The following is a 72,089-nucleotide window of genomic DNA, read 5'->3' as shown; positions in this document are numbered from 1 at the left end:
ACTGGCAAATGTAAACATTATACTAGTAAACAACTTAATTATCTTTCTTTTGATCTTCAGTCTTTTTTGGGAGGTCACCTGATTCGCACTAGCAGGGGAAAAATGTGATTTCATCCATTCCAGATACTTCAAGGGAACTCACTAGTCAAAACATTTTCTTTTAAAAAAACATTTGTATGTTATATTGTAGTACATTTTAAAATATATGCCATCCTTTGCATAATTAAGTCTCTGTTTTCTCATCAAATTTTCTATTGATAGCAAGATCTTATTCCCCAAAGAGAGAAGAAAAGAATATCAGGGGAGCTAGAGGGAGAAGACCATGAAGGAGGCTTCGTTGCTGTTTTCTTCCTAGTAAACTGCATCCTCATTGACTTCTACACTGGAAAAAGAGAGAGCGAGAAAAGTATTTGCCTTCTGCTGCCACCTTCCAGTCTGGGAAAAGGAAGGTACTTCAAAGCTGGAAGGGGATATGTGTTAGTGGGGCAAACAAGGACCCAGATAGAAGAGAATGGGACATACTGGGAACATCTCTGCACATGCTTGAATGCACCTTGGCTTATTTTAAAGCACATTAAAGCATCACAAAAAACCTGTGGAGCACTTTTACACCTGCTCCAGCGGGGTGCTTTAATTAGGGTGACTCTGGGTGTGGGGTGCTTTAATTAGAGTGACTCTGAGAAGGGACGCTGATACATGAGACACAGGTGGTTGCTGGAGCATGGTAATTGCCATGCTCCAGCAGACTTGATTAATCAAGTCTGTTCAGGATAATTAATCCAATCTGCTCTGACATGAGGGAATTCCAGTACGTTGAAACAGCCCCCACGCTCGTATATAAGCACTCATGCTCTTTAGCTAATGCGCATTAAAATAGGCTAATGTGCATTTTTCTAATACCTCACAATGGAGGTACTAGATTTAATATGCATTACCTAAAGCATATTGATGAACATGTAGACACTCCTACTCTCAGCCACACTGCAGACAGGCATTTCCCTCCTTCTTGCAGAGGAGCTTCTGCAGAGCCAATGATGTGGTCTTTCTGGGCTTGGAGCCCTTTCAAAATAGGAAAGTTTTCTGGTTATGTTCTAATTTTTACATGTCAACAAACTGAGAACAATTCAAATGCAGCAAAGCCACTCCAATTTTAACACTTTTTCATCCAGAGTTAAAGTTGGAGTAGGCTTGCTGCATTTACCTTATTCTCCATTCATTCACATGTAAAAATTAACACACATGAGTACTGACAGCTGCCCTTTTGAAACATTCCCATTTTGAAAGCTTTTGTGTCCATGCTCAAGTCTGAGGCACATTGCTCTGATGTGTCTCTCCAGTTCCAATAAGTGAAGAGGTACATTCATATCTCCATGTTTATCCTATAAAACCTTTCAGACACCTTGATCCAAACTGCTTCTATGAGTCACATGCATACAGCTCTCATAAGCTTCCACATAAGTGCAAGTGTGCAGAATTAGGTCAAGCACATTCTCTCAATAGTAATATAAAGTGCAAATAGCACACTGGAGTGAAATCCCAAACCTTCTTGAACTCAAATAGGAGGTTCACCATTGATTTCCATAGAACAAGGATTTTACCTCCAGTTTCTGCACAAAGTCCATTTCTTGGTATGTTATAATCCCCAGACCCGACATATAGGTGAATTTAGAGATTTTTTAAGTCGCATTATTATTATTATTATTAAAGTTATGATAATTTCTCAGTGTTCTACTTCTACTAAATTTGTTCTTTTAGACAAATTTAGTAGAAGTTTCTTGGGATGGAAGATAAAGCTCACCAGAGGAATGAAGTGCTGCTCATTGAAATTAATTTAGTATATTAACTCTTAAAATCTTCACTGTAGTATATTAAAACTAAACCCTCTACTTCCACTGAGCTGAACATGTTGTCTGCTAACAAAATTCATGCGGGGGTGGGTTGCTACTGGCTTTGACCTAATAAAAAGGAATAATAAGATAAGAAGTCTGCTGGGATTTTGAAATGTTTTGCATTTGCCCCATTTACAGCTGTCAGAACTGTAGCTAGCCTAGTCAATCAATAACAGTGCATACTAAATGAAAAATTTCCAAATAATAAAGATGTGTCACGGTAGCAATAAACCCTCATACATTGGCATTTGAGAAATTTGTCCTACAGAAGACCTACTACTTCAAAATTCCTGTGTTCATTTGCTATACCTGCCTATGGAAAAAATGTCCAAGAAAAGGGTCAAGATAATTTCCAAAAAGATGACTAAAGTTTTTATGATCACCACATCACATTAGTTCTGTTTCAAACATGGGAAATCAAAATGATTATAACATTTATTGCTGGGCCAAGATGGCAACTCTTATTTCTCCTTTTAAAACATGGCTTTTTCTATATTGCCAAAAGAGTCTCCAATTACCGAGATGTAGCACAGTATAATTAATACCCATACTAACCCATAGATGGAATTGCTATCTCTTCCTTTGTATATATTTCCATATCAGCTTTCAGTATCACCACATTACCATTAGTAATTTGTACAGGGAATATACCTTCCTTCCAGAACTCAGGGTAAAGAATTATTGCTGTGGTATAAAGTACAAATGCCAAATTACCAATTTTGATGATAAGTGAGGTAGCTAATAGTACAAGTGTATTAGCATCACCGAATTTGGATGTCAAAATCTACATGATTCATTTGGATACTCTTGGCTTTTATCCTGGTGGATTTGCTGGAACTCCAGGATGACATTTTAGCACACAGATATGTATTTAGGCTAAGTACAGGCAGTCAGAGAGACTGAGGCTGAATCAATTCAGTTTTTGCTGGTTAGTCTATGCTGCACAGACTGAACCAGCAAGCAAGTGAACAGACATTCACTTTTGATTCCAGAAATGCAGGCACATGCCTTCAGTGGCTCAAGCCAGAAGCCATGGGCACTAAAGCACACTTTCCAGCCTTCCAGCTCCAAGCTTGAGTGGAGAGGGTGTGGCGAAGCCTCAGCCCAGAGATAGCTGGGCTGCCTAGGGACAGAGGAAGTGTGGTGGGGGCAATGCCTGCCAGGCTGAGGAAGGAGTGGGTGGGGAAAAGGTAGTGGCATTGAATTCATAAAAGCTTGAACAAAAATAGTCCTTTCACTGAAGTGAGCATGCATAGAACAGAAGGGAACAACCCTGTGGAGTCCTGCTGGCTGTGATCATGGACTACAAATCCTAGAGGCATCTGGAAGCAGGAAGAGGAAATGACAAGTAACCCTGCAGAGTCCTGCTGCTGTGAGTCTGGATTACAAATCCCAGAGACCTCAAGGGCAGCAGGAAGAGGACGTAAATATACACCCCATGCTGGCTGTGTGCCAGAGAGCCGAGTTGAATGAGAGGAAAGCCTCTGTACAGCAGATGACTTCCAGGAGCAGAAATTGTCCCTCTAAGGCTGTTTTCTCCCCCCATCCAAGCCCCCCCATAAGCCCTACCCCATGCCCCCTGCCCTCTCTGTTCCAGCTTTGAGTGGGGAATACCCTGACAGAGGTTGCCCCATCCCTTTGTCAGCCAGCCCTCACTGCTCCAGCTAAGGAGCAGAGGGGCAGGGCCAGCTCTGCTCTCTAGAGCAGACAGCACAGCCCCACCCAGGGCTGCAAAGCATGCTAGGATGCTGGGGGACTCTGATTTAACTTGAACCAGGAAGGCGTCTGGGCAGAAGTTGCATAAACTGATTTGACCTAAATTAGCTAAGTCTGATACTACATTATCTTAAATCAGTTTCCGCTATTTTGAAACTGGCTTATGTGCACCAAGCTTCTGTTCTGCTACAGGTTTAAACCACTCTATGTGTAATTTCTGTTCCTAGCCTTAATGATTCTAGCTCTGTTGTAGTCTGATCTAAAGAGAGTTCCAGGAAAGTGGGTTTTGTCGTGGAGCAGCTCTTCAACACAGAATACAAAAATAATGTCTCCTTGCCAGGGAGGAGCTCTAAATCTGTATTATTCATAAAAGGGGGAAAATGTGTCAACTTGTTTTTGCATCTAAGTGAAATAATGCATTTGTGGAGGTAACATCCAGCAAAACATGGATTAAAAAAGTTCTGCCACAACAGTATTTTTGATACCCACCCAATCCACCAACCTAAATAATATTCCTCCTGTAATACAGTAACTGTGAACAGGAAACACTTCAACACAGGTTAGATATTCTCACTATTCCATACTTGGTTTCAGTACCATATCCTGTAGCTTTCTATATGGTGTAACATTACATTTTCACCCCTGGCACCGCTCTCCTGACCCAACCTCTGTGGCATAATAATTGAGATAGATGGTGAACGGCCCGTTTTTTGGCCCAATAAGGTATAAATTTCTTGTATAAAAATTAAAAAATGGACCCTCACACATCCTTTTCATCTAACAAATCTGTATCCTGCTATTGATTTTATGCAAAATTCCCTTTGATTTCATGGACACACTGAAATAGCAAACTATGACACTAAGACAAGTCTTCAGAGAATGTTATGATTATAAGTAAAGTTCATTTTCAGATAAACAAATCTTGCCTTGCTTAGTATAGACAAATGGGCCAAAAACATTCTAGAATGCCTTTCTCCTAAAGCTGTCAGAGAAGCACAGGCTCCTAAAAAAAGAAACGAACACAAAAATCCTTTTCTTTGCTGCAGCTTAGCCTCCCTCCCCCGTGCCCAGTATCTATGGGGTTTAGTGTCATTTGTATGAAAATCTGATGCTTTGTAGCTCTTTCATTTATGTTATGCAAAGTCAGTATTCTCCCATCTGGAATTTAGAGCATATCCTGGGAAACTTGACAGTTACAGAGAGGTAGGTGGAGAAAGGTCTAAGAGGTCCAAGAAAGCAAATATAATTTACAGTGCCTAAAACCATAAAATCTCATTAAATATGTAAAGCCAGCAGAACTACTAGAAGAGGGAATCAGGCAAGGCTGGCCCTGAGCACTTGCGACTCACTTCTCAGAGGCTCCCAGGTGACCTTCAATAGAAATATGACTAAGAATAAGTCAACTTTTACCCTCCTGTAATAGGAAGGCCTCTTTTTTCCCCCCAGAGTTCTGGCACTAAGACAGTGTTTGGGACACCATTCCATTTTCCCTTCCCCTCCTAAGCCATTAACCACAGTGCACCAACACACATTTGAACAAAACATTTCAATGCACAGTCTGTATTGGAGGTAGAGCCAGATGCGAAGCAGTTTTCCCTTCTCATGAACATTTAAAAAAATGTCCTGTTCTGCATGAAGGTGCATCCCATGCACCTGCCCCTGCTGAGAAAGGTACTTGGGCCTGTGACCTCAGTGGGTGTTGAACTTCCCAGCATTTCATTGGATGTGCACCAAACCTTGCAGAACCAGATCTGAGATTTCAAGGACGGAAAAATGTGTGCGCAGCTCAAAGAACCTAGACCAGAGTCCTTCTGTTCTAGCACCAATATGCTTAATGTCCTTTGACAGGAACAGGACAAGACACTAAAACATGATTTAATAGTACATGCATAGCATTCCATTCCTATGATTTACATTCCTTTTTATTTTCCCATCTTTTGATTATCCCTTAAATTTTTAAAATTTTATTTTTAATGTGTTCTATATGTTTTAATTGTGGTAACCAGGTTCCCACCTCTGTTGTGGATATGAAAAGCAGTTGTTCAATAGAAAAGGACTTGAGGCAGAATTTCATTTAACCTAGGGCCCCTCTACATATGCAGGTAAAGGTGTGATGAGATCTAATGCATGATCCATGCAATCATGCCTCCTGCCATGTCACATGTGCATGGCAAGAGGTGTGCCCGTGGGATTGTGCACTAGATCCCATCATGCCTTATTGCCTATGCAGGGGGAGCCTGAATTGGGCTCCCTCTGCACCGACAAGAAGCAAGCTCCCACAGACAGGAGGCCCTGCAGCTGAGGCTCTCCCAGCCATGCAATACCCCTGTATTTTGGAGATCAGAGCAGCTGTGATCCCCTACCCTGAAGTTTCATGATGTGCCCCCCTGGCTGGGAGATCACAGCAGCTCCAGTCTCCCAGTCCTGGGGGTGAGTGGTGCTCAATACCTGTAATGTGTACAGGGGGCCCTAGTGGACAATCAAAGTGCAGTTTATGACCAAGTGTGAGTTGCCCAACTAAAGCATAGGAGAGATTCAATTACCCCCTCTGGACTCATAAGTGTCCCCATTATAGGAATAGTCTTTCCCTCAAGACATCCAACCAATGTCTCTCTAGTTTGATAATAAGAGCACTTACATGCCCAGGGGGGATAATAAAACTGCTCCTACACTTAAGTTGGGTAAGTCAGAATTGGTCTCAAGGCACATTTTGGTCATCTGTTAGGTATAAAAGAACTCAGCTTTTGGTGTTTTTAATATCTTGAAATATAAGACACAGCCCAAGAGTTGTCACAAGTCTGAGTGTCAGTATACAAAAAATCATTTTTAACATGTTTCAATTCTAGTAGACTGAAAATGTGACAGCATTAATAGAAAACCTTCTTTCCCAGCATGTAAAGGGCCAGTATTCATGCATTTTTGAGTGATAATTCAATAGGATTAAATTACACTCATGTGACAGCTAAACCTCACTAATGAGGTACATTTCTGTAAACTGTTGACAGAACTGTCTGGAAGGCTTCTTTAATTTACCAACATGCAACAACATGGGAAAAGCATTAGTCAACTAGATGAAGATGAATAAGCAGTGGGGTCTGGGGGCATTTTACATTAACACATGACAACCTGAAAGTGTTTTTGTCACTTGCTCTACTTAGCCCAAGGCAGTTGCTGAATAACTGGTACCTGTTAGCATGATTGACTTACCAAAGCAACAGAAGGTATTATATTTAAAGGTGCCTGTATAGGAAACACATCAGAGGATTTTCTCTCTTTTTTTTTTTCTGATTTGATAAAGCTTGTACTGTGGTAAGTTTTCTTTGAGCTACAATAAGCTGACAAAATTCTTAAATAACTTAAAACAGCCTGCTCTTCCATTTTAAAGATTTTTAAAAATTAAATAAAACAGGTAACATGCTTGTGTATACTTTTGTATAGATTCTGACTAACAATAATTTAACTTTTGCTATACTGAATATATCCATCTTAATGAAGGAGACAGAGAGAGACAGATGGAGTACTCTACTAATAAGGCTTCTGAACAATATACTGCTTCCCTTTATGTTTTTTCTGTACTATATACATATCATATTTAGCATAGTTCAATGGAAGTTGATAGATATTTTGGGCACTTAACAATGATAAATAACAATGATACCCAAAAAGTCTAAAATGAACTTAGGCAACAAAGCTGTAATGATAGCTTTGAACTTACAAATTCATGCAGGAACAACTTAACTTCCTAAGTAATGCAGATGATTCCAAGTGTGTCATGATGCAGTCTATTAAATAAATTATCTGGTGGAACTTCTAGAATATTTTAACTAGAAACTTTAAAATATTTTTGGGTAGCATAAGTTAAAGGCTGAAGAGGCACATACCTATGGCACAACACTTCACATAGCTCTATTACTACTGGGAAAATAGTCAACTGGAGAGAAAATTTGTCTGTCCATAATATTGTTCCAGAAGCCCATCCTTAAGAATATAAAATATGCATTGGAGGAGGAGGAGAAGACTATCTAGCCAAAAGACAGGTTTTCCAGCATAATTAAAATGAGTGTGGAGGGAGAGATGTTTGTGAGGTAACCTAGGGAAATGAAGAGAGATAGTGTGGATTCACTTTGCTAGACTAATTAGTATCAGCCCTAAAAGTAGTGGGCTGAACACATTTACCTTTTCTGTGCATGCTGTACTTAATTGTTTGAGCACACAGTCAGGAAAGGAGAATCCTGAATCCTGGTTCCCTCCTAAAGGTTGATTTCTCTTCTTTTGGCCTTATTCTCTCCTTTCAGAGAATACCTGCACCATCAGGTGAGGAGTTCAGACTCTGGATCTCAACGGAATGGAAGATTTCCTTGCCACACAGAGTCAGGTGGCTCTGAAAAGGGTGGGATTTCAAACATACCTTATTTTCTTCTTTTTAGCTAATTCAAGGCTAATCCCAGACATTACAGCAATTAAGTCCTTTATTAGAATCCCAGTGAAGACCATAAAGAAAGTTTGTAGCATGGTAGAGACTTGAACCCATACTCCAAATCCTGAATTAATGTCCAAATCCTTCATTCTTTTTGTACTCTGTGAGGCAATTAGTAACACGCACTGTTTTGAAAATGCATACCCTAATGTTTTACTCAGCTCTAATTTCTATCAGTATCTACAGTTGCCAGATGACACCTTCATTGGCCTTCAAAATGACAAGACTGACCATAATAATAAGCTTATTGATCAGTTTAACTGCTGTTTTTTCCTTTTCAACTATTTTCATATTAGTAGTTTCCAAATGTAGCATTATCAATTCAGATAGATTGAAAATGTTCACAAGGCCAAGGAAGGGCTGAAATAAGACTGTTAAAAAATGCCCACTGGAGTAATTTGTATAGTGCACTGAAAAAACAATAAACTCCAGTGCAGTTTACATCAGAGTCAACTGCTTCCAGGCGCTGTGTCTATACATGCGCCCAGGATCACAGTGCTTTGAGCCAGGGTGGAGCAGCCCCAGACTGGCAGAGTGTCTGTGGGGCATCAGCCCTGGGTTCTAGGTGGTGGCATCAGGGGCTGGCTAGGGCACAAGGGTGCTAAAGTGTGGGGTTAGGTAGCAGGCAGTCCATGCACTTTATCACCCTCATGCCCCAGCCAGCCCCTTTCACCATCTGTGTTTCAGCACATGTAAGTACCTGACTGTAAGATAATACTTTCAGGGAGTTACAGCAGAGTTACTTAATTTACTGCACCCTAATACTGGTGCACATGGAGATGGTGACGCTTTACTCCTGAGCTAATTAGTCTGTTCCACAGTAAAGCACACATGTAGGTGCACTCTATATGTACAACGCAGGCATGGAACATGACAGTCAATCCTTGAGGGTTATGCAATGTAATATTGCATGGTTGTTTGCTGTACTGTATTCTGTACTGTTTTGATGCTTGGTATAACTTTTTGTGTGCTGCAGGGACTTCAAATGGGTGAACTCTTACAGATTTTGATCTATTACAAAAATACAGTTATTTCTAAGGCTTGGATCATACTCAGATCTAGCTTGAAGATAAAACTGGGTTTAGGTTTCCAGCATCTGACACCAAAACTTGAGAATTGTTCTTGCCAGAATCCATCCCCAAATGGCAAGAAACTTGTAGGAATATTTGTTCATACAATATTCTGCCCGCCCATGAACAGATGAAATGTGATTTTGAACCAAATCTAGAAGGCAGTTTGAGCCTGAAAGTGGACTCCTCCTCAAGATCCAAATTATTTTGGAACTAGTCTGAGATTATGACTCATGGATTTCTATGATAATTTGCAGCAGGATCAAAGTAACAACTAATCAGCAGGAGTTTTTAAGTGCACACACGCACAAACTCAGCACAAGTAAATATTTTATTCTTTAATTGAATACATATCATGTTGTAATCTGATTATTTAAGTAGTGAGGCTTTCACATAATCATTTAACATATTGCCAGAAAGACATAAAAATGAGGAAAGTTTCTACTTAAAAGTCGATTGCTTATTTATTTACCAGTGAAAAATACGGAGCCTTCACATCTTACACACGGTTGGCCACTTCAGTTCCCTAAAAAAATGCACAGACTCAGAGCCATAGACTAGGCCATAAATTGCTTTCTTACCCCAATTAAGGAGCATTTAAGGATACTGTTGGGGGAGTGGCATTGATGACACTTAGCATGCTGTGGCTGCACTAACTAATCTTGCTATTGCAGCAAGATTCTGTAACTACATCACATCCAACTTTGCAGCACATTAACACCAGGACAGTGTTTCTGCTTTTGAACTAGGATTACTGATGTGCATGATTCGGGCCCGGCATTGTCTTCTCTTCCATATAACCAGCAGCAGCCTTCAGGATGAACTTGCAGAGGGGGGAACAAAGGAACTCCCAAATGATGAAGACTCCTTCCCTAACACTGCCAATTGCAGCCCAGTTTGAAGGGGTAAAGTAGGGCCTCCCAACCTCCCTCAGCACCCTCGTGGGAACTGGAGGAGTCCATGTCGGGCAATGGAACCCATTCTTTCCTTTGTCCCCTCTACAGATGGATGCAGGAAGGCTTCACAATCTCCAGACAGTGTCATCACTCTATTTTGGAGTTTAGAGTTTGGATTTTTTTTTCCTGTCTGTTTTGCACTTTATCAATGGTCTCTCTTCATGCCACCTTTCTTCTACCACAGCACATCAACTTCCAGTGCCACTCTCCTTTTGAACTACTATCTCTCCATCAACTCGATCCAAAACGCCCCATGAAAGGAAGCCTAAAATTGTGTTTGCAATTATAGTTATAAATTATCGTTATAAATGTATGATATGATATATCATTATAAATATTTATACATATATTGATGTAGATATACAGCCCAAAACACCTACATGGCACCAACTGATATTGGCCTTCTTTTTCTAAGTGTGCTGTACATCCATTTACATCTCACTGTCTTCTTCCTTTCTTAAAACATTTGTAGCTGAAGAACAGGGAGGGACATTGTCTCTAAAAGAGTTTATGCAGCACAATTTTGTTCTACTCTTCATTTCATTGTTTAGGGATTACCTAAGAATAAATAATTATTTTAAGAAAAAAACAGAACAAAACACTGGTTTCTCATATCTAGATCACTTGCTTTTCCTTAACCTGAGAGAATGTTCAAGTTGGTACAGTAAGATACCAAGTCCATACTATGTCTGCTTTAAGACAAAAGACAAATTCCCTAGGCCATTATTGCCCCATTGTTTCAGCTAACAATTCCAAGAATGCTACCCCTACCTTCCACAAAATTGGCTAGGCAAAAGATGAAACACATGCCTTGTAGTGACAAATTGCTTAATTACAAGTTTGGCAATGCATAATACTTTGTATGTGCTATTATCATCAAAGCAGAAGAAAACGAAAAATACATCCATTACTGCAAGAAAAAAAATCTACTCTTACCATAAATTTCTGATAAAGAAATGAAGTAGGTTCAAGTTTAATCATACCAGCAGTAAATCAAATATCAAATTTAAAACAACGAATTACAAAGAGCCTCCTCACAGTCACTTAGCATTGATAAATTAGTAATGTAATATTAAATTATTCATCTCTTTTTTTTTCCTTAGGATTATAATGATATACTGTACACAGCACTGATAATTTACTTAGGCTGAGTCCATTCATTTAATTATGCTGCTAAACTTGGTAGGCCAATTGGTCATCATGAGAGTTTCCAGGCAAGCTAATCACAAATATATAGAACGTGTCCCTTATTGTCCCCAGCGGCTAAGTGCTAAAATGCTATTTAGTGCTCAGAAGGTTAATGTCCTGCTTATGTAAATTGTCCAATTTAACATTCAGCAGCAGTATCATAAATTCTGGCTCCAGGATTTCATTAAACGTATGTTCAAACTAGTTGACCTCAAAGGTTAACAAGCACAAGTTAAACAGGACAATTATTTAACTCGCTTCTTATCAAGAGACTGAAGTGTTCTAGCTATTTAATAGTTATGCATACTTCACAATTAGAATTCTTAAAAGGTCCCTGACAAAGCTGCAGGTCATGAATTTTCATAAGGATGTCAGATAATAAGTATTTATCTGCACTTGTTTTTCTTTCTTATAAACTTAAACTTTGATCTTAACATTCAATTAGAAATGATTCCACCGAGAAAGACTAGGTGACTCAAGGAGCTTGCTTTCACATTCATTTTAATCTAAATTAAGCTTTAAAAACATTGCAACTGTGTTGTCTTTCACAAAAATTAATTCAGAAGTTACAGGCCTATTTTTCACGCATGAAGACCCCTTTCCCCTCCCCCCCCAAAAACCAAACAAACAAGCAAACAAACAAGAAGAGCCCTGAGTCTTTACTCAAACAAAATACATGGGCTGCTAAATTATTGTTTAGATTAACATTGTATTTTTTCATAAATTGCAGGAAAAATGCCCATCTCCCCTATTTCTAAACAATAACTTATATTGTATCCAAGTACATCTTAACCTATTTACCAAAAAGACAGATTTGCTGTGACTTTTTTTCTTCTCGTGCTGCCGCATTTCCCTGGGAGTGGCTACTGGCCATTATTATCTATTTGCTACTTATGCTAGCATTTGATACATCGATAGCAGCCCCTGTGATGACATTTCAAATTGCAACCTCACAAGTTCTAAATGCAACAGAATCCAGTCCTGGCTTCAGGGGCGCACTAAACCACTAAACATACGCCAGAAATCTCAGGACTAGGCAGTAACTAAACTTCAGGAAGTCATATAAAATATTTTGCCCTTTCAAGTTCAACCACATCAGGTATATTCTCATTTATCAGAGAAAATAGCAACAACAAGCATTTTTATTTTCATAAATCATGACTTGCATTCCTGTTGCATTTTAGAGATGAAATTAAAAAAGGGGTGGAGGAGAATGGTTATTATAAAGCACCATCTTCAGTTTATTTTTACTTATGTAGAGCTAGATTTGGACTCATTAGAATTAGATTCTACTTTCTCCAAACATACAAGACTGTTTTATTTTTTGAAAAAACTTTGCTGGTTAGAGTGTTACTTTTTAAAACAATAAATGGGCTTTGGATCTAGATCCTATTTTATTCAAACACACAGGGCACATCTACACAAGTTGCTAACTTTGCAGTAGCTGAAAAATACTGCGCAGTAGCGCGTCACAGCACAAACAGTGCTAATATGCTACTGCGCAGTATTATTAGGCTACTGCACAGTAGCATCGCCTAAAAGATGTTCACAGGCACTACTGTGTTGTAATTCCAGTTACTGCACATTTATTTAGTACATGCTAATAGAAGTTCTAAATAAATGCACAGTAATGACTGGCCAGTAGCATCTTGTGTAGATGCACCCACAAAGTTAGAATAGAAAGAACATTTGATTAACTGCAAGTAGATAGGAGCTTTTGATGCATCTCAGAATATGTAACTGTTTTATTACAGAAAAGGAAGGACTGTATCCCTCAAGTGCTTGCGCACAGAACTGCACGCTATTTGTCCCCTTGCAGCTCAAGGAAATACACCAAAGTAAAGCTGCATTACCTCTGTACTTGCCTGTCTGGGGATTGACATTGCATTTTTTTTTCATAGCAAATGGAAGCATAATGTAGTACGTGCATTCACGGCATGTGTAATTAGCAGGTTAATTTGGTTTGGTTTGTCCAAGTAGTGTTTCTTAAAAGCATTTTAATTTAATGATGGCAAAACAATGGATGATGGGTACTCACTTTTCCTCATAAAGGTTTGTGTAAGATGAAGAAAAGAGAAAGAGGGGAATGAGAAAAGATTTCCTTTACATTGCATACTGTGATGTTTTATAACCTTGTGTGTTGCTGTTTTCCAAACTTCTTCTTTTGAATTCTGGCTTCAAATCCTTCCTGAAAGAGGACATAAATAAAGCTGAATGGCTAATGGACTAAAAACACTTATGATCAGGTTTTCATAACTAACATTATTGATAGCTTCCTTTCCACATGCACTCACATATAGTGCAAATTCATTTCTAAAATAAGATTTAGAGCCCTATTTGCAATAAAAAGGCTAACACATGCAAATAAAAAATGAGAGATTCCATTGCATAGCTGCATGCAATGTATTTCTAGTAAGCATATACAGAAACACTCTTCCGAAGGCAAAAGGACCCTCTAGAGATTCCCGTGGGGTTACATCTAAGTAACTGCCTTCACAGGCAGGTGTGGATATGTTCCCCCCCAGCATAGAGTTTATAGAAAGAAGTTAGAAAAATGCATGGATGAGATGGTTTAGACAGGGATGGTCCTGCCTTGTGTGGCAGGTTAAACTACTTGACTTTCTGAAGTACCTTCCAGCCATGTTTTAGTAGTATCTGACCAATATGTCCAATGTACATATTTCTGAGATATAATCTGAAAGCTCTGTTTAGCCAAATTTATTGGAGCCATTTGAAAATTTTCCAAAGACACTGTTTTTAATGGGGAAAAAAAAATGGGGTTACAATTAACTGCATTTATTACTTGAAAATATATAATTCTTTCCCTGTGAAAAACAGACATTTCCTTGCAAATCTACACCATAAAAACTAATCAAGTTTTAGGAAAAAAGTGAAAGTGAAATATGAAAATTCTGCCACGGTGATTTATGTGAGCTGCCTCATGAATCATTTTCCTCAGACTTGTATCCCAGTTGAACTACATCTCCCATGATGCTAATGCATGATAGAGCTGTGTAACAGCACGATGGGAGACTCTAGTGAATCTTTTTTTTTTTTCTGAAACAAAAGTTTTTAGTTTTCTTTTTTGTTAAAAGACAACATTTTTCTGTGGAAAATGTCAGTAAGGGTTTTTGGGGGGGTGGGGGAAGGTGTTGCAGTATTCTATGGGGAGGAAAACATTTTCCAGCCAACTCTGGAAATTATCCATACTTTTCTGCCTTATGAAAGCCCACAGGAAGTTCCCTACAAAAAAGCTATATATTAATTATAAATTTTATACACTCATTTTTCAGATAGTCACCAATCTACAGTGAGCTGAAGGAAATTAAAATGATCAATCTGAAATTACATAGTTGCACAGTTGACCTTATGGTACAACTCTTGATGAAATGGCCAGTGAAATAAAAAACAGTTTTCAAGAAAATAATTGTTGCAGTATGACAAACTGGGAAATCTCTGTATTGTTTGGATCATTTTAGGATATGACTCTGTATGGTTGTGATGGATTATTTACTATGACTTCAACCAAGCAAAGCTACTTCAAACACTTAAAAAGTCATCTTAAAACATAGACAATGGGAGACTGATGATAAGATAACAAAAGGCCAGTTACAAATGAGTTTCATGTATTCTTTGCCATAGAAAGAAAAACATTTATCTATATTTAATATAAAACAGCTTCTGATATGTGAAGTGTGCTTTTGAATTAGTAATTAGATGCAGGTGCAACATTTAAGGCATAACTAATTATGTACACAACTTCATTTATTTTATCTCAATCAGCAAGTTACTTAAGTGTATGCTTAATTTAAACACTTGTATAGTCCCAAATATTTCAGTGGAACTTCTTACATGCTTAAAGTTAATAAGCACTTAAATAATTTTCAGATGGAGTTTCAGAAACCTGACCAGTGGTGCCCAACTTTTTCAGCCTGCAGGCCAGGAGATACTAGGTTTGTCCACAGGCCAGATCCAGATGATGGACCTGATCTGGTGCCTGGGGTATGGACAGGGCATGGCTTGGACCTGATCCGACTATGTGGCCATGGCCTGGGTTGGGCCCAATCTGGCTGTACACCAGTAGCCCAGGCCAGCCCAGGCCAGTCCAGCTGTGCAGGGCTTAGAAATTTGGCAGTGGGGAAGGGGTGGCAATTAACCTATGGGGAGCTCCACAGGCCAGATACCATGGCTCCACAGGCCGGATTGGACTTGCAGCTTCGGGTTGAGCACCCCTACTCAAGTCCAATAGGACCATTCTTCAGACAGGTATTACCTATGGTGGATAAGGATGCCAGAATCTGATCCCAAATGCGGCACAAAATAGGAGCAAATAATTTTATTTTCAATTGTACTATTGCAGAACAATTTTGGAAGCAAAGTTTGGACCAGCTAAAAATCTGGGCTTTCAGATTTTCATTAACTGTGTAATTTTTTTTAGCAAAGGTAAAGGTATTTTACTGGTTATTGTTACAGAAAGCCTTTTACCTTTGCATATTATGCTATCATAAAAGGATATTACCTCGAATGTCAGTTCTTCCTGTGTACCTATGATAGCTTCTTGGCTGAACCTTCTGCATCTGTATTTAATAATGTTTTTAATGGTCTGTGTGGACTGACTGCAGTGAGGCTTTAACCAGATTTTATGAGGATGGTAATAATTGCTAACAATGTTGATTCAGGAAGACTTTATAAATTAAGATAACAATTAGGCATATCTAGTAAGGATTCCAATATCAAATAAACAAACCTTTTAATGAAAGTTTATATGAATCCTGTTAGACCTAGGATTTTAACTCTCTTGTAGCTATTCTATAAGACGAAATAGCTCATCCTTTTCACAGGTGCCTTCTGGCAGTGATCTTTATTTCCAGTTTGTTAATGTTGCTGTCATATCATAAAGATGCGCACCTTGTCTGAATAGTGCACATTTTGTAGAATTTACAGAAATTGTTCTTGCAGCATTTTCCTTGCATACAAACCAAATCATCAACCTGTGACTTATTTCCTTGGCTGTACACTTCCATCCTAATTGGGCCATTAAATATTCGGCTTGCCTAGTGGTTCAGAAGGCATTCAAGCTGCATTTGCTCTAGCCTTTTTGCTATTTCTAAAGAACAAGACAGGTCTAGACTTTCTCCAAGTCTTGCTGTCTGTCTCATTTGAAACCAAAAGCATATCAAGTTGACTTTTCTCCTTCCATTAGTTTAAATTATTGTAAATGTTTACAGATGACATGTGCAGATGACAGACATTTGACCAACCAAAGACTGCAAGTATTCAGATAATAATAATTAAATGAGTTAATCCAAACTGCAATTAGGAAATTGTTCTGCTTGACAGACTTAAGTGCTTCAGGCTATGCAAACCACAAATAGCACATACCTGTGGCCAAATTCTTCTAATTTTTCCCAGTGTGACTCTTGAGTAGCACAAGGCAGATTCTTCTCTTGGCAACACCAAGGAAATCTGCCCCAGTGCCATAAGTAGAGTGTCAGAACTCATATTTTGTCCCTGTTCTGCCCCTGGCTTCCTATGTTAACATGAAGCTGTCACTTAAGAGATCATCTCCTTAGTTCTTCTTAAGAATGTTTTTTTTAACTTACGGGCTTTATTAGTTGATGTCTGGAAAGACTCTGAAGATGCTTGGATGGTCAAGTCATTCCTGAGGGATGCAGGTGATTTAGGTTCAGTTCTATCACTTCTGCCAGATGCCCTGTTTGACCTTGGAAGAGTCCTTTCATATCTCCCTGCCTTAGTTTCTCCTATGTAACAGGGAAGGAAAATATTTATTTTTTTGGCTGATTGATCTATTTCAGTTCTCTGAAGTAAGCTCTCTGAAGTACTGACTGATAGCACCTAGTGCAATGGGACCGTGCTCTCATCCCTGTATCACTGTAATATAAATAACCATTATATTACATGTATACCTTTTTCTAATGTAATTAAAGAATGCTGAGATTACAAAGTCAAGAACTTAAAAGTTAGAACATTCCAGATTTAGGGCTATTTCCATAACCTTGATTTGTCCTCTTGAATATATTCATTATGATATTGTTGAAATACATAATTGCATATTTTTTCTACCACAGGACCTCTGCCTCTTTCAGTGAATGGCTAGTTATTCAAAGGGCCTTGTTATACATTAATTTTAGGCAACTCCTGGAGCTCTTAACCCCTGGATTGTCCACACATTAACACCTGAAACTTGTTTTAAGCAAATGTTAGGCATCTTAGAAGTATGCCACTCCAGTGCAGGTTTATCTTTGATACAGGCTGCCCAGCTTGTGTTTCAGTAATGTGTGGCCACTCCCCATAGATAAGCTGCCCAATTTGCAGTCCTCCAGCATCCCTGGATGCAATGTCTCCTCTCCCACCCTCCTGCTCTGTGTGGGCAAACTTTTCACTTCCTGAACTCTACTGCCCAAGGGGTGGTTCTGGCACCAAGTCAACTCCCCCTCCCACCTCTGCATGTGTGACCTTCCAACCTCTAGGGTGTAACCCCATGCAAACAGCCTGCGGAGCACATGCCAACTAGCTAGGCTGCAGGGCACAGATGGATCCAGGATGGGGTCTAGGGAGGGTGGGGAAGGAAACAAGGTTACAGGCTGGATTGAGTCCCCATGAGCTGGTGCTTCCTTCCTGGGGCAGGGGCAGTAGCTCCTCCAAAAGCACCTCTGTTCACTCCTCCTAGCTCCCAGCTACCCCAGGAAGCACAACTAGCATCTCCCACCCCCCAACCCCAAATCCCAATTTATTAAAACAAGAGACCTTCATTAATTTACTTTCTTTCTTTTTTATTTATTTATTTATTTACTTCTTTTTATTTTATCCTTCAGTGGCTGACTTCTTCCATTTCACCACCCTTCCCCCAACCCCACTTCCTTTCCACCTCCCATTTCATTATCCATCCTCATCCCATTAACTCTCCACCTCCCAGCTTCATGTTCCTAATGCCCCAACCCATCTCTCTCACACTCCAACCTAGAGCAGGGATAGAAGCCTGCCCTGGTTCCCCAGCCCTGTACTGGCAACTCACAGCTGTAGCTCCTAGTCAGGCCCCTGCTTTCCAGGCCTCTGGTGGCAAGTCATAGCTGTGCAAGTGGGAGACAGTCAGAGCAGGTTTTTAGCCTTAAGGTGTGACTCCTCCAAATTCAAGCTAGCACTAACACTGATCAATATATCGGCAGCTCAAAGTGCAATGTATAACAAAGCCTAAAATTTCAGTTTTTATTCTCCTTTAATGTATGGTTCCAAGCCTAATATAAACACATGCTATTGATACCTGCTCTGGAGACAGCAATTATTAATTTCCTTCACAGATTTTAGTGGTGTTTATCACTAATATATATGTGCTTCACAACTATTAACTAACCTAATACCTTCAGAACACTGACATAAGGTAAGGCAATGTTATTATTCCCATTTTACAGAGGAGGACTGCAGGCACACAGAGATTAAGTCCAACATTTTCCAAGAGTTCCACACATTGACACCTGATTCTTCAGGCTACCTAGCATTTTTATAATCAAAACTATCAAACACAATTCCCATTGACTTCAGTTCCAGTTGTGGCCCTAAATAATTCTGCATATCTGACCTAATTTATTTCATATTGGGCATTTAACAAAACTTTGGTTAAAATGACTAATCCAGTATCATACAGGAACTGTGACATAGGTAGGAATATCATTTCTCTTTCCAAGATAGCATACAACTTCCATGACACCATTTTGAAACTCTGCTTCATTCATTGATTGCGCACCTTCTAACCTCTGCAACAAATGAGGCAAAGGTCCTTCCACAAAACACTGCTACTTCACTTCCCAGACAAGTTCATCTTGTGCATGGAAAAAAGGCAGGGATCCTGTGACCACATAATTAAAATCTGCATCATGATGCCTACAGAGAACTGAGTTAAATAATATTGGTATAGGCAACCTTCATTCTGGTATTTTTAGCTTTTTAGTGATTGACTTTGCAACCTTAATGCTTTTAGTATCAAAGAACTAGAGAGGGGTAAGGGGGTAGATATAATTACCCTTTATTGCTCTAATTAAGAAGCAAAAAACCCCAGGAATTGTATTATGGCACAGTATATTATCCCCAAATTTGGGTCATTGAGCAAGTGGGCACATTTAGATCCACACCATTGACCCATACCATGTGAGATAACAACTTTGTTATTACACACAATTGGGTATCTAAATAAATAGGCTGATTTTCAGAAGTACTGGGCAGATATAAGTCCCATGAAGTCAATGGGAACTGCCTATGCACTCAGATACTGATTCATATGAGTCCAGGAAACCATGTAAGTATATGCCTTGCTTTAAGTATGTTCTTAACCATGCACTGGAAACTAAACAGGCATATAAGCTGTCCTGAACAGGGGCCTTACCTACCATCATGCTGGGAGGGGTATAAAAGAACTTTAGATCAGTGGATATATAAAATGGTGGATATATAGCATTCAGTTCCTAACTGTAGGCAGAAGCACTTTTTAAATACTGACCTTATGAGGTTCATTTTCTTCATTTTAAAACACAGACAACATTTTTTTCACAGCAGTTATGTGGGGTTGAAGGTCTAAACCTGTTCCCATTAAAGTCAATAGAAAGACTCTAGTCAACTTCAATGACAGCAAACCTTTTAACAGTTAAAACATTTGTAAAGGAACATGCAGGTTTGTACTTTTATTTATTAAATAACAGTTTGGGAAAGCAATGCCAGATTATAGGTTGATGTATAAAGGCGCTCTATTGCAAACTGTGACTTGCTTACTGTTGTTTGTCTCTCTTTCTTCATCTATAATGATCTGAAGAGTTGGAGAGAAAATTTTGGACCAGCTAACATGAAGCAAAGAAAATTGAAACAAAATTATTTAAGTCTAGCACCAAGGGAGTGCTTTGGCATGCTCATCTTCTGGCTACTGTTATTGATCTTTTGTAGTAGGGGAATCAGGCCGTGAATATGAGTTATGAAAGTGGCAAACTTTTTTAACTTTATTATATTGGCCTGGGATTCAGCCCTTATTGGAACTGAAAGGGAAATTGTTTTGGGGATATGTCAGATTCAAGGCAATTTGTTAACAACGTGAAGGGAGGACAGTTGTAGAAACAATATGGGAGAATGAAGAAACAGCAAAACAAAATCACCTGTTAGTTTGGGTAATGTTCAAGTTGTTGCATATTTTAAGTGTGCTACAGTGCCATTGCAGCAAAAGTTCCATTGAATAAAACCAAGAAAATGTGAGTTCTTAAATGTGGCTTCTTGCTTATAAATGTTGTCTAATCTCTAAATTTATAGAAGTTAGGGCTAATTGTTCATCTAAAGGTCATTTCAGTCAATGGCCAGCCTGGAGAACTGGGGCTGATGCCACAGCCATGAGGTAGATAAATAGGAGATGTCTCAAAAGGAGATTAGGATGGGTATTATTCAAAGGGGAGTTCTTGGACTTGAGAAGGGTTACTAGTGGTGTTCCTCAGGCGTCAATCCTTTGACCTATCTAGTTTAACATTTTTATCAGCAACCTTGGCACTGGAACTAGAAGAGTAATTGCAACATTGGCAGACAATATTAAGCAAGGGGGTATCGCCAACATGGAAAAAGACTGGATTATTATACAGGAAGATTTAGATAATTATGAGGAATGAAGCATTGGAAATGGAATGATGTTAAAAGTATGACGTGCAAAGGCTTGTACATAGGGACCAATAATAAAGATTTTAGCTAGAAGTTGGAGGTGCACAGACTGCAGACATCTAAGAAAGATAAGGACATGCATGTACTTTTTGATGCTGGGATGATGATGAGCCCCTAGGGAACTGGAACCTCAGTTATAGCTAGGCGGGTTTGACTGTGGTACACTGATGTTTTTGCTGGGACTTAAAAAAAGCTACAGCTCCCTGGCTAGATAGTTTTGTTCTTCGTTTCAGAATTATGCCAATCATCATATTTAGGCATCAGGAAGGACTCTTTCTCCTATGCCAGTGGTAGAATCTGCCACAGATTTTGTTTGCCTCTGTAACATAGGGCATGGTCCTTCTGGAATCTCTTGAGTTCTTGGCAGTATCCTCCTCTCCCCTGCTTTTCCCGATGGCATGTTATAGTGTGTAAATTATTACGCTTTGTAGTTGTGTAATGGTTTGAAATGGCAATTTCAGGTGAACAACTGCCTGCAAAAGGCAGGGGACTGGACTCAGTGGCACAGGAGGTCCAGTTCTGTGCTACTACAACTTGATAGGATCCACCATATACCTCATAAGGCTGTATTATTGTGTAGGCAGCCTAGGACCTTGGTACCTAGGGTTATAGCAGGGGTTGTCAACCTGGTGTACACATCTGGAAGGGGGTACACCCCAGAAGGGGAACCCACCAGAAGGGGCACACTCCTTAAAAAAAGGTTGAAAAGCCCTGGGTTATGGGATTGCAGCAGAATCTCAGCTCTCATTTAGAAGGCTAAGTTTCTGTCCCCCATGGGTGTAAAGAAATAGCTTAATGTCCATATGAAATAATAGCTCTAAACTGCCCCATGCCTCTCAGTGTAGTATTAACTCCCGCAGCCATTAATGCACTGGAGGATACTTCAGCACTCTCCTCAGAGGACTGAGGGTGGTAGGAGCACAAATGTACAGTGGGCCTAGCCCATCTGTCCAAGCAGAAACACCCCAATGGTTGAGAAACATAAAAGACTCCACCCAATAGGGCTTTTCCAGCATTTCTAGTTGGTGTTCAGCTGTTATACTAGCATCCACAAGCTTTCCACTGTCTCTAAAAGCTAGGGGCCTCTATCCCATCCTAGAGGATGATGACCCAGACTTTGCTATTCTTGCCTTCTTTGCCTCTTTGGCTGGGCTACAACAGTGTTATTATCTGGGCACAACATTGTTGGTATAAGGGACTGGGGCACAGGCAGTTTTGCCTAATGGTTAGGACACTGAGGGAGAGCAGGGTTCATGGCTGGGTCAAAGTGCAGAAACTATTGACTGAAACCAGAGGGAAATTCAGAAGCAAAGTCCACAACACAATCCAGGGGCAGGATCTGGGGATCAGCTGCCAACTACCAATGTGAGGGGCAATCCACATCTGAAAACAGAGCCAGACTAGGGTAAGAAACCAAGAAACAGAACTGCAGAGAAATCTAAAGCCAAAGTCCAGAAATAAGCAAAAAAACAAGGGTCAGAAACTAGAAGGCTTGCCACAACAGAACTGTTGACTGGCCTGCAAACCGGAGCTCCAGAGGGTGTTAAATGGCTAGGCGGTGCTCCCAGCTGCCAATCATGATGCTTGCTGCTCCTAAACTGGGACACAGTGCATTAGCTGAGGCTTACTGAAGGTGTGGCAGCTGCAGTACTTGGCTCAGGCTGGTCTGCCTGCTTGGAGTCCTGGACAGCACTGGGCCCAGGCTGGGCTGCCTGATCAGCATCTCTGACAGTTGGTGCTTAGGTAGCTCCAGACACCCAACACTGAAGTTAGATTAGTAGGAATACATCACATTTGTGCCCTGCTTCCTATATTTGCTTCCTATAAAATACAGAATCAAGTTCAAGATTTGTGTCCTTATTTTCAAGGGGCTTCATGACTTGGAAGCAGAATATTGAAAAGACTGCCTAAATCTCCAGGATGAAGACCACGAATTGCAACATACACACTTTTGTTGAATTTATAGATATCAATACATTCAGCAAAACACTCCTCAATTTCTCAACTCAGTGCAGAACGGGAAGTGGCTCTAATATTACAGAGATAAGTGTGGTATAAAAGCTCACATAAAGTACAACAAAGATGCATGGAGTTTCCATTTTACTGCTTATGTCCTCATCTCCTTAAGAAAAGACTGAGGAGGGCCCTGCTGTCATCACTCCAACATCATGGCATGATGGTAAATTCCATGCAGCAATACACCCAGGTTCCAAAATTGAATTAGTTAGCCCTGCAGCAATGGTAATACTGTTTTATAGAACCATTCAATTTTTCAAACTAAACAGGGCTAATTTTTTTTTCCTAGATAAAAGTAAAAAAGTTAAGAAGTCATATTAGCTTGAAAATAGAGAAATAAAAAAGGAGCTAAGGGAAGATGCATATTCAGTTTTCACTCTGAATTATTCAGAACTTAAACTAGCCTATCACCGCACCAGTTTTATACCTTTTGTGAGTTTTACCTCTTTAGTTCTTTGCTTCTTCAGGTTTTTGTTCTTTAGCTATTTGCTGCCCATTTCTTGTAACCTCCTTTCCTTTAGGTGCAGAATGTCAGCCTGTGCCTCAGCTGTTGTACAGACGCTGTTGACAATGATAAACAGGACAACAACAGCTGCTCAGTCTGGGATTGCAAGAATCACTCAGGCTGGTTACATCTTCAGTATTCCTCAAACCACAATTTCAACAGAGTAAAACTCTGGACAACATGAAAAGGGACAACACTGCTTTTCAGTAAGCTGGTGGCCAGCCTGACAGTATTGATACTCATAGAAGTAGGGATACTTTCAAAAGACATACCATGGTGGTTCAGTCTGCGATGACTACATTCAAATATCTGAACTTATTGTAATCCATCAAATGACATACTGAAGAGTTTAATGCTCTAGCAGTACAAACATTCACAAACTTCCAACCCAAATAGAGGTGTCGTCAATACACTGCATGCATGGATATATATTGGGCAGGAGCAGAAGAGTACATACAGTAGGCTTACCAGAAAAGACTATTTGTCCATGTAGTCTAATAATCTTCTTTTGGCAATGGCCTCCTCCCTGTTGTTTCAATGATGGAGGGGACCAAATAAATGCTAAATAACACTGTCCCCATGTGACAGATGTGATCCAATGGTTGATAATTAACTTATGAGACCTGCAAATGATCTGCTTAAGTCTTCATACATGACAGTTTGTCTCTTCTGATAAGCTTGGGCCTGCATTTTAACTTACTGTGGATATTTATATTTTATTCACCCAAAATTATGCTAATGTGTCTGAGCCAAACTTTGTTTCCACTTAAGCCAGTAGCAAAACTGCAGCTGGCTTTATTGGGGCAGGATTTGTCTCTTTGCCTGTTAAATTCTTCTAACAGTGAGTTAGACAGCAAGTCTTCTCTCACAGATTTGCCAATGCATCTTCAGTCCTAAGCACAGGATGGCAATGAAAGTCAATGTTGAAACGGAATGACACAAAAATTGAGCCTATTACCCCTGACAGCCTCAGAAATTAAGGGAGAGCAGATCAAGCAAGAATTGCAGGAATGACCCCTACATTCTCTATACCATCTACAGTGCTGTAACAATGAAGTTTGGCACCCAGGGCAAAGCCTGCAGCGGCAGCCTGCCCTCACCCCGCGCACAGATCCGGGGGCACACACCACCACCTCCCATGCTTGCTCGGGAGTGCACGAAGTGGCAGAAGCTGCCCTTCCCCTGCCCCTGTGCCCCCCCAAAGAGCTGCTCGTGGCTCTGTCCTGCGCCCAGCCCTTGCTGGGCAGTGCCTGTTGGCGCCCCTTCACTTAGGCACCTGGGGCAGTTGCCCCACTCGCCTTCCCCCTTGCTATGGCACTGACCACCTACACCAAAAGTATCAGCTCCTCAGTCCACATGGCAAAACTGGTTCACATAGAATTCTCCACAGGCTTAAATGCTATGGATGGGCTGATTCTCCTGCAGGATCAGGACTTTATTCATCTTCTTTTCATCCTTCCAGCAGTATTATTATGATCTCTCTCAGGGCCCATGCATGCAAACAATTCTGGGCATAGCACTTTATTATCATAAATGCTCCAAATGAATTCATCAAAAGGTCTACTCACTACCAAAGCAATAAAACCAACAATGTTTGCATTTATTTGGCACTCAGCCAAGTTGTATGTATTTAGCTCTTTTAATCTTCCTTCATAAATCAGTTTTTCCAGCCCCATAATAATTCCTATTGCTCTTTTCTGAACTTCGTTCAATTAATCAGCTACCCCCACCCTCCTACCAAGGTACCCAGAGTGATTTTGCAATATCACATGATTAAGAAAAAATAAAAACTATAGATATTCAAAGATATAAATTTGCCCTAAGTAGATATTCATATATTAAGTACAAGTAGAAAATCTGCAGGACAATAACCCTCATTTATATATTGTAAAGTGTGAAATCAGACATTTAAGGAGCAGGGAAAGGGAACATTTTTTTAGACATTTTTTAATTCTCACTCTTCGTAGTCAACTTCTAAAGAGAGCATCAGCCCTAGTCTCTCCATTATGTTTTAGAGGAGAATAACATGTAACTCAGGGATGTCAAAGATATGGTCAGATCTGTCCAGTGGAGCTCTGTCATTCAGCCTGTGGTGCTGCCTGTGGGTCTTGGACTAGACCTATGTACCAGATGCAAGCATGCTCCAGCCCCACCTCTGTGCACCACATGCGGAGCCAGTCTGGTGCACGCTGCTTGCGGTGCACAGGGCTGTAGCTAGCATGTGCTGTATGCAGTGGATGGGGCCAGTCAAGGCACATGCTGCACACAGTGCATGGGGCTAGTATGTGGGCGCACTGTATGCAGGACCTGCACAGGACCTGCCCTGCACACTGTATCTGGTGCATGGAACCAGTCTGTGGGCTGATCTGGTCCGCAAAATGGCTCCGTGCCCCTTAGCTAGCCTGTTGGGAGTTTTATGCCCCTGATCTAAAGATCAGAATGGTTTCTTTTGTCACTGAGATCTAGAAATCTATTGTTTGGTCTTGGATTCACTGAAAATAATGGACTGACCACCTAAAACAATACTGTGGGATGGGACAGTCTTAATTCCTAGCTAAGAGAGCTTAAAAAATAAACAAAACCACACATACAAGTAATCAAGACTCAGATATTTTATGATTAAAAGGGAATCCCAGTACTCCAGGCAAACAAAAAATCCCTTCTGGCCAGAAAAGTAAATTTGCATAATGATTACTTATGATTTTTCACTTGTCTAGAGCTGGGCTTTACTTATCCTAAATCTCAGATCAATGTAATTTGAGAGTTGGGAAGATGCAGGTCAGAAAGGGACAGGAAATGGAAAGAAAGAGAAAAGTAGGTTCTTTAATGAAAAAAGGAAGAGAACCCCCAAACCCACCTGTTTAAAATCTTTAAGAGACTTGGAATTTCAGAATAAGTTCTACACAGTACAGTCAACTATTTGGGGTAAATGTAAGAAAAGCAAGAATAAGGGCTTGATTCGCAGAACTATTAGAGGAAGAGATTCTTTCTTCCAATAGATACAGTAGTCACTCAAGGTGAGAGACACCCCGGTTCATTTTTCTCTGCTGCCTGAAGAATCTGATATCCTCTATTTACTTTCTAATAGAGTGCCCAAAACTCCCACTTCCATTGTGCCTGTTGACACTATTGCTCTTTCTATAAATTAAAGTGTTCCCTGGAACATTCTACCTCCTACACAAGCACTCCCAAGGATACTCAGTCCTGCTTCTTGTCTCCATGAGAATGTGAGTATTTGAGCACAAAAGAAACAGGAAAGAGCAACACCATGTGCTCAGTCCCAGGTGTGTGGAGAGGTGAGGGGATCCACATCCAAATGCAAAGGATTTGAAATCAAGATCTCACACCAATCAGGATATTCTGCAGAAAAAGCACCCTGTCTTTCCCACTAAAGCTGTTCCACTACATAGTAAAGGCTTGGAAAAAAAGCAAAAATGTCTCCTTAGCCTTGTGGCTAGTACCTCCTGGGAACTATGATACTAGGGTCTTAATGAATGTAGAAATAATTAAGTGAAACAGCATCAACAGGAGGGAGTGGGAGTAGCAGATACCACAGAACTCAATACTCAGCCTATTTGGACAGTCCCAATGGGCAATCATAGTTCTTTATTAAAGTACTTTATTAAACAAAATAAGCTTGGAAGAGCAAAACAGCAAATCCTGTCTTTACTGCACAGCAATTCCTTAATCTGCACATCCAACCAGAACACTACTAGTGGCAGGCCATTAGAAAGGATATCTTGGAAGTGGTCCTTAACACGTAACACGTATGGCCTACTTGCAGCATTCTGCTTGGACATATGGTTTGGAGCCCCCCCATGTAGCTGTCACAACAGTGTGACAACTCATTTTAGGGATTATGGCCACTGATAATAAGGATACCAAATCAAGTAGTGGAAACAACTGGTACATTCAAGATGCCAGGCTGAAGTCAGGTGCCAAAGATTTGTAGTCAGGACACTAACCCAAAGGTCTGGAGACAAAAATTGAAAACCAATAGATAAGCCAAGATCAGGAGTCAAGGATCACGAACCAGGGTGTAAGCAAGAGGTGAGACAAAACACTAGTTACAGACTCAAGAGCTGTTTATTGTGCAGAAAAGGTTAGATACAAAGGTGTTCCCTCTTAGAGTGATACAAAGGATCTGGAGCCAATCAGGTGGCTACACAAAGATGCTGGAACCCAGCTGGGACTGCTAGCTTCTTAATTAGTAGCTAGGCTAATTAAGCAATTAAGCAGCTAGACATATTAGGCAATGTGCAAGGATTACAGCAGAGGTGTGAGTGGTCTGACCATTCAATGAAAGGAGACTGACACTGCAGGTGGTTTTGCAAATCTAGTCTTGACTTTTTTCAGACTCCTGTCTCTTTTGGCAGTTTTGTGAATTCAGAAAATCTGTTCAGTGGAACCTATTTGTATTTAAAACTACTTGAATTTAACTCAAATAGTTTTGGGAGGACCTATAATCCATTTGTTGCTAAATGTACTAGCCACCAAACAAATTTTCCTAACTCTAGCTGGAATGGCCTCAAGACTCTTTGTTTTAATTTGTGCCAGTAGCAATGCTCCCTAAGGTACTATTTTGCCAGCTGAGGAGACTCCCTTTTTCAAAGCAAATCCTCAGGTGGCTCCTTAAGCCTCTTGATTCTTTTGCACTGTCAGAATGGGACAAAGGAAACAGAGTGTGATTAGGGCCCATATCATCTATCACTCTTCTGGTTTATCTTTCTATAGCACAATAGGGCTTATTTTCATGTTAAGAGGTATTTCTGATGTGAGTGGAGAAATTATACTCAGAATGACAAATGGAAGCAACTTGACACAAATTGTAAACCTTTATATTTGAAGAGGATGCAGTAAATGTTATATTTGCTTTTTTTTTTTAGTTGGTTCTCAGAATGAACAGCAAACAGGGAATAATCATTTTGATTTTTCCTTCTTTCCCACACAGTGGCTGAAGTTAGCCTACACACAGCTAAATTCATTTCTAGGGACTACAGTCAATTTACAGTTGAGATAAATCTGGCCCATGATTTTTTTTGCTGCATTATGTCATGTCGGTGGTGTATTTGCATTTGTGGCTTTGCAACCTCTTGGAAGTGTAAGTTTGCTTTAGTACTGATGCTAGTAGAGTAAGCTTCCCACAATCTGCTGTGTTAGCAATTTCCTCTTTCCAATTAAGAAAAAAAAATGTAATATACAATATGTAGCATGTGTTTAAAAATAGTCAACCAGATGTCTGGAAAGTATAGAATACAGAGGTCACTGTATAGATTGACATGAGGTGAAAAAGGGCAAATCATATTAGAGGGATTTCAGGTTCTCTGGCAGTATAAATAGGCATAGATCCATTCAAATAAGCAGAACTGTACTAACTTAATTCCTCTGACAATCTGGTCCAGAAACTTTAATCATGTTTTACGTTACTGTGTATTTTTTTGAAGAATTGAATACTTTGAGCATGCTTTGAAGTCTCTTAGCTAATTTATGTATTGCTATCGGGGTTTAAAAAGATGAATGACACAGTGCTTAAGCTTTCAATAGTGTGAAAATGTGTCTTCTGAATTTTCCCTGGGGGTTGCTATGCTTGTTGTAGAAACAGTGGAGACCCTGGTGTAGACAGGGGACAGATGTTTTTAACACAGTTTTGACCACAGTTGTTGTTGGTGGAAATGCATAAAAGGTAAATAACAGATTTGAATTCTGCAGTGAAGATATATCTCTATTATTTAGATTAGGACTGTTTTCTATATATTGTTTTCATAGTTTTATAGTTTCATAGATGTTAGGGTCTGGAAGGGACCTTACAGATCATTGGGTCCAGTCCCCCTGCATTTGGGCAGGAAAGACTGTTTTCATAGTATATTAAGAAAACTAGGACCTGAACATTCACTGCCAGGGCAGCCACCTTCATAGTAGCACCAGTGTGGGTTGTCTTGAACTCTGAGTACAGGTCTTTTTATTTGTGTGCCTTTAGAATTAGATGCTTGTGGAGCAGGATCCCCCAGGATTTGAAGGAGACTAGGGGTACTCCTACACAAAGAACTGGCTTCCTTTAGCTGCTGCACTCAGACTCCTTCAGGTTAGGTTTGCTAATGTAGAGGAAGTAATTTATTACTTTTCCAGCCTCCAAGAAACTTCCTCTGCTGTCTCTAGGAGAAATATGTACATCCCAGTGACCTTCACTGAGCTCTCATCAGCTATGGTTTCACCCAACTGGAGGAAGATGCCTGACTCCTCCCAATGAAAGTTTGAGGATCTCCTCCAGAATGGAAATGTTGGCAGAATGCCCAGGTCTTGTATACGAGGTTGTTATTACGGTGTCACTTTGATTTCATGAGGGAGAGGGTGACCCTGCTGTTCTTTGCAGCATCTAGCTGGCTAATCAGGAACGGAGCCCAGTTCAGCTTCCCTGAGCAAAACGATGAGAGACAGGAGGTTAGATACAATAGCTACTCTAAGAAAACAGCATTTATCACCCATGGTAGTTAAATTTGCCACAGCATTTATGGCATAGAACTCTCTACCTAAGCAGATATAGCAAGTATCATGGTAAAGTTGAATATTAAGGTACAATAAAGAATGATTAAGAGGCTTTACTGAAGTCATGGACTTCATGACAACACTGTTTAAATATGGATCTCCAGCTGCCAAGATCCTGGATTTCAGGAATTAAGCAAAGTATTTCAGCCTGCAAAATCTGAATCTGGTACCTGTCAGAGACATAGGACTGTCTGGGAGGGAGGTACCTTCAAAAAACAAAGATTAAAAAATATTGCCTAATAGGAGAACTAGAATAACAAAGCTAAGATCTACTGATAGTGATCTCTTGACTATTATAGTGTTTGTTTAGTATTTCTCTGGAGTCTGATGTATTGATTCAGGTTTTTTGAGCTACTGAACATGACAGTTTAAATGTGTTGTTGCATTTGCAGCTCAGAATTGATTCTTTTCCTGAAGAAATTCACAAGGTCTGTGGGGGATCAGAGTACTAAAGGGAAGTATAAACTTCCTGCAAAGGAGGTACTGACTAGAAAAATAAATTAAACTGCGAGATTCAGATTTGGAGGATGGCGGGAGTTTAAAATCAATGCCTAGTACCTATCCTAAATGCAATAAAGTAAATGTGGGAAGAGGTCTGCCACAGTTTAGCAGCCATAATTGCACAGGTATGGAGAGCTGTTCCCAATAACATAAGAAAGAATTCTGTTATGATGAATATCCTCCCCCCCTCCCGCCCCCATACATACATTTTTTTTTCTCTATCCCTCCTGGTCTTTCAGAGCTTCCTGTCAACTCTGATGAATTCTGTGTGAAAGGCTCCAGCTCCTATGGTGAAGTGAGATCTGTTAATGGAAAGATTTTATGCAAGGTGGAACATGTCTCCTTGATGCATGATAGTTGCCATGTCACTAATGTAGGCTTTGAGACTGCAGGTCCAAGTGTAATTTGTTCAAATCAAATAAAGTGTATTAGTCTTGCCAGTGCTCATATTGTGTGTTGCTTAATATCAAGCGGACAATGTAATCCGTCCCTCTCATGTCTCCTAGGATCATAGGAAAGTAGGGCTGGAAGGGACCTCACAAGGTCATCTAGTTCAGGCTACTGCTCAAGGCAGGATCACCCCTGACTAAGCCATCTCAGCCAAGTATCCATCTAAACTGCTCTTGAAAACTTCCAGGGATGGAAATTCCAGTTTCTCTACATAATCTGTTTAAATGTTTAACCACCTCATATAAAAAAATGTCCTCCCTAATCTCCAGCCTAAATTTCCTCTGTCACAACTTGTGGCTATTGCTGGTGTTCTGTACCCCATAGCCACAGCCCATTTTCATGCTTTCTATAATCACCCTTCAGGTATTTGAAGACTTTTATCAACTTCCCCCCCACCCTCCAGCCCCCCATCTTGTCTTTTCTAGGCTAAATACCCCTAGTTCTTTCAGCCTTTTCTCATAAATTTTGCCTCCTAATCATTTTTGTTGCTCTGTGCAGACCTTATTAATTATTTTCCAAACTGTCCACATCCTTCTTGAAGTCTGGGATTCAAGCTTGACACAGCAGTCCAAGTGAGGCCTCACCAGTGTTTGTGGTTTCAGAGAGGCCGTGAAAATTAGAGGCTACTTTTAGTACAAAGAACATGGTTAGGCTAGAAATAATGCAATTGTCAGCATCACCTGTGTCTCATGGCAGAATGACCTGCAAGCAAGGTCTACAGGTCTTCAAGACAGAAAGTTGCCTTCTGGAACATATTTCAAAATGTTATTAAAGGAATCATGTAATTCCAAGATCCCAGTAAAACCCTGGAGCAGTTTCAGAGAGGACCCCAGCTACTTTTTAACTTTGGAGTTCTTTGCTTTTGCCATGTTCCTTACAGAGGAAAATTTCCTTTAATTGAAAAAAACGGCTATAAGATGGAACAAATGGGCTCTGACATAGTTCAGATGAACTGGGTGGTGCAGAACAGTTTATCCAACAACTCTAGAAATGCCCTTGTCTTCTGTACCTGTCCGGGAAGAGCTGTTCCTTCTTAACTGTTCAGTAAACGCTACATGCAAAGGACTCTTGGCTTCCAGGTAGCACCCTTTGCAATGGTGGGTGAAGTCACACCTTCAACTGAGGTGGGCAAAATCCAGCTTGTGGGCTGCATTGAGCCTGCATGGACTCCATTTCCCAGCAGTCTTTGCCTGCATCGCTGCAGCCTATTTCCATGGAGACCCCAGGAGCGGCAGGGCTATGACACCACAGGGCCTGGGTTCCCGTGGAGATCGACCCCAGCAGTGCTGGCCGGGTGCGCAGCTGGGCGAGGAGCTGCTCCAGGGCTGGGATCTTGTGGCAGTGACAGCGTGGCCCAGAGCCGGGACAGAGCTGTGATCCATTGCCTATATAACCCCGGGCAGGGGTGTGCAGGCAGTAGATGGCAGCTCTGCCCCGTCTCTGGACCTTGCTGTCACCACTGCAAGATCCCAGCCCCGGCCCTGGAGCACCTCCCCTCCTGGCTGCACTCCCTGCCAGTGCTCCTGGCGCCAGTCTCTGACTCCATGGAAACCCTGGCTCTGCACTGCCATGGCCCAGCCACTACTGGGGTCTCCATGGAAACTGGCCACAGCAACATGGATTGGGGCTGCTGGTAAATGGAGTTTGCCCATCAACCGGATCTGCCATTTTGCCCACCCCTGCCTTAGACCATGCTAAATCTGTAGACTAAGGTCAATTAAAGTTGAAATGTGCCGTGAGGTTAAGAGTTAACACCTTTTCTCGCCTGCAAAGCTCTGATTTGCCACTAGGGGGCTGGTAACGAGCCAGGACACCTCCCTGCTCTGGGTAGGGGGACGAGGGGGCTGGGAGCAGGGCATCCTGGGATTCTGAAGGATTACAAAATTGCTCCTTCCATCACCTTGGAGCAGGCTGAAGCTACCATATTTCATGGTGTATAAATTGAGGTTTGAAGCCAAATTATTCACCCTTAAATTTCCACCTCGACTTATACACTGTGCTACTGGCATCTAGGGGCTTCCCTGGCCAGGCTCCTGCCTCCTCCCCTCCGCCCCTGCTTGGAGCCAGGCTGGGCCCAGACCCTGTACCCAGAGACACTTACCCACGATGCTTGCCAGGAAGGAAGCGAGCGGGCAGGCACAGAGCAGAAGCAGCAAGCAGCGCTTGCTGCTCTTCATGCCAAGCTGCCCTGCTGCCCACTAGGGTTGCCAGCTCTGTTTGAATCTATGGCAGGAGGTTTCATGCAGTGGCGATGCATAAGGAGTGCACGGGGGTGCATCCCTGAGAGCCAGCGCTCCCCAGTTAGGTGACAGGCAGGAGCACCGGTGCCCCCCTGAAAGTGCTGGCCAGGGAGTGGGAACACCAGGCAGGAGAAGCTTTGCTGGCACTTCTAGGTTGGCCCCCTCTGGTCAATGCAATGGCCGCGGGGAACCCCGGGTTGCTGACTGGCTGCTGTGGGGCAAGTACCCCGCCCTCCGACTCAGGAGGCACCAGCCACCCATGGTTTCATCACATGATGTAACAGCATTAATGATTTTATGTCAGGAAGGCAAATGTACATTACTTTTAGGACGCTTAGAAAACCCACTGGACAACTGTAGAAATCATATGCAACATTTCATCTTTATTTTAACGGATGCCCTGTCTTTGACCCCCCCCCGTTGACTCTCAGCAGCCTCCCGGAGAGGTCTCTGTGATTCCCGCAGACTGCAGGGCAATCCTGGCGGGCCGGCAGCCCTGCTCACCACGCTGAGCCGCCTGGCTGCCCACCCAGCTGTACGAAAAGTCTTACTTTTCTGATTTTAAAAAAAATTGCGGTCTACTGACACACGGTGTCAACTTGCACACCGTGAAACACAGCGCCCAGAGTCCGCCCCCCCGCCCCCAGGGGGTGCTCCCGCCCGCCGCCTCGGCACGGGGAGCGGGCGGTGCCACTTCCTTTGCAGTCTCCCGGGAAACGGATGCAGATTTTGCCACAGGGAAGCCTCCCGCCTCTTCTTGCCGGGGGCTTCTTCCGGGAGCGTAGAGCGAGCCGTCCCGCCCTACCCCAGCTGTTTCCCTCCCGTCCCTGCAGCCCTTTGCCCCGGGAGGCGGCGCAGCCGGAACCCCGGGAGGCGGAACTTGTGCGCCCGGGGCCGGCGGGGCCGCCCGGGACGGCTTCGGCAGAACGCAGGCCGGGCAAGATGGCGGCCGCCATGGCGGACCCACGTGGGAGCGGAGTCGCGGCCGAGGAGAGCGGTAAAGGGCGGGGGCGCCCAAGCCTGCTGGGGAGGTGTCCCGTGTTTCTCCCAAGATCGGGGGGGGGGGGAGGGTAACGGGAAGGTGTATTGCCCTTTTCCTCTTCCCTTCCACCCCCCCCCCCCCTTTTTTCTCTCTACCCCCGGGGCTGGACGGGAGCCGTAGGGCGCGTGGAGGGGAACGGATATAGGGTTACCCATTTGCCAGTGCTCGTAGGGTCAAATTCGCTACTATCCACCCCCCCCCCCGCCCACACGTACGTTCACATGCACGTGTGGATGTACAGGCGCATGTGCACACCTATGCAGGTCTGCAAACATGAACTCGTCCACACATGCATGGAAACACATGCATGTGCATAAGTATGTGCACAGAAATGCTCACATGTAAATGCATGCACATGTATGTGTGTGGGCACATATGTGCATGCATGTATATGCTTGCGTAGGCTCACAAGTCTGAGGTTTGTTCCTACTGTTCAGAGCGTGGCTGCAGTGGTCCCTGTTTGTTCTGGTTTGTAGAGCGGGGTGAGTGCATGCGGGAAGTGGGGGCATCGAGTGGGCTTTATTTCCTTGGTTTGAGTTCAGGCTGGATAGCGTGGAGATAATGCTGTGGAGCTTCTGCCCTCCTGTGGATATCTGCTCCTGCTGAAAACCTTGGGGGTTTATGCTTAATTGGCAGCTCTTTTCTCCTCCACGTGTAATTTTCTTGGTGCTATTTTGCTGGTCTCTGTTGCTTCTCCAACTTGTGCACCTTTCTGTTGAGGCTTTTGCCTCAAAGTCTTTAAGCTGTGTATGTTTTCTACTGATGTTTCTGTGTGGAAATAAAATAGGGTAGTATTTTTATTATTGTTGTTAATGCCAACCCATCAAATGCCCCCAATTACAAAAAGCCCTGAAGGCAGTGAAAAAGTACAAACAAAAAACCCCAAAATAATGGATTTGCTAAGGGCATACATTTACTAGATTACAAGATGGGTTCCTCCCATTTAATTAACAGGAGGGGGGGGAAACCCCCACACCTTACAATCAAGCACAAGGCAGTGGGGGGGGGGGGGCAGGGCAGCCCCAACCCCACTGCCTTGGCACACCCTGTCACTCCTTCCCCACAGCCCCGCCTCCCCCTCACTCCTTACCTTTGCTGTGCACTGACAGGCTCTGTCCCTGCTGCTGCCAGGGGCACAGGGCTGTGGAGAGGGGAGGAGGGGTGAACAGGAAAGCTGCTTGCACCCTTATTGCCCCCCCATGCCTTCCCTGCTGTCTGTTCCCTACAGTCAGCCGGTCCTCATCACCTCTTGCCCCACCACCTGCACTAGTGGGGGAGGGGATGAATTTAAGATGATCTTCCAACAGTTAGATTTCACATGTGGAAAATTATAATGAATTTACAAAATTTGCACATGTAGAATCTGATTATTGGGGGCTTGTCTTGCATTCAGGGTTATCTTATAGTTGAGTAAATAAGGTATTGTGTTTTATCCAATTACATGTAATTATTCATTGGTTTAAGCTTGATGTTGCTGGAACTTTACAAATAATAATTACTCTTGTGCGTTCCTCCTTAGAGCAGTTCAGGCCAACCTTTTTGGCAGGTGTAATTGGCTCCAGTGCCACTCTAATCTCCTGCCTGAGCTGCTTCTCTGCTTTCTGTTCCCTGCTCATCTGCCATGTGCCACACACAGATGCTGTCTATGCCACTTGTGGCACACACCTTACAAATTGACCACCACTGCCTTAAATTTTTTCCTAGACTGCATTTTTTTCTTCCAATCAAAATTGGCTTCTGTGCCTGCTTGCCCAGAAAGACAAATGTAGGACAAATTACTGTATCTTGTAAACAGCAAGATAGCCAGTATTAGAGGCCAGGTTGATCTGGTCAGCCTGAGAAAAGGGAACTTTATTTAAGAGACGACTGAAAGAAGATATCATTTCACAGGTTCTAATCTTGGAAGGAGTGATATATTTAACTTTAGGAATGTTTCCCCTGTTAGCTCAGTGAGCCCAATGTACTTATGTGAATAAAAGTTGGAAGTGTGGATATCTGTTTGTAAGCCTGGGACTTTAGTGCTGAAATAGAGGAATGAGTCCCAAGTTCAGGAAGGAGTCCCATATACCCACAACAGAAGTTGAAGCATCAAGATTAGAGACTCTATTTTAATTTAGCATGAGTTGCCTATATTTTATCCCCAACTCTCAAGAGATGCTTCAGGATATTCAAAGTAATAGTTGTGACTTGCTGAAACCTTGTTGCTTTCCGTGTAGCAGCTGAAAGTCTAGGTCAGCCTGCAGATTGTGTTTGATAAAGAAGATTAGCATCTCTCCCTAGTTACTTCTGTCAGAATTGGAGCTATCCAATTACCTGAAAAAGAAACATCATTTGAACTTTCGAGTCTTTCCGTGGGTTTGGGTTTTTTGGTTTTGGTTTTTGTTTTGGGAAGGCCTTTAATTTTAGGATTGGGAGTAAAAGGGAAATGTCCTTGGGTTATGAGACTGTTGTGCTGGGTGGGACATACTAGTAGCTTAGGGATGCTTGTATGCCTCTTACAATGATTTTTGTTTCCTGACAGTAATCTTTGGTTTTCATCAGATGATTGTGTAGTGTTTAGAGTTAACATCCCACATTGCTGTCATTTAAAATGCTCGTTGGAACATTTTATTTGTCCTTTGGTTTCTGATCCTCTTCCCTCAGGCTCATTCCCTTGCTTAACTACATGATTTTGCTGTTTTCAAGACTTTCTTCAGAATCATCAAGTCTAGAATTTCTTTAACAAAAACTGAGACTCATCCATAATTGTATGAATTACATTGCTTAAACTAAGGCTTGTTTAATCCCTATTCCACTGCAATAAACCAAAATGCATATAGCATATATGAGTAGTTAGGATTCCTAATTTCTGCTCCTGACACTGCTACTACTGGTTTACTTTGTGACTTGTAGCTTATCAGTTTATATCTGTGTTCTACCTGGCCTGTCTGTAATATCACAGGCAGTGCTTGAAGCCTAGTCTTACTATTACTTACAGAGGAATTCTTAAATTAGAGGTCCTGTGGAGGTGCAAATTGGAACTTTTGCCTCATTTCTACGTTTTGTAAATGGTAGGAGCGTTCTATGGGTTTTATGTGTCAGGTTTTTTAGATGTCATTTAAACTAGTGCAAAACCCATTGCAGGTGTTTTTTGTTTTAAGAACATCTATGTGACCTTTTGCACTAATTTAAAGGCTGATTTTCATTTTCTAAATGAGGTTTGCAATGACTTTGTTTACATGGATTTTTAAAATCTTGTATTTGTTACAGGTTCTAGGGTATATAGGCCTAAAGGCAAGTAGAATGTGAAATGGTTAATGAAGAAGGAGCAGGGCAGTCAGGCAGAGCAGTTTGAATTGCTTGATAAGATGGGCCCATGCAACCAAAAATTATTTGAATATAGCCAAAGCAAGAACCTAGAGCTGGTAGCTGAAGTTAGGCAAATTCCAGTAGAAAGCCAGGCCCAGATTTTTAACAAAGAAGGTGACTATTTAAATAAACTATTAAGAAACGTAGCATATTTTCTTTTGGTGATAGCTTCACATTAAGACTAAGTGCCTTTTCTAGAATAAATGCTTTGGTTAAACTCCAGTTATGGGTTTTGGCGCAGAAGTAACTGGATGAAATATTAAGGGCCTGGATATATGGAGGATCCTATCATATGACTGAATGTTTTCTCCTAGCCTTTAACCCTATGGATAATCTTTGGAAAAACACACCTGTACAGATGAGTAGTTTTATCTCAGTTATACAAATGGCAAACTGAGAAAGAGACCCTTAGGTATCATTAAGATGCACTTTAGTTTTCAAAGTGTTTCAATAAAGTCAGTAGGACAACATGAGGTACCACCTACTGTGAGAAGGTGTATCAGGTGTCAGCCTCCAGGTTATTCATGATGAGATTTTGGCAGACAGAAATTAATTCAAGCCCTCCAGCTACTTACTTTACTTGCAAGACAGCCAGTAACTTAAGACTTCTGAGGGGATGTGAAACCTATAACAGGCAGGTTATCATTAGGGATGTTGGCCAATTTGATGCCTGTCTGTTTCTGTGTATTTATGACTGAGCGCTCGCTCTCTCATGCACTGCTGCTGTTTAAAGAAAGTAACAACAGATTTTGAAAAAAAATTGGGTTTTTTCTTATGTATCTTGGGAGACCTGAGCATCTCTTTAATGTTCTAGCAGAGTTTGAGCAAGTTGCTTGAATCCCAGAGTTACAAAATATAGCTCTTCACATCCTGCCTGTCTGAGTAGGAACCTATAATTCTGAAGGCCTTGCATCTTTTCCTTTTCCTCTAATGAACCTATACACAAAGCTTATTGGCTTGTGCACATGTGGGAAATGCCACACTAGCATGGTATGTCTGGCTCTACAGATTTAAACACTAGGTGTCAGTGTTGTAGTTTTAATGTTTTGCCTGAAAAGTTGGGGGAGGGATTTGTTTTTTTTCCCCCTCTTGAAATTAACTGCTTCCAATCATCATCATGTTCACTAAATCCATAAAAAAATGCTGAGGTTTTCTTCCCCTCTTTCATCCCCATGACCCTCCTCCAGCCCCTTAAATTATTACTCATACTAGGCAATGCTTACACAATGTACTTTCTAATAAATTAATCAGAGCAGTATATACCCCATTGGATGTTTTCTTGGGGGAATAGTTGTAGTAGGAAATGGTGCATGGTCCTGAATACTTGCATTATGCCTGCTACAAAATCACTTAGCCTTAGGATATTGTTGAAAGCAGGAGTCTCACCTCCTTTATCTTTCTCCAGGTTCTGAATGGAGTTCAGGGCTCCCAGAAGACAGCTTCTCTTCAGAAGAGGAAGCATTAGAAGGTGACGATGAGGATGAAGCCCTCTGCACTGTGGATGAAAATTCAGCCAAATCCAAGGCTGGTACAAGTACAGGTTGGGCAGATGCCATGGCTAAAGTGCTCAACAGAAAGGTCCCTGAGAGTAAACCTACTATTTTGGTTAAAAATAAAGAGTTGGACAAGGAGAGAGAGAAGGAAAAACAAGAAAGGCTGGAGAAAAAAATGAAGGTGAGAAGGAGAGAGACACTATCCGTATAGTACTACCACACTATTACTCACTGCAAGCAAATGGTAGAAGCCCCTTTTGGTGTAGCAGAAGGGGAGCAACTGGCAGAGCACTCTCTGAGAGCATTCCCAGCTTTGGTATATGTTTTGTCACTTACCTTATACAGCTTGAATATGCTGATACTCAGGGCATACTGCAAGTCCTAAAGGTTGGCGCATCATAGTGGGTAGTGTTCTAATTGTGGTTTTATCCTCACCTTTAAGTTTTCTTATGACTGTCCTTAAAATGCAATAGAGGGGCCTTTTTAAGGGATTAAAAATGAGAATCGAGGCAAATAGCCCATGTCTTACTGTCATACTAGATGCAAAAAACAAGAGAAACTCTGATGCATCTTACACCAGCATTGACCTTGAGGTGGGAATTGATGACCCCCATTCAGTGTCATCCTCCCCCCATCACCTGATTCTTCCTGGTGAAGTTCTGTCTTCTTTTTAAAAGAAAAAACAAATACCTAAGTCATGTCCACTTTTGAAAGTTCCCTCCTGAATTGAGGCAAAGCCATGTAGATGATGTAACGGCATAGCTTTTATGCAGGATTGTAACAGCAATTAAAATTTGAATTTTTCCTTGATGTTAAAAGCGCATAATGCAGGCACTTTGACTGCTTTGGCCTAACAGTGCCGTTTTAATAGGGTGAACTCTCTCAGTTCTCTAGTTAGTTTGGGATGAGCTGTGATTAAGCTGTAGCCCTCTTTTGAATACAGAAAGCTGCAGTAAGAAATCCAGTCAGTTACTGTTTTGCCATGGCTTTATTCAATAAATATGTGGGGTACCACAAATTAGTAGTGGGCGGTGAGGCTGTAAGATGATTTGTTCACCCCTAGATAAACTCAAATACAGTCTGCCTTTTATTAATTCCATGCTGATGGAAGGTAGACTAGGGTAATTCTTTTGATCAAAGGCCAGAGCATGGTCATAAACTTATGAATTTGTAGTAGTCTGCCTGAAATTATAAAGATAAGGACTGTAATTTCATGAAAGAGTTTTTGTATAGTGTAGGCTCAATGTATGATAGCTCTGACTAGAACACTGTTAAATTGTTTAAGCAAAAAAATGTTGCTGCTAACTTATTCCTGAAGCAGGGGGTGGGGAGAAATACAGCTTTCCACTGTCACATTGGAAATAAAAACAGTATTTACTGTGGTTGATGATAATGGCAGAAAATATGATTAGGCTGGGTTCTAAAACATCAAGCTTCAAAAGAAAATCAAAATGTTGCATATTAAAGCTTTTTTCCAGTGAACACTTAATAGCCTCTCTGTTCGGTTAACATTCTTCCTTGTGTACCTTACATCTTGCCTTATCAGTTGATCACAAACCACAGTGCACTCACTGTATGATCCATTCAGTAGAGAACACAAAGTAAGGTTAGGCTTAAATATGACACACCTTCAAAAATCATGAGTTTTAACTTCCATCTGTAAGACCTAGTGTGGGACCTACATATGGAAGTTAAAACTTGTGATTTTTGAACTCTTATGGTGTGGATAAGCTGCATCAGAAATATGATCTAGGGCTTAGTGTGTGGACAGGAGGGTGGTTCTTTAAATAATCCTCTCCTTTTTTTCCCATTTGGGTATCCGTGTGCTAGAATGGGTCAATTTTGCTGATTCCATCTATCCTCTTCCCAGATTCCATCTATCTGTTAGGGTGGAGTTCTGATACACCAGTTGCATACTGTTCCCTCCTGTTTAGTGTAGTTATTTATGAAGTTTGTGTAAAATAAAGCGTATGCAGTTGTGAACTGTTCACCTGTGTGAGGTAAAGGACTTAGGATCCATTATGGAGCATGTGTGATTGAGATGCCAAGAGTGGCAGAGATGTCTGTTGATTGACAGTTGAGTGATTGTGCCACTTCTGAGGTGGTTGGGATTTGGACTGGTCAATAAGTGAACAGAATGAAGGTTTTTGACAAGTTGTGTGATTGATGGACATGTGTGAGTTGTGACTGGTCAACACAAGTGGAGTAACAGTCCTTTAAAAATGTCCTGCTGACCAGAGCTCAGCATGTTCGCCTGTGACTGAGGACAAATTAGGGTGTTTGTTGTCGTGGTCACCAGAGCCTAGGGTCTTCAGTAATAGTTTGGAGCTGCTGCTGTTGATCAGTGTCCTGCCATCCTTGGTTGGGTTGTCGCTAAATCATTGTGGGTGTTTGGCCTTGCGTTGTAATCTGGTTGTCATCTTGGGAGAGTCCAGAGCACATGGCTTATTGTCTTGACTCGGGGGGGGGGGGGGGGGGGGGGGGGGGGGGAAGGGGGTCAAGTGATGAGAGAGAGAGAGAAAGTTTGCCGAGTGAGAGTATTTGTTTGGAATTGATGAGAGCATCTGCGTGTGAGATCTGGGGGCAAGCTGAAGGTGTGTGGATTTGTGAAGTGTCAGAGTGAGAATGAGGGTCTCTGTCTCTAGAGGGGGAGCCAGAAGGCAGCATACCTTATTCCCTTGAAACAGTGTGAGAAACAGAGTGGGGGCTGGGGGGCCTTGTGTGGCCAATAGCTCCTTTTCATTGCTGCTGAACTGCTACTGTTGCTTGTTGTAATTGATCCTTGTTCTTGTTGTTGATTAATTATCATAGTTGCTAATACTGCTTAATTTGTTATCCCTGTTAATAGATATCCCTTCCCTATTAATATATGGAAGTGGTTATTTTGTTTGAGGAATTTAACCAACTAAGTAACGGGGTCTGATAGATGTCACAAACTCATATCTGCCCCAGTCATGAATTTAATTGTTGATTGATCCAGGTGGACCCTGATAGTTTGATTTTAATTAGCTGTGCAACTGTTTAACGCTCAACCTGAGTCTCAAACCATGTGTTGGTTTTTCCCCAATCAACATATCCTCTTTTCAGATTGCATATATCCTTTTCCCAGACCCCATGTACTGTCCTAGAAGACTCTTCAAGGGATTGTTATCTCCCAACAAGACAAGTGGTTGTTGAAGGACCAGATCAAGGTACCACAAACTGACCTTAGGACCTGTCAGCCTGGACCCACATATGCAATATTTAGAAATTCCCTTTGCTTTCAGCTATACTGAATCTGTATGATTTATCATCTTTGTTTTCTTCCAGAATGTACTACCATAGTATGCTACATTTTAAAAATATGCAGTGTTTTTTCACATAACGATATTTGTATCACAGCTTGATAAAAAGCGGGAGTGGGAAATGATGTGCAGAGTCAAGCCAGATGTTGCCAAAGACAGAGACAAAGAGAGAGATCTTCAGAGAATTGCCACAAGGTAAGAAAGTGTTTCTGTGACACCTCCTTCTGTTTCCAATTAAATTGAACTCTTAAGAAGTGACTAGTGTGAGCCAAGTGATTTATACACAATCTGTGTTTTGTAGTATCAAGTTCATGGAAAGGTTTCAGAAGTCATATTGAAACATTAGAATTTAGACAAGAATATATGGCATGTGCTAAGTCTTTGTCTAGCACGAGTGCTGTGTTTGAGTTTATTGTTCTGTTGATTCTGTTCTTAAAAATATGCAGATCAGTCACATCTACCAGTTTCTCTACAGAGAGCTCACCAAGTTCATTGTTCTTGAGATCAGGTTTGTTTCATATCACTTTAATGTGGTGCCACATGCTTTTGGCAAAACATACTGCCAGTGCGGTCTCTTTATCTCTTAATGTCTTGATGAAGACTTAGATGAGTAATTTGCTAGTGATATTAGCAAGTGAATAAGGAATAGCAAGGGAATAAGAAGTGATATTACAGTATTCAGGAATGGAGTGTTTTCTTATGTTGGTGTCAATTGTTAAGTACCACATACCTCTCGGTAGCGTGTTTTGGCTGCCAAGGACCCTGCTAGGAGTCAGTGTTGTACTTGAGACCCCCAGTGATTTCAGTATGACTGTAAACACACTTAAGTTGTTTGAATTGGGTTTGTATTGATAGATCTTCGTCTGGTTCATACAATCAGGGGTGGAGGAAGAGAAGAATGCCTGGTGTGTATATGGTTATTTTCTATTTAATTGTTATGATTATAAATAGCTGTTCTTGAAAGCTCAGGGTCTCTTAGCATCTGCACCAGCTCAGTATTGGTTTGAAAAAGAAGTTGCTTCTGTAATGACAGCTTGATGCAAAATATAATGTCTGCTTTCTTTCTTATCCCAGGGGTATTGTACAGTTATTTAACGCTGTCCGGAAGCACCAAAATAATGTTGATGAGAAAGTAAAAGAGGCAGGGAATTCCAATAGAAAACGTGCTAAGCTGATGTCTTCTGTTTCAAAGAAAGATTTCATTGATGTACTCAGAGGTATGGAAGGAACAAAAAGAGAACAGAATATTGCTAAGACAGCCATAAAGAAGAAACAGGTAGGCCTGGTCTTACTCAATTCACGCTAGGTATTTTCTCAGGAGTTACTTATCTTGGTTATTTAATAGTTATTAATTATTTGTGCCCATGCTGCTGATCTCTTTTTGCTGGCTACTGAGACACACTGATCCTCTCTTGCATCACCTCCCATCTAATTCTGATCTTTGCTTCTCAAAATCCAGAATACCAGGAAACGTCTGGGTAGTTTGTTAATCAAAATATGGGCAATTTAGGGAAGTGTAAAAAAAAAAAAAAAAATGGACCCTGCCTGGGCATTTACTTCAAGACTGCAACAACAAACGCTGGCTTCACAACTCTCTATTTGAAAGCTGAACAGCGATGGTTAACCACGTCAAACAGTGTTAAATGGTCTAGCCTTTTCTATAATGCCATTTTATAGAAGGTGATATACTGACCCATTCAAGTTGTGCATTAGCAGTTTGGTCTTTTGGGGTTCAGTTGTTTTCAGAGGATCGTAAGACTAGAAACTAAATGGCTTTGCCTCCTCTATCATGGTATCATTTTGTTATGGAAAGAGATTGTATTGACAGACAACAAAGTGTGGACAGACAAGAAAGAAGGATAGTTAGAAACATTGGAAAGGTCAGTTTTAGGGTTTTCTTTTGTTAGTCACGTGCATGCTGCCATGGCTGTAGAATTCCTGCTGATCTTGATTTATTTTGGAATTGGGAAATATAAGTCAATCACATGGTTGTTTTGATCAGACACTGGTGTGATGCAGACAAAGTTGTTGGACTTTGACTAGCTGGGGTTAAAAAAACGTTGCTAAGACATTCTCTCTCTCTCTCTCTCTCTCTCTCTCTCTCTCTCTCTCTCTCTCTCTCTCTCAAATTTCAGAAGTTGCAGGTTTTTACAACAGTTGTGTTTTGAACTTTGTGCTTGGTAGTGGGTGGAATACTTCTTGGCCTAGACCCATAGCAGTTAACTAAGTACTTTTCTGTGCCAGGAAGAAATACTTTAATCAGTGGAAAGACAATAGTTTGTCACATGTTTTTTGTTTGCGTGTGTTCAGGGAGCATGCTGAAACAGTGCCTAGCATGAAGAGAACTCATAAATTTCATGCAAGTGTAATGTTAAAATACTTTAAATATTCTTTGGGTTATGAGAACAGTTTAACTTGGTGCTGACAGTTAATCTGTCCTGCTTGTTTGACTTCATATGGAAAAAGAGATCTAGTGGTTGTGCTTACTAGTGCTGCTGTAGTTAAGGATTTGTCATCATGGTTATAAATTTGGCCAGGGGTGATTATACATCAGCTGCAAAAATATGGCAGACAAATTTTGTAGACTAGTTTGAGGAAAGATTGTGGCCTATTTTGCCTTTTATCAAACTGTAGAGAAGGCTTGCTGACTGTGTCCTTCTCTGCCTTCTCCCCCTGAATTATAGGGCTTAAGGACATAGCTTTCAGGTGTCTAAGTGCTTCTGTTTATTTTTGAATGCTTTGTTTTGGAGGAGTTATTGAGGGCATATGTTTAAGTGCTTTTGGATGCTTGTCTCTCTCCTCACTTCATATCTTGTGTATCCTCTTTCCCTTTGAACAAACTTACAATGCCCAAAAATTCCTAAAGTGGTGCATGGATTCTAGGAATCTTACAATTCATGTTCAAGGCTAAGTTTTTTCTCTCCTAAGAGCTGTATCTTCCTGGTATAAATCCCCACTCTGCTTCCTTCCCCAATTCCTTTGATTACCATGATCCTCTAGCCAGGATTGAACCAAACCTATCAGGGACTTTGTTCAAGCTGCTTTTAATTAAGGCTTGTTTTCTTTTGGGAACACAACTCACCAATTTTGCATATTCCCATTCTTCATCTTCTTGATGAGCAAGGCTGAGGCCTATACCCAGACATACATCTTAGACTAAATAGAACATAAAGTCCTGCTCAGTGGCAGAATGTTTTAGTTTTTCTCAGATTGTAACTTGCTGCTTGGAGCCTGCATATCCCTAGGGGAGGGATTTTTTTGTTTTGTGAATTTAGACAGATCAGGAGAATCCTTCGCTTGTGTGCAAGAGCTAAAAGCCGGTTTTGATAGCAAGATGCTATGCTTTTTGGCACTTAGAGCATATGGCCTTCACTGTATAAGAAAATGGAATGTGTTTGCTTATTTCAACATAAACAATATAAAAATGCCAATCCCAAACTGCAGGCACCTTGCCATCAATTAAAATACAGTCCACAATGATAGAAACACCGCCCCACCCATATAAAGCAACCAGCCTGTAAGAAAAGCGTAGCAGAACTAAATCCCTTCAGTGAAAGTGAATCTTTCAAATCCAGCTTGAACACACTTAGGCATGTGATCAGGCTCTTGCTTCTTTCTTCTACATGCAGGCTGCAAATGCAGCAGATTTTCCACTTTTGAACTCCTGTGTCTGGAGGGGAGGCCGATTCTTCTGTTCCTCCTTCCCTCAGGGTTCTGGCAGCTAATCTTTGGAGAGGCCAGTTCTTGTATCCTCCAGGGACCCTTAGTATCTTGATCTCCTGTTGTAGTTGATTATTAGGGTATACAGATATAAGCATGTGGACATTTTTAAAACTCATTATAAAAGATCCCCCATGGCATTGAGATTTATTACAACAGCATAAACACCTTTCCAGTTTGGTATTTACTTTTACAGTTTGGCATCTTAGTTATCCCCTTCCTAGACCTGTGTTTGTTGCTTATACCTTTGTATATGTCCCCTTTTTTATTTATTTTTTTTTTTACATGCATCTGCCTAAAAATTTTCTGTGTATACTTTTTTTTTTTCTTTCATGCAGCTGCAATAGGAGGACACACAAGCTGTTAAACATTTGCTTGTGCCATTGGAAACTGTAGCCATTTTGCAGGTTTTGTGCACCCAGATGGGAGTAATTACTTTTCCGAGTTGGAACCAAAGACTTTGCCTTCATATCATTAACTGTTTATCAGGGTATTTCTTAATCCTTGCTGAGCCAGCTGACTTGAGTAATATTTTTCCCCCCTGTTTTTTTCCAAAATACTGTACACAATGCTTGTTTCTGGGTAAGATCATCTGATCTCCCGCCTTATCTGAATGCCTTTCTATGTGAGAGAAGAATGCAGTTGTTTAAAAGGAGTGACTTTTTAGTGCATTTTTTTTTTTTTACAGTGAAACGAGTTATTTGGGTTTTATTTTGGACAGTTCTGGAAATAACATGTGCTATACTGAAAATCTGCCCTATTTTCCTTTTTTACCACCTATGGCTGTACCATATTGTAAGGAGTATTGACATTCTCAGTCCCCATCCGTCCGTGTCACAAAAGGTGCTTGTGCGTGTTGGCAGCTCTGGAGACCAGAATTATCTGTTCATCCATAGAACAGATACAGTGTTGATAGTGGCAGTTCAGGCAGTGATCTAACAAGCCCTAACCTTGCTTAGGAAGAATGATGCTGAAAGTGGGAGAAGTAGCATGTTGTTTGTACCCTCTCAGTCTTCAGCCTCTGAGATCAGTATCAGAGGAACTGATAAAGGTGATAGTTTTGTGATATGGATACTTGTCCACTAAGAACTGCTGAGATTGACTCTCTTCCTATAGGCCCCATCCTACCAAGGCATTAAGTTTTGTTGTGATGGGTGAAGTCAGGAGAGGAAGGGCAATGGGACACAGAAATTTCTCTTGCTTTTCAAGGTTTTTATTATTGTCTATTAAGTCATAATTTCAGATTGCAGCCATTGAAAGATGACTTGTTATATTCTGGCTAATATCATGAAGATTAAATTAATATTGGACAAAATCCGTCGTCTTTTAGAGTTTAAAGCAAGGACTTTGAAATAAGTTAGATCAAGTTAGTAAAGAAGGCTCATCTGCCAGTCTCCTGAACCGCAGCTCATAACAATGTGCTATTGGGGACCTAAGGAAATAGCCTCTTTTGAGGAGTGATTGAGACTTCTGATCCCTGAGATTAGTAGAGACTTAGTCAGCTAGCATCAAAGCTGACACTTCAGTTGCATTAGAGTAGTGATTTTTAATCAGGGTGTTGGGGCACTGTGGGGTGCTGCCAGCTCTTTTGAAGGGTGTCTTGAGGTGTGAGGAGATAAACAAGTAAACTAAGCAGGTAAGTGGGGGCTCAGGCTTGTTGCTGCCTGAACAATCCCCTGTTCCCCCTGCTCAGCCCCCAATGTAAGGCGGTATTGAATCTGACTGTGTTTAGAATTAGCCTTTAAGAAAACAAAAACTCAAGGTACTACTTTCAACACATTTTTGGCCAAAATTATTTTTAAATCCTTAATATGGAGGCAAACCATGGGATTTGTATAATGAACTGATTTATCTAGCAAAATTTTTTCTTCCCCCTCTCTTTCTAGAGTTAAAGTACACTTATGAATGCCATCTTGGTATCCAGCAAGCAAGTTCCAAGTGCAGATATTTGCTGGGACATGTTGGCCATGGCTTTTAAGAGCACAAATTTTTTCTGATGTCATTTTTTAAAAATAATTCATCAACATAATTGTGTTGGATGCTGGACCACAAGTAGAAACAAGTGAGAGAAAGAGGGTGGTATATTTCAAATAAATCACCTGACCACAGAAAAGTGTTTTTGAAATCAGTAGGAAAATGTTGTTTTTGTGTTTGTGGTTGGTTGGTTGATTGATTGTTTCCCCCCCCCCTTACATAGATTTATGGGCGTTGTCATGCTGTTGCTTTGTTCATGGTCCTGATGGTACAGATATGAAAAAGGGGAAGCCCTCCCTCCTTGCAGCTTGTTGGAGTGGCAAGAGTCTGCCAAGCAGCTTAGGCAAAGTCAGGTGAACTGTGTCTTGTCAGGAATGTTGAAAAAGGTGTACAATTCTGCTAGAAATGTGATAGGATGGCCTGAAACCTTTTTATGATTAAAAAAAATGCAGTTGCTATCACAACAGGAGGAGGTAAAAGTATTGCAGGGGAGTGTGGCACCAGATCATTGCTGCAGTGTTGTAGCATTTGTATCTGATATTTTGGCCATTGGAAGTTTTCTGAGTGTGGTGTAAGTATAGTGGAGACACTGTCCTAGTCCTAAAGAGAATTCTTTAAAATCTAATGAGAATCTTCAGTGATAGGAAATTACCTGGCAAAAACTAGGGGCATACCAATAAAGATTTTTTTTAGCTGATACTGACGGTCAATTATTAACCAACCATATCAGCTGATCAACCAATCTGATAGCTGATATGCAGCCCAGCAGCTTGGAGAGCAGCATTGGGCTGGTAAGTCTGTGAGGGAAGGAAGGGATGTGGGGGTGCAGATCGAGGTCTCTATGGTGAGGGAGGGAGTAGGGCTGGTGCAGGGGCAGGTGATGCCTAGCTGGGACAGGGTGTAGGATGCAGCCATGGGTGGCTCATCTGGGGGACAGGGAAGGGGACGGCTCTCTGCCGCTGCATGTATCCCTGGGAGAGGCACAGGGGGCATGTGCCCCCTGGATTTCTGTGAGGGATGGGTTGCCCGCTGTGGGCTTGAGGTCAGAGGCTGCGCCAGCCTCTTTCCCAGCCGGGGACCTGGGGCAAGAGTGGAGCAGGCAGTGGTGGCGCAGGAAAAGGGGGCTACAGGGTGGGCTATAGCCACCCAAAAATTCGCCATAGCCACCCCATAGCCCCGCTCCAAGCACCTGCCTGTCCCAAGCACAGCCCTGGCCCAGCGCCACCGCTGGGAAGAGGCTGGCACAACCCCATGCACCCTCCCCGTGCCCCATGCACTAATTCAGGGGTATATGCCCCCCATGCCTTCCCCAGGCGTGCGCACAGAGGTGGGGAGCCCCACCCCCCTGCATTCCCAGACGTGCTGCCTATGACTCCATCCCACACCCCACCCTGCCCTGCCTCAGCTGGGCAGCACCTACCCCTGCCCCTTCTCTAGCCCCACTCCCACCCTCACCATGGGGGGCCTCAATCTGCCCCCACCACTCCCCTTCTCTCCCCCACACTCCTTCCCCACCACAGACTTACCAGCCGAACATTACTCTCCAAGCTGCCAGTCTGTGTTCCTGGCTCCATGCATGCTGCAGCTGTGCATGTGTGCAGTGTTTATCAGTGACATTTTTGGCTACACCAGCCAAAAAAGCCAAATGCCGATAATGTCAATTTTCCTTTTGTTGGTGCCAATTTGATATGGACCAATAAATAGATCAGTGTGCCTCTAGTAAAAACCATTTGGCCGTTTGTTTTGGCAACTTTACCTAAGGAGTGGTGTCAGGAAAAACTAGTGTAGTTTGTGTATTGAGAAGAGATAAGTAGCATCCAGGTAAAATAGAAAGAGTTAAAAATAATACAGTATTGGACTTCAGTGTGTTGTTAACACTTGTCTGCGCTTCAAACAGGATGTGCTACAGTATGGTCAGTGTTGTAGCAAGGGGTGGCCAAAAAAACCCAAGCAAACAAAAAAAATAGCAATTGCCAACAAGTTTTTAATATTCAGACTAGGGTATGCAATTAATTTATCAAAACAGTGGGCTACCCCTTCCAGTTCAGTTGAAACATCTGTAAGAAAACATAGTTGTCTCATCCTGCTAGTCACTAGTCATAATTTAATCTCCCAGTTTGGGTACCCAGTTTTTGTTAGTTGGAGTTTTGTACACATTCCTTTATTTAGGTCAATATTCCTTTTGTTGTCGGTAGGTCATTCTGCTGGATCTGGTTTGAAACATGGTTACATTTTTCATCTAGGCTCTTTGTTTTGATCACCATTTGTGATCACATCATTAAGGCTGTTTATAAGTGCGTGGAGGACGAAATAAAGTAACCCAGGCAAACTTAACTTTAGTGTTTCTTAGCTTTTTTCTTTTTTCACTGTTGACTTTACACCCTTATCAATGTTCTCTTAATGTTGCATGTATAATTTTAGCATGTGGGTTGTGCTTTTGTTTAAGTTTACATAACAAAAAGCACAGTATTGTGTGGAACCATTTCAGGCCTAATTCGGATCCAGTTTTTTCAGCAGAACCAGGATGTTTAGATCCATGGCTCAGTTCTTCCATTAGCAGTTACTCCACTTGCTCAAAGAAGTCTGTCTGCCACCTGTGTTAGCCTTTGGAAGGGGATGGAGAGAGAGCTAATTAACCCAGGTACAGTATTTCAGGACTGTGGCAGTACTTTTAGGTTGGGAGGTAGCAAGCGTGGAGGGCTAAATACAGACAGTCACAAAGCCCAAGACTGAATTGATTCAGTCTTTGCAGGTTAGTCTAAGCTACAGAGATTGAATCAATAAGCAAGTGAACACACTCTACTTGTGATTCAGGAAATGCAGCAACATGCCTGCAGTGGCTCAAGCCAGAAGCTGGGGAGCGCTAGAGCATGCCTGCCAGCCACTGCCGAAGGGAAGCGAAGAGAGAAGCCCTCCAATACTTCCCTTGCCACACCCCTCCCTGCGCAAGTGGAGGGGATGTGTCCAGGCCCCAGCCTGGAGCTAGCTGAAGGGTCTGCCTGAGGGGGCATGAGGGGGTGCTTGCCAGGCTGTGGAGGGGGTGGGTGGGGGAAAAGGTAGTGACATTGAATTCATAAAAGTTTGAACAAGAATAGTTCTTTCTCTGAAGTGAGCATTAAACATAGCTCGGCTGTACGTGCGCTTCTTCTTCCTACTGTCCCCAAGGTCTCTGGAATTTGCAGTCCACAGCCACAGCAGTAGGAGTCTGCAGGGTTGTTCATCACTTCCTCTTCCTGCTTTCAGGTGTCTCTGGCATTTGTAGTTCATAGTCACAGCCAGCAGTAAGTTTAGTAGGGTAGAGGGGCAGCTTCATCCTTGTGGGAAAGCAAGTTTACCCCCTCCCTGGCTGCAGACCCCAGTCAGAGTTTGCATTGTGGGGGGCCAGTGAGCCAGCCCTTAGTACCTCAGCTAGGGAGCAGAGGAGTGGGGCCAGCCCTGCTCTCTGGAGCAGACAGCCTAGCCCAGCCCAAGGCTGCAAAGCATGCTGGGGGGCTGTGATTTAACTTGAACCAGAAAGGGGTCTGCGATAGAAGTTTCATTAACCAGTTTGACGTAAATCAGTTAAGTCTGATACTACATTCAACAAGGTTTATCTTAAACCAATTTTGCCTTTTTTAAACTGGTTTATATGCTCTGAACTTCTGTTCTGTTACAGGTTTAAACTGATTTCTGATCACTTAAACCAGTTTATGTGTAACTTCTGTCCCTAGCGGAGGAGTGCAGTGTGCGTTAGTGCAGGACTGCCTGGTGCAGTGAATTAGTGGTATAGATAGACCTAGAAAGTCCTGCTCAATCTTTGGCAGGCATGAGCTGGAACAAGCTTGGTCTTTCTGGGATGGGGCATGTATCTCAAGCATGCTCAATAACGACAGGTCTTTCTTGGAGTTTATCATGCAAGCTCTAGTGGATCTCTGCTGAGTGTGTATGAACTCGGTTGTTTGATTGTTTTTTAAGAGCCTCATAATTTAGCCAGATCTGCTTGAACTTTTAGTGGGACAACAGAAAACTCCAGCTCCAGGGTGAGACTCCATCACTTAAGACCATGCTTCAAAGCATAAGGGAGATGAGGGGTTTTTTACAGTGTAATGCTTGTAAGACTTTTTTGGAAAAAAAACAGCATTTTAACCTAACCTCATACTTTAAAATGGCTAAATCATTTTAGCTGACATTTTCCCCCTCCAAATAAACAGTTCAGAACAAATACATGGCATGAAAATTTCAAAACAAAAAATGTTTGGCAAAGTTATTAGCAGATGGAAGTGGAGGTTGAATAACTTGAATATATGGCCACAATAGCTAGAGGTGGCACTACCAGCTCTACTTATAATAAGATACAAAAATAAATAATTTGAGATTATTAGATTAGTGATGCACAGGTGATTCTGGTATCGCCTTATTTTCCTAGCTATTGCTATTTTGATATTTTTTTATTTGTGGTGTGCATCTTCTTATCATCCTATAAATACATGATACACAGATACCAAAATGTCCAATCCTATTAGGACTGCTTTATTGAATTCTAAAACTATCACCTCCAGAGCTATTTTAACTAGAAATTTTGTCCTGAACCAAATTTGATTGGATTGTGTTTTGACTGAGGCTTTAGCAGCCCATAGCATCACAGCTTGCTTAGTTGAAGCTTGTCTTACTAATTTGGGCCTTTATTTTCATGTGCCTCATGTTGCATGGCAGTATCAGAAACTTGTTCCTTTGCTGCAAAATGTTTTAGATCATTGTTAGTTCTGTGGGTCCGTTTTAGGAACCCTATGCTTTCTCTCTCAATTCCAGTTCTTTCTGCTTGTTTACAGACTTGCCACCTTGTCAAACAGTGTTATGGAGACAGCTGTCTTTTGATTGTTGGCTAAACTACTGATTAGCAGCTTTCTACTCCTTCCTTAAAGTGATCTGGTGACAGAAGCCTGTAAGGCCAAGGGTTTTCACCCAAACCCTCTTGGTAAAAAAAAAAAAAAAAAAAGTCAGAGCTTTTGGCTCTGATTTTAAGGTGGTTAAGTTTTGTTTGTTTGTTTGTTTTTAAAGGGGAGTTGCTTACACAAAGGGCTTGCTTGGGTTAGATTGTTACAAAGCAGCTCTCTTAAGGTCTTTCTGTAATTATTGGTAGGATAACTTAAATAGAGAAAATATGCTTCAGAACAGTGAAAAAAAGGTTTTCTACTGGAAATCACTGAAAGATTAGGGAGAGTTTATTTGAACCACTTTGTTTTGCCCCATTTCAGCAGTTTGTCACAGATCATCTTGAAGAGCAGTTTTCTCAACTTTTGTAACTTAAGGGTAGTTAGCTGTGATGTGTTCTGACTTTCACAGTTGCAAACCAGTGAATAATATATTAAATATGATCTCTGTTTACACCTGCATTTCCTTTTATTTTTCTTGATAAACAGAGTAGTTCAGGAGTATGACAGCTGCTGGGTTAAATTGGAGGAGTAGTTGAAAGGTTTGGTAATGTATTTATTTTCTTAGAATCTGCTCATTTTTTAAGGAGGGCTTCAGATTGGCACTGAACTTAAAAAAGGATCTCTTTTGGGGGTTTTTGTTTTTTGTTTTTTAAACCTATTATTGTTACAGGTGATATTAACACTGTCTTGCTCAACGATCAAAGAGGAACTACCTCATTTCATATGGTTTACTCTGAGCTTTGACAGCTCTGTGTGTACAGTCTACAGTGTGTACAGTGTGTATAGTGTACAGCTCTGTGTGTACAGTCTATTTCACTTTCTCTTAAGGCCAGTTTCATACTTTGCGTAGTGTGGAAGATCCATACAAGAAAAACATGCAAAAAAAATATTGTGAAGCTATGAGTAGGAAGCAAAGATGAAGGAAGAGTGGGACTCGGAAAGCGTGGATTAAATTTTCTGGTCTGCCACAGACCTTGTGAGATCTTGGGCAAATCACACAACCTATCTAGTTCCCTATTTTTAAAGTAGAATGGATTAATAGGTGAGTTGTAGACGTCAGTGTATTAGATATTTGGGAGGTACTTGCGTACAGTGTTATGCTATACTTACACTATTAACAGCACTGTATCTAGACTCCTGGTGGCCCCGGGCAAACTTCTAGTATTGGGCCCCCCTTTGCCAGAGATGATGATGATGATAATAATAAAAATTACCATTTTTGGGCCCCTTTTTGTCCAGGCTCCGAGCAGCTGCCTTGTTCGTCCATACTTGTGGCCGGCCCTGGCTATTAGTATTTTAAGTAAGTGAGAGGACTTGGAAACTAATGTGTAAACTACGTAAGGATTCCTTTCAACAAAGTCCTTCTTTGGCCAAACAGTTATATTTTAGGGTTTTAAAGGGTTTGCTGGTCTGAAATGCTGTATTTATTGAGTGCTAGCCAAGTGCAAAAATATTGCTTCTGGTCGGTGGAAGCTGTAAAAAAAACCAAATCTCTTGTTCGGGTGTCCATTGAAGTCCATTTTTCCAGGACTTCAATTTCTAAGTGGCTACCATCTTGAATACTGGAACAGCTAAGATGAGTGCCATGCGCTATCAAATAAAGGCTTCCGTTTTTCACTTTGGCAGCTGTACCTGCTGACTGTGGAGATGTTAGCTGCTTTTTTTTTTTTTTTTTGGTGATAAGAACAATCTCAAACTTTATTGGGAGATAACTATGGGAATAGTCCAAAAACCTGAATTTGTTGACTTCACAACACACTGCAAAAGCTGTGTTCTTTGTGCGGGAGTAGGTTTTGGCTGGATAAGAGGGGCGGAGAATGTGCGCTCATGCATGCACCTATAATAGAAGCATTTCTTCCTGAAGGTTCTGTAGCTACCAAGTTTTGTGTGTCAGACTCCTTTCACAATCCATGACCTCCAGTATTAGTCTTGGATCAACAGTTAGAAAGGTATCTTTCTGTATCCATTTACTCTGTTCTTTTGTCATGTATTTTCCTATATCTGAAGTAGAGGTTCACCTATATATTGCTTGCATATCGGCTTAGCACCGATAAAAGGGTAATTTATGTTATCAGCTGTTGGCTTTCTTTGGCCATTGTACCTGATAATGTTCTCTGATAAATTATACCTTCTGGTCTGGGCCCCTGGATGCCTGGGTTTCCTCAGGAAACGGCGGGTTTCCCCTTGTAGGTGGCAGTGTTCTAGCCTGCAAGGGGTCCTGCTTGGAGCTGCCAGGAGCAAGACACGGGGTACCGCATGCATGTGCCTGGCTGCATTCATGCACGTGGCCAGAAAAACAATCAGGAAGCATGGAGAGCACCTCCCTGAAGGTAAGTCTGTGGAGGGGAAGGGGCATGGGGTGTGGGGTAGATCAGTGTTCCCACAGTGAGGGAGGGACTGGGGCATAGTCTGGGAGCGCTGCCCAGCCAGGGCAGTGCATGGGACCGGGGGTGGGGAGCAGGATTGAGCCATGGGTTCCTCATCCAAAGGACATGGGAGGGATGGCTCCCCACCACTGCACATACCCCCCCGGAGGATGCATGGGGGGGGGCATCTGCTCCCCCCCCCATTTGTGCATGGGGTGAATGTGGGTTGCTTGCTCTGGGCTCTCTGCTCTACTGCCTTTCCCTCGGGAGCCCTGCACCAGCCGCTCACCCCCTGCCTACCTGGCAGCAGTGGGGGTGGCGAGTTGTGCCTTCTGCTGCCAGACAGGCAGGGGACATGTGGCTGGCACAGGACTCCTGGTGCAAAGGCAGCAGGGTGGAGAGCCCTGAGCCCACCGAGCAGCCTGCATCTGCTTTTGCCCCACTTGACTTTGCTCTGCTTGAATTGAAAGCATCCCTTCATTTAAAAATGGTGGTGGCGGTGCTTGAACTAAAGCTCATTTGATGAGCTTTAGCTCAAGCGCCCCTGCCATTTTTAAGCACTGAGAGGCTGATACATGTGACACCGGAGGCTGCTGGTGCATGTCAAAAAAAGAGACATGTATTTATGTCAGTACATTTTAGAGTACTAACATAAATAAACTTTTTTTGCATACTCCAGCAGCCTTCAGTGCCGTATGCAACCAAATTGGTTAGTGTATCGGTATTGGCCAATATGGCTTGTTAATAGTCAGCTATCAGTATCAGCCAAGAAACTCTTTATTGGTGCACCCCGAATCTGAAATGCTGAGGGAAACTCATTTTAGTCCTCATTGAGTGTGCAGCTGCCCATAAAGTTAGACAGTTGCATAATGTAGGAGTGACTCTTCTATATAAACTGGTTGCCTTGATAAGAACAATACCTTCTACTCATAGAAAGGTATCGGGGTTCTTTGGTAGTCTTCTCCTTTTCCTGCTTTAAAATATTCAGTTTTGTAGTAAAACTCTTTCAGGACTAAGACCCTTTTTACTGTAGGCCCTTTCCTTCTTCAAAAAAAGTCTGAGTGATGACTAGCCTATTCCTGGCTTGATTAAGTTATTAATACTAATTTTTAATTCAAATCTGATATCCAGTCTGTGCTATCAGATTTATGAATTTCAATCAGATCCTTGGTAGGGGGGAAGGATGAGAGAGTGGGAGAGATTCAGAGAGTGTTTCTCTTTGAGGGATTAAGTCTCCTGATTTTAAGTGTGTGTTGAGGGCTCAGATCAAGTGTAGTATTTTTGTCTCCTTTTCCAATTAATAATGCTGTCCAAATCCAGTCCATCTGTTCTGTAGCACTTTTCTAAGTAAAGCTAAAGCTATTGCTTAAAAGGCTGTAATTTTTATTAATTGGAAGTCCCAGTCAGGGCCAAGGACCTCTTCACTCCTGGCACTGTTGCTATATTTCTTCTAGATACATCTTTACAGTAGCCTGAGAGCTTCCCTTGGGTATGCTGTATAACAGGTGGGGTCAGTGTTGGCTTCTGAACTCTGGTTCTTTTTTAATTCATAGCAGGGCTGTCTAAAGTTTGCAACATGCCTCACCAGTCCCGGCTTCTGGGATGCACACCACAAGGACTTTGTGCTGTAACAACCTGTTGCATTAACCCCATCCCTGGCTGCTGCTGCACATGTCTGCCTACTGTCACAGGCCACACCAGCCTTCTACCACCTCACACCATGTGAGCCCCCATGCTGCTGTGGGCAGGCAAGCTCCCCCTTGCAATGTAAGCAGTGTGAGCTCATTGTTGTCATGTGGAAGACCATTTTCTTGCCCCTCATTTCCCCCCACCCAACCCCTCACTGCTGCTTTGCAAACTGCATGAGCTCCCAGCTTGATTCCCCATGCCAGTGCTGTGGTGCAGGGGCAGCTCAAACCTCCCCCTTGCTACCTGGGTAGCAAGCTTACCAGGACTCCTCCAACCATTCTGCACAGCCCCAAAGACACCTGCAGCTGCTGCCACTGCTACAGCAGCAGGAGCAATACAGAGCATGGCAGCCACACAAGAGCCCATTAACCCCTCATGGGCCAAATGTGGCCCAGGGACTGCCAGTTGGACAGTGCTGGTTTATGGAAATATAGGTCCAGCCAGTATATGGTTGATGATAGTTGTATTAATTCTATTCTGGGAAGCTGTTTGACACCCCTTTTTCAGCTGCAATGTTGAGCTTCCTTGCAACTGTCTGGAGAAACTATTTAGTTTGAGATGTTTGTTTTTTTTTAAAGAGGTTCTTTTCCTTAAATAGACACTTCCCTTTAGTCTCATTTTATTTTTCCTTCTAGGATCACAGGTGGAATTTTCCACTAAGTCCATATAATTCTGTCAGTCTGAACCAGCACACATTCCTGGCACAGATGAGCAAGATTTGGCAGGATTGTCAGCAGCGGCCAGGGGTTAAACTAACATAAAATTTATTCTTTCTGATACAGCCTGGTCTTTCCAGATCAGGGTGAAGCTACTTTTGACAAGCATTGTGACTACCCTAAACCTTACCTGGTATGTAAACAAAGTTTATGGGTCTAGTAATGCTAGCCTCTTAATATGTTATACAAATATTCACCAAATAAGAATGGAAATAAATGCTAACTTTTACTTGTTTAAAAAAATTCACACAAACAGCTTCAGCATACCATTAATTTCTTACCTGTATCCCCATTATACCTAAGAACCCTAGTTATAAGCCAGGATCTTGTCCTGCTTGTACAAACACAGGAAAGAAAGCCTGCATCTGCCCAGAATCTGAAATGCAAGAGAAAGGCAAGTGTATACAGGCAGAGTATGAGGAAGCAGCGTATTGATTGCCTAGACTGACTAATTTTAGTGCATTGATGTCCTAACCATGATGGGTGAGTGGGTGGATTTTGTCAGTACCATCATTGTGAAAAATCACACTTCTGTTTGGACTCATGTTACTTATGTTAGTACAAATGGCACCTAAAAGGCTAACTGAAAGGAAATGAGAAGCAAGGTTCTACCCAGTCTCTTTTTGCTTGTTTAACTACAATTCCTAAATGATCTGTGTAGTCTGTTTCACAATCCCTTCCCTTTATAGACTGTGTTTGTGGCTTTTTTTTTTTTTATTAACAGAATAAGGGAGAGGCAGGGGGAAGGAAACATAAACTATGAAAACGTAACTGTAAAATCACATACTGGCAGGGTAGCCTATTATTTCAAAATTGCTTTGAACTCTTGGGGTTTTTTTTTCCTTTCTTTTTCTTAACTGATCACATCAAGTTGATTTTGGATTCTTTTTAAGTGGGGTGTGCATAGTTTGTGTCTTCTGGAAGGCCCATAGTACAGTCTGGATACATAAATACAAGTGAATGGTATTTTTTCCGGGGCAGCTCCCAGTTACATTACTCCTAAATCTTTCATTACAATTTTAAACAGGTGCAATATGAATTTCTTTGCCAACATGTCCATATGTTGTCTTACAGCCGCATGTAGTAAAATTCTTCTTGCCATGGAAAGAATTTGGGGATGGTTGCTGTCAGAGGGAGCACCACAATCCCAGCAAAGCACCAAAAACATATTTTCTTTCTATATTTTTGCATCTTGTGAGGTGAATAGTCTTACAACTTGCTGTGTGTTTTTGTTTTTTACCCAAGCAAATCAAAACTTTTTCTTGTAAATATCTTGGAATGCAAGCAACTTAATTACATCTCTTTACAATCAAACATTTAATAATGATATTATAAAAAGGACTTTATTTTACTTTCTTCTCTTCTCTTCCTCCCCCACCCTCTTTAAGCCAGATGAATATTTGTTCTTAGGATCTCTGTAATGCAGCTTGGGCTTTATCGGGTTAGTGTGTGGTTAAGCCTCTGTGCGCACTAGGTCAAAGCATTCCTTTCTCTTCACCACATCACTGCAAATAAGCCAAGAGGAGCATGTAAGGGGGTGGGGGGGCAGAGAGGGGGATTCCTCGCTCAGATCACTAAGCTGTGGGTGGTCTTCCAGCTATGCTCAAAATTAAAATCAACACTTGTGCCTCAATTTCCTCCCTGTAGTAAGTCCAGTGGTTTACTTGCATGGAAGTTGGAATAGGAGCGACTGGAATCCAAACGTTGTAAACAATTTGCTGTAATGTTTGTTTACTGGAAATGCCTGTGTTCTTTCTAGTGTACACAAGAGACTCCTAGTTAGAGCTATGAATAAATGAAATCATGTGTGTTTCTCTTAACATCAGCAGTATGGGGTCATTTTAAATATACTATAACATTTTTAATTTAGTCATTCTGATTTGCTGTCCAGAGGGCTTGTAAATGTGTATTGAATGACACTTATCTCTAAGAACAAGTATTTGGAGAAATTACCCTGGAGCATAAGGGTATGTTGAACAACTGGCATATTCTAGGAACATTAAAATATTTTCCCAAACCAAATTGATGTATAGTCTGTTCAGAGAATGTAACGTGTATGGTTTCAACAATTTGTGCGTGAACGTATTATTTGTGAAGGTTGCCAGATTGAGAGCCCAGGACAGTAAGATTCATAGAATGGACACAGAACAGAGATTTAGTCTTTACAACAGGGACTTTATTTGTGTATCTGTCCAGGCCCATACCCATTTATGGTGCTTCATCATGGGTGGAACTGGTAACATTGCCAATAGTTAAGAGCAATTCACGCTTTTGTTTCCAAGAAAACGGCTTAACTATTCCTTAGGCTAAGATTAGGGAAAAATATTTGTTTTTGCCAGTGTTTTAATTTTTTGTTTCCAGCTGTCTTGACCAGATTTAGCATTGCAAGATAGTGTACACAGTGGTGTAGTGATACCCAAGCTAGCTATAAACTATTAACTAAGATAATTAAGTTGTTAACTTTTTGTTATTGGAAGCAGTCTACCCATGTCAGCACCAAGACATGTACAAGCTCGCGTGCCCTAGTTGTTGTCAGCCAGTGTTGTGGAGGTACTATAGAGGCAGGAATGGAAGTGGTTTAGTGTTGGGTCAGATGTGCTTTTTTTAACTTCTACCCAGATTTTTCCTAATTGGCAAGGCTCTGAAATAGCCACCAGCTTGTGCTCAGGAGGGTTTGTTAGGTTATTCAATTCTTGATCTTCACTGAGTGCTCCTCTTCCCCTGTGAACTTAAGTGTGCAGTGGGCCTGCTCTCCAGCCCTGGAGCATATACCCTGGCTTGGGACAATGAGTTGAAAACCCTTTTTTTCATATGTAATGGAATGCCGGGCTCTAGGACTTGGGTGATGTCACACTTCAGTCCCTTTTTTGTGCCCTTTATATCCCTTCTTAGTTAGCGAGGTCATATATCGCTTTCTTAAATATTAAGTAATATTCTGTATTGAGTAATTCCTTCCATTTTATAGATGGAGTAAACTGTTTTAAAGAATGGTGAGGTAGTGAAGTCAAGCATCCAGAAACCAAGAAATGATAGAATTAAAAGGCCTGTGCACTTTTTGCATGTGCAGTATAATGGTCCATCAGTGGGATATTGGACAAGATCATGTCATGCAGGAGTACAATGGAGAGAAGTTTTGTGGTGGCATTTCATAGTTGCAGATTCAAGCATACAAACATGTTCAAGTCGGGGGCAATATTATAGACTTTCCCACATTGCTCTGTTTGATGTGTTTTTATCTTGTTCAGTAGTAACCAGCGTAAGGCAGGTGAGAAGGAAGTTTGGTCTCCTTGGCCAGTCAGTCTGTTGTGTGTCTTAAACTGTAGATGGAATGTAGTTCTAAGGGTAGTAATTGTCATGTGGGTATAACTACTAACAGATTAGGAATGCCTTGTTGCAGCTTGTTCTTCATTTAAATGTTTTTATAGCACTAGTTTTGATTTATTTTTGACTAGATGGTGGTGATAGAAAAATAATTCATGAACTCTTGCTTAGGACTCTTGTTTTACTAATGTTGCAAATGACATGCTTCCATTAGGAAAGAGATGACTTTCTCTTTTTGATAACTGCTTCAGAAATTTGACAGAAGTCCATTCTGAGATGTTTCAGTTGCATTTGTTTTTCATGTCGACAAGTGCCTCCTATAATATATTTGGAGGTTTCAGACTACTGTATTGAACAAAGTGGGTGCAATCAAAGATGCAGTTTGGATTAATTAGGCTTTAAGACAAAAATGCTAAAAATGTTTTATCTTGACTTTAAAGCTGTTGCTTAAAATGTTTATATTGGAAATTCCTTCCTTGACAGGTACAAATAAACACCTAATTGTAGACTAAGGTAAAGAGAGTGAATCAAAAAGGCAAAAAAATGCCTGTGCAAGCAATAGTAGTTCATCTGAAGTATAAAATGAAAGCAAGGGAAATTTAGGATTATAACCAGCATATTAGGTTTGCAAAATATGTGCGGGCTTGTCATTTTTAGAGTTTACAGTTGATCACACCTTCTAGAAAATGGTATTCATGTACTTGATGTGCACCAAATCCCCAACTTTCTTGACAGGTTGTATGTTTTTTCTTCAGCATTTTGCTGAAAGGGGAACAAAGTTACCATGGTAATTGTTAGCCAAAGGTGCAAAGATGTTCTGTGGAAAGCCATGGAACAGCCCCAGCATCTTTAGTCTGACATGTCCTTGCTGTATGTAGGGTTAGAAACTGTACTTCTTGCTGGGTGTGTTCCTTGATATCTCATTTTAAGGGTTAGGGACAGAAATTACACACAAACCAGTGTACATAAACTGCTTTGAAAGTGGCTGAAACCAGTTTAAGATAAACCCAGATGCATGTAGTATCAGATTTTACTGATTTAGGTTAAATCGGTTTATTGAAATTCTGTCCCAGATCCCCTCCAGATCCAAGTTAACTCACAGTCCCCCAGTATCCCTGGATGCTTTCCACCTCCCCCCTAACTACCCCCTTCCCTTCCTTCTCAGGGTGGGTGGGCTAGCTTTGACCCAAGCTGTCTGCTCCAGCTGAGCATGGAGGTGTATTCTAGTGCCCTCTGGCTTCTGGCCTGAGCCACGGCAGGCTTGTGGCTGCATTTCTGGAATCAAAAGTAAATGTCTGTTCACTTGCTTATTGGCTGTCTATGCAGCTTAGACTAACCTGTGAAAATTGAATTGATTCTGCCTTGGGCTTTTTGACTGTCTATATTTAGCCAAGAAGTATAGAATCCTCCTTGCTTTCCTCATTAAGAGTGCTTAGTTGTAATAGTGCTGCCCTCTCTTAATCGCACTACTGCAGTGATTCTCAACCTGGGTGCCACCAGTATAAAACTAGAGATTTCAAATAGGAATCCAGAATGTTCTGACCTGTTGTTGTTTTTCTATTTTTCCATCATCAATAAATTAATGAAAGCTAAGAACTGGCATGTTCTGAGGGATGTTTTGAGTTTAACAAGGTTAAGAACTACTGTGCTAGCATGATACACCCTAATTGCTGTAACCCAATTTGTTATAGTCCCGTACAGTAAGAGACGGGAGAACACCAGTATATCCTGTTCCAAGCTTGAGTACATATTATTTCACAAACATAAAAAAATTTCCTCTTGTGATAAAGGTCCCTCACAGAGCAATTACTGCAGTACAGGTCCCAAGACAAATTCTAACTACAGAGTAATATAGCCTGTTACAATGGCATCTTCTATCCTGAAGGGACCCCAGCCTTACTACTACTTCTAAGACTTGGCTGGGAGGCTCAATGCACTCAGTTCTGGTGCACCTTAGAATTAACCCATGTGAAACATCCATATAGCTAAGATGCACTTGTGCCAGCTGCATTCAAACTTGTGGCATACTCACCTTTATGAGGTGCTAGGAAGGAGGGAAGCAGTCAATATTTGTTCTCCAGATGCACACATGTACAGTTGCTGTCCTGTTCCCATGTACTTGCTACTGTACTAAGGTGGGATTTATTTAGGAACTCTGGCTAGAGAAGTCAGTTGAGCGCACCAGTCGGTAAAGCTGTTGTCCAGCCTGGTGTTGGCTGCTCAGCTTCATTGCATGCAGAGATCTTCAAGCTAGTTTAAATGCATTTTGTTTGCATGTCCAGCATCTTGTCTGATGATATGCCATTATGTGAGCAAATTTTAGTTTTCCAAGAGCCCCTGTGGCTTGTAGATTGCCTTTGTGTCAGCTAATCAGTAGTGATGTGCTTCTGAGTGTTTCTGGTGGTGGTAAAACAAGTCACTGGACACCAGGGGCGGGCAATTATTTTGGGTAGAGGGCCACTTAATGAGTTTTGGTGAGCTATTGAGGGCCGCATGTGTGACCCTGTCCCTTGACAGTCGCCCACCCCCTTGTCGCCATTTTGGGATTGGAAATCCCACCCCTAACTCCTGACCTTTGCCACCGGAAGTCCCTCCCCCCCTCCAAATACTCCTTTTGGGGAGGGGGAGAGGGGGTGCCATCTTAGAGCCAGAAAAAAAACAAATCATACACTAAAAGTCAAACATCTACTATAATATATTTTAATTTTATTACCAAAAATATTTTTGTCATGATTTGTGTTTGTAGTGTATGTAGAAGTGATTGCATAATAATTGAAAAATAAATTCCTAGCTTTGTGTGGTGGGTGTATGGTGTGAGAGAGTGTGGTCTGAGAGGTGGGTTTGGTGTGTGTGGTGGGTGTGTATGAGGTATGTGTGTGTGTGGTAGGATGTAAGGCTGTGTGGGGGGCATTGTGTATATGTAGGGGGTTGTAGGTGCAGGGTGTGGGGACCTCCCCACGCTTCCCTCATGGCGCAGCAGCAGGCAGGGTGCTCAGGGTGCCAGGTGCCCAGCGGGGCATGCCTCTGGCCAGTGCTGCACATTGGGGCAAGGGGCACAGCCTCTACCAGGGCTGTCTGTACTGTTGGTGCTCCCCGCCAGTCATGCGCAGCCCCTGCACTAGCACAGCACAGGAGGGAAGCCCCATGGGCTTCCCACTGCCTCACCCACTAGGGTACACTGCAGAGGCAGGAAGCCCCGGGTGCCTTCCCCTGGGGGGGTGGGGAAGGCAGTGGTCTCCAGCCCACAGGGCTTTTCTCCTGTGCTGCGCAGCCCTGGCAGCAAAGGCACCTGGCTCCAGCATGCGGGGCTTTCCTTCTGTGCTGTGCTAGTTCAGGGGCTGCGTGTGACTGGCGAGGAGCACTGGCAGTACCCGTATGGACGCCTGAGTGCCCTGCCTGCTGCTGCTGGTGTTGCCACCGCCTGTCGGGGCTGCATGCTGTGTGGGAGTGTGGTAGGGTCTGCACATCCCCCCCACCCTCCCTCACACCCACGTGCTGCCCACCCCAGCTCCCTGCTGCTGCTGCCACCCCAGCCCCATGCTCCGCGCTGCAGCCCTGCCCACGTTGCTTCCCTGCCTGCTGCCTGGAGCCAGCTGGAGACCAGGGAAGCAGAGCAGGTCCCTGGGGCTGCAGCATTGGCAGCAGCAGCCCCACCCAGAAGCTGCACAAGGGTGGGAGTGAGGCAATAGGGTATGTTTGGGGAGCAGGTGTACATGTGGGTGCCTTGCTCCCACCCCCATGGGCGGAAGGGCTGGGCAGGGCACATGAAAGGGCTTGGTGGGCCGGATCTGCCCTGTGGGCTGTATTTTGCCTGCCCCTGCTGTACACCAATATCCTAATGTGGTGTGTTGTAGAGACTGATGTGACCAACTTGCACGCGTGTTACAAACCCGGGGAATTAAAACCAACATGCAGAAGACTTAAAGACTTCTAAAAGTTAAGGAGGCTGAAGAACAGAGATGGAGTTAGCCTCAATTTGAAATTCTGGAATAAAAGCAAAGCAACATGAGCACTAGAAAATATCAGACATATTTGGTATACATGTTATCCCATATTTCCATGCAGTGGTTTGAGAAGAGGAACAAGTGTGTTCTGTGCGTGTAAAGCACAATGGGTTTCTTTCTTCTTGCCTTTCCAAAATAATCCGTTTGTGCAGCATTTTGTGCAAATATTTACATGTGTTTTGGTTTGTTTTTTCATTTAGGGATGTTTAAAGGGGACTTCAATATCATAGTAAAATCTGGAAGATGTGGACAAACAGCTGAGTGAAAACTCAAAGCAGTCATATGGATTTAAAGCTGGTTTATTTTACAAGTGCCAAGAATCAGTTTGTTTTGTTTAGATAAAACTATATTATGGCATTAAAAACTCGAAGACATGAGCATTCTTACATCAATAAAACAAGCACTAGTATTAAACGTGAACTAATTGCTAATTCTCCAAACTGATTCAGTGCATGTTTTCCCAGGACTTAGCTTGGTTTGTGGGTACACTTGAAATTAGGTCAGTCTATTGTGTTTTCTTCAATTGCCTACTTGGCTTTTTATTCCCTGTGGGAGAAATTTGCCCCAGCTATATGGAGTGAGCATAGGTTTTCCCCAGGTGACAGTATATTTTAAAACTGAAAGCTAATGTAAATCTTCACCTTTAGGACAGACATGCTGCTTTTGTCTTACTCTTGAGTGGATGCTTGTCAGCTGCTGATCAAACTGTGTGCGTGTGTGTGTTGCGTGTTGCTCATTTACATAACAAACAGTAGCTCTATTTAGGTTCAACATCTGGTTCTTATTGAGGTCCTGCTTTTTACACAGTTATTGCTATTCCCTTGGCTGAGCTCAAGATGGTCCAGTGGCTTACTAAAGATCAGCTCATTCTAAATTTGAACTTTCCCTGCTTTCCTATTTTCTAGCCTTTTGGTGTTGTTACCCAGAATGCACCATTGATGCTGCTTGCCATTTATCTTTCAAAAAGCACTGTATATTTCAGATCCCAGTAAGTAACTTGGAGTCTCTTATCTGTGCATCTGGGCTCATGGTAGAGGTGATATCTTTTATTAGACCAACAAGATTTTTGCAAAAAAACAAGGGAGCTGAGAGACTCCTTAACAGCTAAGAACTCTCTGCCCAGAGGAGTTTTCCATCTATTGATTCCTCTGTCAAATCCTATGATAGCTGAACTTTCATTTCTACCCAGGAGAACTTTTACAATCTTTTCTCCGATGCTGGATGAAGGATGTTTGTGCCTGAAAGCTTGCAATTAAAGATTTGGGGGGGGGAGAGGGAGGCAAAAATATTGATGGTCTAATAAAAGATATCACCTCTACCATGAGCCCTGATTTATTTTGTCTCTAGGCCAGTATGGCTATAACCTGGATACCTTGTCTGTGCATGTTGGGTTTTTTTTAGTAAAAGCAACTCATTGCAAAAACAAGTTGGATTCTTCCATTTGTATGTTTAAAAATTTACCAGGAGGTGGCAATTGGTAAATGGGTTCAGGGAAGGGAAGTTTGTGAAGGCTTTCTGTAACTATTTTGGTCTCCCTTCCTTGGCAAGGTAAATGCCATATAAAATAGTTGGGGCCCAGCTGGGCCCCAAATTACTTCTTCTTTTTTACAATAGGTAGGACCAGAATGCTGAGCATCACTGCCCTAGATGGATGCAAAAAAGAAAGCCTTACAGAGTATGTAAACTCCCCTTTGTGAACCTCACATCTGGTGTACACATAATAACGCCTGAGTGAGTGATCAGGAACCTAACTTTCTTGCTGATGCAGTGATATTGATGTATTCATACCAGTTACCTTCATACAGTATCTTATTTCCCTTTCCCAGGTGGGAAAAATCTATACTGGTGTAAGAACACTATCAGTTGTCTAACAAGCTCTACAGTGGGGGTGCTGTACTGCTCTTCTACTTGCATAGTTAATGCAATGGAGTTATACATTGTTGTATACTTAAGGCCAATCACTGTAATACGGAAGTTGGAGAAACTGCTCTAGGGGAAGGGGCTGTTGTCAATTCCATTGCTTCTGGAAATAGGAGGAAAAACTCCCTGGAATACAGAAGAGTGTAGCTGTGAAGCCCAGAAAATGCATAAGGAGTCAATGAGCAGCAGTTATGAAGGCTACGTTTTTCTGGATTGGGCCCTTGAAAATAATCTGGGGTAAAATGGGCAAACCCCGCCCCCAGACAAAACCAACAACAGCATAGTCCTGTGAGAGAGAGCTTGCTTGTACAAACAGAGGATAAATCATAATTCTAGATGAGAGCTACTGTTTGATGCTTGTTAACTTAAATAAAATTCGAGATAGGCCAGTTGTTCCATGTGTTCTTGTGTTCTTTATATAGTACTTTTCTTACATTTTTGCTATACTGAGTTTCCTTGCTTCTCCATTCCCCTTTTCTGTTAAAGAATCCTTCTTTCTTTGTTCTCTCCTGAGATCACATGAAAGCAAGATTGTGTACTGCATTCTGTATTCTAACACTTCGCACGTCCACAAGTATCTAGAAATGCACTATAAATAGAAGGCATGAGTAAATATGAAAATAATTACAGTTGCCTAAACTCCTTTATGTGTAATAGGAAAAGCAGCATCCGTCACTATTTGTCTTGCCATTACATTTCAATTATTTTTATGACTGTATTCTGTTGAATATTAATTCTGAAGGATAGCAAAGCAATTGATAGCTTATCGTATGGTCTGTAGAGGTTCACTGAAGTGAAAGTTGCTCTAGGATGGTAATTCAGTAGTCTGTGATGCAATGCTAGGGAGGGGTAAGGGAACAAGAGGATCTTTATGGCCAAGGAGAGTTGGGAAACAGAGTAGGTTTTTCATGTTTGTGTGTGCACAGACTTGTTTCCTAATTTTCAAAGTTACAGTCCATGTTGTTCTGCTAATCTGCTGTGGAAATGTGAAGTGCTTGTTTACCAGTTATTGTTCTACGTTCTCAGAAGTGTTTAACATCGGAGGTTTAGATCAGATCACTAAACTTCAGTACATGGAACAGTTTTTTGAGTGCATCATATAGTGCATAGGAATGCTTTTGTCCCCAGATAAAGTGTTAAATAAATTATAGCCACTGGGTGGTGATGTTGCACTGTGTAAATGTATTTTGCCACTTAATCTTGGAGATCTACAACCCAGCAACGTGCTAAAGCTTAGCTAGAACCAAGCTCTTTGTCACCTTTCCTTCTATTACCCACCAACCCTCTAAGTATCACTGGAGTCTTTTTTTTCTGTTTTCACGCAAAAGCAAATGTGGAATAAGGTGCTGTTTGACTTGCCTGACTGTAGATCAACTTTCAATTTCTTTTAGAGGGAGCTTTGTACCATACGACAGGCCCAGGTAGTGAGGTAATATCCCACATAAGGGGGATTTGGTTCACATATCACAAAATATGCTAAATGTTAAATTTGTTTTTTCAAAAGCTTTTATTAAATCCATATTTGTGTTTCAGAAATGTGCCAAGAAGTGTTCTAATGAAGCAGCACCTGGGGGTTAATAAATGATATCATAAATCCATTTTGATTGCCAAAAAAGATTTTAATAAAGGAAGCTATGCCCAGGGTTGTCTGCGTTTTTGTTCAGGAAAAATAATTGTTTTATTTCCACATTTCTTTTATTGTTTTGCTTAAACCATGTTTTCATAGTAGCGTTGAGTCCTCTTATAATTCTCTTGCATGATGGGTATATAGTAATGCAACATGTGAACCCTCAAGTTATCTGGGTGTCTTTTTTGTAGACAGTGTAAATACAGAGGCTTGTTTTGTTGCAGTGTAAAAGATTCTGATGCTCCCTCCATATTTTTACACTGACCTGTGTGGGTTGTGTTTTCCTTCTTTGGATGCTCTCTCTTCAGGGTGAAGTAAAATCTGATGAAGGGCCAGCTTGGAATGTTCTGCGTGACGACTTCATGATGGGAGCATCCATGAAAGATTGGGATAAAGACAGTGACCAGGAAAGTGATGCTGCGCAAGACAACAGATTAAGGCAAGATAATGAAAATGACTAACGGATGGGATACTACAAAAGAATGCTCAAGATAAAAAAAAATATTATCTTGTTACATTACTTGGATGTAAAGAACTCTACATTCTGTGAATGCACAATGTTTTGGGGATTGTAGAGAGACTTTTTTTTCAATTAAAGCAGCAGCTTGCTTAGGTTTGGGGGTCATTTCTTATTAGCTTTGAACTTTTATTTAACGTAACTTCGTTCACTGTACAGAAATCCTGAAATATATTTTTCCAAAACATGTATAATTGTCAGCATGTTTCCAAAACATTTGTACAGTCAAAACAGTGGCACCTGCCCAATGAATGATACCTTTTGCCAAGGTTATTAAAAGTTTATGTATTAGTCATGGCGGTTGACGTATTATTGCGCTTGCATTTCCAAATCAATGTTGGACATTTGCAAAGGTGTTAGCAATTTGTAATAGAAATGACTTGCGAAGTGATAGCATTTTTTGTGTTTATTGTGACGTTATCATTCTCTTACAGACTCTATATTATGTTAACCAGGAATTGTTTTGTAAATAACAAAGAAAAGTAACTGTTAATGTGATCCTTCTGGTTTCTGAGAATTGATTTGATTGGAGACACCAATAGAAACTTAATTTTTTTTAAGAAGAGAACGATTCATCCCTATTGATTGATGCTACTTACATCTTTATATTTTCCCTTTTTTGGTAAGGCTGAAGTTAATTTCAGTATTAGACAGGGAAAGCAAAATTACTCTTTCTACTTTTTTAACAATCATATAAAGTTCTAGTGAGTAAAATTACTTGACTTGATGTATTGATATCTTCATCTCAGAAAGTTGTCAGACCTATGAGGTCATTGTAGTTTTGGGGATGAATTTAGTTCTTGATTAACTGGTATTTATAAAGTGCTATCTGTGTATATTACATCAAAACATGTCAAAGAAGAGTCCTTTCTCTTTATATTATTTGTTGTTGAAGACTGGATTCTCCACTGGCATAAACCAGTTTATCTCTGTTGGCTTCTCTTCAGCTGTATCAATTCACACTAGCTGATAATCTGACTCTTAACAGGCAGTAAGTGCAGTGCATATGTAGAGGAAGGAGCCTCATGGCTACTGAATTTGAAGGAAGAGCCAGGGGACTGAATTCTGTTGCCTCCCACCTCAGACTTGCCTTGTTTGGGTTATGTCACTGTCTTTGTTTTCCCATTTGTAAAACGGAGATCACCCTTCATGGCCATTAAGCCTAAATTCACTGATATTTTACCTTTTTAATTTATAGTAGTAGGTCTGTTGCTGTGGATTTCTCATTCACACAGCCATCTTTGTATCTTGGTACATGTAGGATTTTCTGAAGAGTGCCTTCACTAAATTAAAATATATATTTTAATATTTGACTATTCAAAACCTAGGTGAAATAAGAAAGCTTCGTTGATTTGACATAAGCAATCTACAAATGTTATATTTGACCGAGGGGTTTAGATTTAGTAATCAGGGGAGGGGATATGTGTGTATTACAGAATAAAAACACAGTATACATAAATAAGCTCCCTAAGCTGTGTCAGTTGTTCTTTTATCCTGTAGCATGTTCATCTGGTATAAATAGCATAACTCTTTGACGAGAGCTCAGCGCTAACAGGAAAAATGTTTACATTTTCAAGCTGGTTTGAGTGTTAAGCATATTAGATATCTAAAAAGACATTAGTTTGTGGCCTGATATTTATTATCACAAATGAAGGCATACACCCAAAAATATCAAGTGGCAAAACCACAAAAGTTTGAGATAAATTTATCCCAAATTCTAAGGATTAGATATCTGTATAACGATTAAACAGTTCTGTCAAACTAGTAGAATTGGCATCTCATTAGTGCAATATAAAAATATACTCTAAGAGGTAATGTATTTTGAATTGTATAAATACTGTTAGTCTTGCATGGTATTTCTCTGCTTCTATAGAGTTTAATTTTAGTTACTTGCAGCAAAGCCTGCATGGTGACATTAAATCTATTACTTTACTAGAGGATAGTCATTAGAATTTTCTTTTCTCTTAAGGCCTGATACTGATGGTACAACAAATACCTGTTCGATATCAACAGGATCTGGCTCTGGTCAGTGCTGTGTTGAGATCAAATTCTTGAAGATTACTTTTCCTACCAGAAAGTTGCCTTAGAAACTGCTGTATAATTTGAAATAACTGTAAACTTTCTCATGCTTCCATAATCTTTTGCCAGATTGCAAAATTTGTTTGTATGCATTTAGCTTTTGTGTTGAAGCTGTGACCAAAGCATTGCGGTAGGTGTAAATTAGCATTAAGAAAAACAGACAGAGTTTTCATAAACAGTGTGTCCCAAGAGCAACTGTTGGTTTTCCTTTTTTAAGATTGCAGATGAGTACTGTTTAAAATGTGGTGCCATGTCCATTTACTGGTTTAAATTCCTCTTATCTGGAATGAAATATAGAAAAATCAGCTCATCTCAAGGGTGTTTGAATTAGTAAATTACTGACAACCGTATTGTCCAAGATGCAATAAATTTGGTATGTGTGAACTTCAGTAATATGGTTTTATTTTATTTTTTAGGACCCCATTGACCAGTAAGATTTTGAGTGGGTGGCTTTTTTCTTTTATTTAAGAAAGCCTGAAATAATAGAGCATGCAAATACTTAAATATTGTAATGCTTTATCTAAAACAGATCCCTTGGGGAATGTTCTTTCCCCTCCCAGTCCCTTCCCCCCGTGCATGCACTTGCTGCCTCCACCATCATGTCAGTCAAGTACCTTATTTCATTATATAGAAATGGTCAACTTTAGGTTAATCTTTAGATAAAGTCTTAATTTGAAGCTTTAAATGGGTTGTAATGAGAGAACGACTTGCTTTATGGAAGTGAAAAGTATGCTTAGAACCTGAAGGTGAGTGGGAGCTATAAATGTTGGGCATTTATGGGGATAAATTAGCTTTGGGATGGATGTCTCCCCTGAACCTACAT

General features: G+C 41.4%; 1 protein-coding gene across 2 annotated transcripts; it reads left to right on the top strand.

The window, feature by feature from the left end:
* The first annotated feature begins 33,967 nt into the window (after window positions 1-33,967).
* Window positions 33,968-71,655, top strand: RRP15 (ribosomal RNA processing 15 homolog). 2 transcript variants are annotated; one of them, XM_006265050.4, is made up of 5 exons: window positions 33,976-34,250; window positions 39,049-39,317; window positions 42,518-42,615; window positions 43,495-43,696; window positions 68,979-71,655. In XM_006265050.4, the coding sequence occupies exons 1-5, from the start codon at window positions 34,196-34,198 to the stop codon at window positions 69,129-69,131; spliced, it is 777 nt and encodes a 258-aa protein (XP_006265112.1). In that variant the 5' UTR covers window positions 33,976-34,195; the 3' UTR covers window positions 69,132-71,655. The 2 variants fall into 2 exon arrangements, with proteins under 2 accessions (XP_019338709.1, XP_006265112.1); XM_019483164.2 differs by lacking the exon at window positions 43,495-43,696 and having other exon boundaries at window positions 33,968-34,250; window positions 68,979-69,072.
* Window positions 71,656-72,089: the final 434 nt, after the last annotated feature.

The sequence above is a fragment of the Alligator mississippiensis genome, chromosome 1 (genome assembly GCF_030867095.1).
Source record: "Alligator mississippiensis isolate rAllMis1 chromosome 1, rAllMis1, whole genome shotgun sequence".
Classification (NCBI taxonomy): Eukaryota; Metazoa; Chordata; order Crocodylia; family Alligatoridae; genus Alligator; species Alligator mississippiensis.
This window is presented reverse-complemented; position numbering and strand designations above follow the sequence as displayed.

Coding starts and splice junctions, on each gene's coding strand:
- RRP15 (XM_006265050.4), top strand. CDS start 34,196: ATGGCGGCCGCCATGGCGGACCCACGTGGGAGCGGAGTCGCGGCCGAG. Junction 39,318..42,517: donor GGCTGGAGAAAAAAATGAAG/GTGAGAAGGAGA, acceptor TTTGTATCACAG/CTTGATAAAAAGCGGGAGTG. Junction 42,616..43,494: donor CTTCAGAGAATTGCCACAAG/GTAAGAAAGTGT, acceptor TTCTTATCCCAG/GGGTATTGTACAGTTATTTA.